General features: G+C 35.5%; 3 protein-coding genes across 8 annotated transcripts; 2 read left to right on the top strand and 1 right to left on the bottom strand.

Annotated features, from left to right (window-relative positions):
- The first annotated feature begins 25,718 nt into the window (after window positions 1–25,718).
- Window positions 25,719–40,070, top strand: LOC112054625 (zinc finger protein 354B). 4 transcript variants are annotated; one of them, XM_052888668.1, is made up of 9 exons: window positions 25,719–25,930; window positions 26,217–26,391; window positions 26,899–27,177; window positions 29,104–29,195; window positions 32,460–32,655; window positions 33,588–33,755; window positions 34,310–34,923; window positions 37,813–37,874; window positions 38,544–40,070. In XM_052888668.1, the coding sequence occupies exons 1-9, from the start codon at window positions 25,842–25,844 to the stop codon at window positions 39,635–39,637; spliced, it is 2,769 nt and encodes a 922-aa protein (XP_052744628.1). In that variant the 5' UTR covers window positions 25,719–25,841; the 3' UTR covers window positions 39,638–40,070. The 4 variants fall into 4 exon arrangements, with proteins under 4 accessions (XP_052744628.1, XP_052744629.1, XP_052744631.1 ...); XM_052888669.1 differs by having other exon boundaries at window positions 32,463–32,655; XM_052888671.1 differs by lacking the exons at window positions 37,813–37,874; window positions 38,544–40,070 and adding an exon at window positions 36,335–36,648 and having other exon boundaries at window positions 25,721–25,930.
- A 1,341-nt stretch (window positions 40,071–41,411) lies between these two features.
- On the bottom strand, window positions 41,412–52,487 carry LOC112054627 (zinc finger protein 782). 3 transcript variants are annotated; one of them, XM_024094479.2, is made up of 7 exons: window positions 52,339–52,487; window positions 51,366–51,540; window positions 50,675–50,767; window positions 49,390–49,524; window positions 48,080–48,499; window positions 47,337–47,410; window positions 41,412–46,166 (listed from the first exon to the last, which is right to left on the bottom strand). In XM_024094479.2, the coding sequence occupies exons 1-7, from the start codon at window positions 52,413–52,415 to the stop codon at window positions 45,491–45,493; spliced, it is 1,650 nt and encodes a 549-aa protein (XP_023950247.2). In that variant the 5' UTR covers window positions 52,416–52,487; the 3' UTR covers window positions 41,412–45,490. The 3 variants fall into 3 exon arrangements, with proteins under 3 accessions (XP_023950247.2, XP_052744633.1, XP_052744634.1); XM_052888673.1 differs by lacking the exon at window positions 52,339–52,487 and adding an exon at window positions 52,115–52,264; XM_052888674.1 differs by lacking the exon at window positions 51,366–51,540 and having other exon boundaries at window positions 52,339–52,396.
- A 2,477-nt stretch (window positions 52,488–54,964) lies between these two features.
- LOC112054626 (uncharacterized) lies at window positions 54,965–57,740 on the top strand. Its single transcript, XM_024094478.2, has 3 exons — window positions 54,965–55,259; window positions 56,466–56,629; window positions 57,254–57,740. Exons 1-3 carry the CDS (start codon window positions 55,091–55,093, stop codon window positions 57,593–57,595), a joined length of 675 nt encoding a protein of 224 aa, XP_023950246.2. The 5' UTR covers window positions 54,965–55,090; the 3' UTR covers window positions 57,596–57,740.
- The last annotated feature ends 3,208 nt before the right edge of the window (window positions 57,741–60,948 follow it).

The following is a 60,948-nucleotide window of genomic DNA, read 5'->3' on the forward strand; positions in this document are numbered from 1 at the left end:
GCTCGCTTCCATCTTAGACTGCATCATCACTTACCATCAGGTGAGATTGTAGTCAAGAGTAAAGAATAAAAAAAAAATAACATTTACATTACAATTTATAAACATATTGGTATATACACATATGGGTCATATTTTAAAAGTTATGGCAAATATTCTTTTAAAAAAAACATACAACATATCACAACTTACTGCTAACATGTAATTATTCTATAAATTGTAAGGTTTTTTTTTACATTTTATTTATACGTTCACAAATAAAAAAATGTAATATGCCTATTGCCTAACCTAGCCTAGCCATTTGTTTCTTAACCACATAAGTTCTGGTACTTATGAGTATGTATGGAGTTCACAATCTATCGACAGTTTACAATCTCGCGAGATAGATTATAAAACTAAGGGTATTTACTATTTTATGGTGACATATACGAGTCTACTTCGTCGTTATCAACCCATATTTGGCTCACTACTGAGCTCGAGTCTCCTCTCAAAATGAGAGGGGTTAGGCCAATAGTCCACCACGTTGGCCCAATGCGCATTGGCAGACTTCACACACGCAGAGAATTAAGAAAATTCCCTAGTATGCAGGTTTCCTTACGATGTTTCTCCTTCACCGTTTCAGGCACGTAATATTAAATTTCTTAAAATGCACACAACTGAAAAGTTGGAAGTGCATGCCCCGGCACGGATTCGAACCCACACCATCCGGAATCGAAGGTAGAGGTCATATCCACTGGGCTATCACGCTTCTAAATTTAACTATATAAAAAGAAATAAATAAAAAAAACCCAAGTTTTTGAGTTATATCAAAATAGCGCCCCTATAGCCACTATGACATGGCAGTTGACAGCAAACGTCAAATCGATTACTGCATTGAAAACGTCATCAATCCGCCATTATTACCTACCCGATAAAGTGTTGCATTTCTTGGGAAATAATGAATATTATTTCGAAAGAATTAAAGTAAATTCGTAGACTTGTTTTATAGAAATAGTTAAAAAAATATCTTCTATTCTTTCAGCTAGGGAACAATGACTGATCCTGGGCTCCATACAATTTTGGACCATCTCCTTTCAGTTTTCATAAGATGATTTAATCTATCTTTTCCGTTAGATAACATCGTGTTACAAGTTAAATTACAACAAAATTGGTTAATCTTTTAAAACAAATTCAGATAAAGCCTTCGTTGTATTACGTTTAAGATAAATAATCCCGGACTTAGAAACTTCTTGTGAACTTCAAAAGTCTGCTTAAACACAATTTACCGGATTCATTCTCGTTTCCTTTATTTTGATTTTGATTTATGTAGTAATTTTTGGTAAAGTTATTTCACTTTTGGTTTTCACATCTCCTCATAATCATTAACAATCCATATTCGGCTCACTGTTGAGCACGAGTCTCCTCTCAGAATGAGAGGGGTTAGGCCAATAGTCCACCACGCTGGCCCAATGCGGATTGAAAGACTTCACACTCGTAGAGAATTCAGAAATTTCTAAGGTATGTAGGTTTCCTCACGATGTTATTTCCTTCATCGTATGAGACACGAGATACCTATTTAATTTTCTGAAAATGCACATTACTGAAACGTTGGAGGTGCATGCCCCGGACTGGATTCGAACTTACGCCCTCCGAATAGAAGGCAGAGGTCATATCCACTGAGCTATTATGGATCATTTTTCTATTTAGGTTTATATTCTTTTTTATTTTGAACTTACAGATATAAAACTGAATTTGACGCGAATGATGACGCCAATAGTCTTTACTAATATTATCCCCTACAATACCACAAATAAAATTTGAGGTATTGTAGGGGATATTTTGAAAATTCTGAAGATTTTGAAAATTTTGAAGATTTTGAAAATTCCAAGATGTTACCACTAGAAAGCCACGTTATTTGTATGTGTCATAGGCTATATTTTGTTCCCGTACTCTCACCGAAACGAGAAGAACGCGGGTAAAACCGCAGGGTATAGGCTAATATAACGAGAAGGTACAACTGAAATAGTACCAATTCCGCAATAACGATCTTGTACAAGATATTGCCCAAGTTTATATCAAATTGTAATAAGATATAAGTTTGGTTAGCCACAACGATTACTAATTCTATTGAGTCCCTTCACTGAGTTATACCACAGATACTTAAACCTACTACCTACCTACTACCTTTTTGGCTGGCTTTGGCCGTGGCTAGTTACTACCCTACCGACTAAGACGTACCGTCAAGCGACTTAGCGTTGAAACGATGTCGTGTAGAAACCGAAAGGTGTGTGGATTTTCATCCTCCTCCTATCAAGTTAGCCCGCTGCCATCTTAGATTGCATCGTCACTTACCATCAGGTGAGTTTGTAATCAAGGACTAACTTGTAAAGAATATAAAAAAAACTGTAAGAGCCGAAAAACATCTCACGAAACGTAGCGTGACACATTACGGAGGTCATACTCCGTACCGACTCTTAAATCTATGTTTGTGACCAAATTGATCAAATTTTCATTATTGACATCTGCTAGTAAATAATAAGGCTTGTCTTGAACAAGTATTAGTTCCTTACATTTGAAATTGGCGTTTTGTGATACTGACTACTTGATCTCAATTTTTTAAAACTCAAATTAATTTGGATAGAAGCAGGCGTTACTTTGCGGAAGTTCATCATGATTATATAATGATTTATTTATTTTGCTATCGACGTAAAGTCGACGAACCCATGGTATGTTCGTCGACTTTTCGCGGATGATAGCAAAATAAATAAATCATTATATAATCAAATTAATTTGTTTTTTCCTCTTTTGGGTTTTTCATTGCTTCACTCTGTTTATAAAATAGAATTTAATTTGACGACACTGTGATAACAGCTATATAGGTATTTGTCACAGTGTGTCTCTCTCTTGGAGAGAGACTCTTTCTCTTCTTGATTACCTGGCGTGTCAAAAATACTTTGAAATAAATGAAATATGACTTTTTTCTTTCAGGGATATTATAATTAATAAAACCTACATCGAGCCAATCGAAGGTACTTGCTAAAGGTATTTATAAAATGTTTTATCATTATAAACCTAACGCGGTTTACCCATAAAAGCTTTTTATCATGCGACGGTCTGAAAAACTATCATAAACTTAATATGTCAACATTTTTTAATCTTTACTAATATTATAAAGCTGAAGAGTTAGTTTGTTTGTTTTATTGATTGAACGCCCTAATCTCAGAAACTACTCGTCCGATTTAAATAATTCTTTCAGTGTTAAATAGCCCATTTATTGAGGAAGGCTATAAATTATTTCCGTATTCCTACGAGAACGGGAACCACGCGGCGTCAGCTAGTAATAAATACGTTTGTAGTTTACTAATTTTAAAAATTGTGATTTGAAATTCTCCACAAATTCATTTCACAATGTAAAGGACAATGGTCTATTTCCAAACAAATTTTTGCTGAAATTTTTTTTAAGCGTCTATGAATGAAAAAAATATAAAATGATAGATAATTATTTTCTTAACAATTTATCCTTATGGTTTAATATTATGTGAAGTCTGGAATTCGAGATATTTATGTTTGAAGTTTTAGAGGTTATGTTTTGTCAACAACGAATAGAGACCTACTTTTTAAATTGAAGTCTTAATTATTCCATGATTATGAAGCCGGGTATATGGGTTCGATCGAATAACATTAAAAGTAGGTTTAATCCCCATTTTTCTCTTAGACATGGATAATATACATACTTTATGAAAATTAACCTTCCTAATTAAATCTAAAAACCAACGTGGAATTTAATACAGTAGTGTTTTAAGTCAGTAGTTTAGCGGGAGAATCGGTGTCCATAAACATAAGCGGTCGTTAAAAAAGAATGTAGGTACAGAAAATCAGTTGATAAGTATCGGAAAAATGCAACAAGATTTACAAGACGCTTAAGTACGCAAAACAACGAAATTACGACGCGATGTGACAACTGACTGACAGTTCACAGTTGAATTGTTAGTACATGACTTGTCATAGGAACACGTAAAAGTATCGATACTTTATAGTATCGATTAATGATTATTGATCTCATTCCGATACTGTTATTTTTGTAATCAATAAGTAATCTTCAGGAAATTACTTTCTATTTTTACTTACGTTTTACCTTTATTTAAAATCATGACGAACATACTTAAACGATAAATACGTTTGTAAACACTTGTTCCTTTCCTTTGATTATTAAAATATATCATATGGCTTACTGTTGGTAATAATTGTTATTAACATGTTTGACTATTATATTTTGTTTATTTTATTACTTAAATGTAAATTGCCGCCAATTAAGAGTGAACTTTAGCAATATTTTGTCATGATTAGAAATAAGTAATTTAAATGAAATAGGTGTACCTATTGCATTTAAATTAATTACTATTACTTGTTAGAAAATCAAAATGTTTTATAAATATTTCAAATTAATTATATTAATTCGTCATGAATATTAGTTTATATGTTTGTTCTACTGAAATTAAACTGATGTCATTGAATACGTGTAGTTCAATGACGATATTTTATTCGATTCGATACTAGCGCGTCCCTAGTTGTCCGATATATGCAATATTCGTATAAATAGTATGGTTGCCTTGCTCAATTATTTAAATGTAATTGATGTGAATATATTTTAGTTTTTGGACTTAATTAGACATTTTGCTCTGTTTCAAAAAATTAAATAAATTATTTTCTACAAACTGTAATAGTTTACATTAGTAGACGCTTATGAATTCTATCAACAAACACCAGACCATTGTCCTTTCCGTTAATAATGAAACGAGTATAATAAAAAAAAATATAAGTTTATCGATATTTTATCCCTTCCTCCCTTCCAATTAATCATAAAGGTAAAAAAGAATGGAATATTAACGCAATATTTTTTATTATTTTATTAATTAATTAGACACAATTTTAATTAAATTTAAATATCTAATAACTACAATTCATTATTTTTATTTCGTAAATATACGTTGAATATTTCTATATATATTATTATTTCTATCAGGCGTAGCCATGTTTTCTATGGCCTAGCGTAACTAGGCCTAGCTTAAATATTAAAAAAAAATCAAATAAGCTAATATAGTTATTATCAATTTGAGGTAATGTACTTACCTTTAAAACACATTTAATACAATAATTATAATAATTTCCATCAACTTAAATGCAACTTTAAAAGGGTATGCTTTCCAATTGGTCCCATAGTAATGAAGTCTGGTGATTTTAAACAAAAAAAAGAATTTTTAAATCGGTTCAGGCGTTTTCGAGTAAAAGGTGAACATACAGAAAAACAAAAGATTTCGACGAATTGAGTAGTAGTATTGTATTTTTAACCGACTTCAAAAAAAGAGGAGGTTCTTCTTTTTTTGAAGTCGGTTAAAAATACGCAGTAATTAATAAATTCTTTCAGTTATTATAACCATTGTATAAGTACATATTAAGTCATTTATTCTTTACCTAAAAATTACCTATAAGCTTTAGGAATAAGTCCGACACTGCAGAATCCTTCATTTATTAAAAGTATTTTTAATAATATATGTAATGTAGTATATGTAAATAATAAATATACTATTTATTTTTGTTGCATTATCCTGCATTTAATAACTTTAATTCCTATATTTTATTGCTTTTAGCAATAAGACCGCCTTTGCACATACTTGTTTTCTATGTTATTGTTTTTGTTTTGTGCAATAAAGTATAAATAAAATAAAATAAAAATACAATGAAGAATAATTAAATAAAATCAAATATAACTTTTCAAACTCTATAACTGTTACATATTTGTTTAATTAATTTCTTTATAAAAATTGTTTTACCAATAAGTCCGCCTTTTCCCAAACCCTTAAAATTTATTAAAAGTACTTTAAAAACGCAATAAAGAATAAATAATAAACTCACCCTTAAGAAAATCCCACTGTACTATCCAAAACACCAAAAAAAAACTCCTAAAACACACAGCACAATTAACACAAACACATATCATATAGATTTATTCACTAGGTTTTTAATCGTACACACTCAACTAAGTTTTCCACAATTTTCCACGTAACAGAGCCTACGTTAGGAGAGGACGCGACCTCTTTCAGCCTCTGATAGCTAGCGACTGACTGTCGTAACGAGTAACGACTAACGTATCGCTTATTTATGAATTAAAACATTTTCTTTTATTAACTTTTAATTCATTCGCGAGTTACCTTTTTCATTATATGTTATTAAACGTGTTTTTTCATTCATTATCTATATTCTATACCTACTCGTACTGATACTATGAAGAGGTAAAGTTTGTTGAGTTGTAGTTATATCTTGTAATATCTGGATCTAGTTAACAGATTTTAAATATTCTTTTACTAATAGCCACGTTATTTGTGAGTAACGTAATTTTATTTCCGTATTCCGATAAGAACGGGAGCTATCACGAAATTTCAAAAACCGCTTGACGTATAAAGATAACATTTAGCAGGGAGGTAGTTTATGGATGATATACGTCCACTAAGAACGGATTTTGTGAGAGGGCCGGATTAAGGAGGTATAAGGACAGACGAAATCGCTGGCGTCCACTAGTTAAGTATAGCTATAATAACAATTTTGTCTATAACGAGGAACTAATGACGTTATAACATGTGAAAAAATCCTATCCACTACTCTAGGTTACAAAAAGTATAAATTCTTATTGCAAGTGTATATCATCATTACAGTTCGTTTCATATAGGATGGTGCAGGTGACAGTTCGTTTCACTCTTGAAAGTTAGCCGCGATTCTTACGTATTATGAACATCATACATGCGAGTGTCACAGTACCCATGTTATCTGAAAAACACTTTAACAAATCATATTCGGCTCACTATTGAGCACGAGTTTCCTCTCAAAATGAGAGGGGTTATCTCTAGTATGCAGGTTTCCTCACGATGTTTTTCATTCAGCGTTTGAGTTTAATTTCTCTTCAAAAAAATGCTGAACTAATTTCCTAAAATTACTGAAAAGTTGGAGGTGCATGCCCCGGGCCGGATTCGAACCTACGCTCTCCGAATCGAAGGTAGAGGTCATATCCACTGGGCTATCACGTCTTTAGCGTGCAATTCATTCATTCATTTAAGCGGTATTGGACTAAAAAAAGAAAAACAAACGACTAAAGTCTGGCAAGTTCGTTGATAACACTCCCATGATATGCAGGCGACAAGGGGAAAGACTGCGCGGGTGTGAAATCGTGCGTGCGGGGAAGTGCATCAGTCGTGTGTTTTTATTCATCGCTACACGCCCCCAGGCCCAGCAACATCGGGAGTGTTACGAACGAAGCTATAGTAAAGAAGTCTCGGATATCCACTAGTGACGTAAGAAGACATGACCGAATTCCGTAAATACGAGGGACATTGGATATTCTCACCCGATCCGAGCGGGTCACGAAAGGGCTCATTACACCTTTATTAGCTCAATCACGATGTTCACTTGATTAGCTCAATACACATTCAAACATAATTGGATAAAATTCATTTTTCAAATTCAACCGACTTCGAAATCACCAAAATAAACCCTAAAAAAGCGAAAAATAACATCGTATGTGTCGTTGTGTGTGATCACTTTGAAGGTGCCAAGCCAGTGGCGTATTAACAAAGCATTTTCTGAAAGAACCACGAGATAGAACCGTCTGAAAATCCTAAAACTTTATGATTTAAACGGCTTTAGTTAATGCATCATTGTGTTAGCACCGCCTTCAAAGTGATCAGAGTTCAAAGTGAATAACCATTCCCGGCCCAGGGCTATCCTAAAGACCCGGCAATTTACATACATCTAAAAAAAATTGATAATTCTACTTTAATTATGATATCGTTACTTTATCAAAAAAAGTTTGCTACAATGTTTTACGACATTGTTTACTAATAACAGTTGAAGACTTATGATTGGTTTGTTTGTTCGAACCCATGGTTCTCGAGGAATTCGTGACAAACTAAATTTCACGCGGACGAAGTCGAGGGCGTCCGCTAGTAAAACATAAAATTTAATGCCTTTAGGTATTATTTTTTATTCATTACAAGTTAGCCCTTGACTGCAATCTCACCTGATGGTAAGTGATAATGCAATCTAAGATGGAAGCGGGCTAACTTGTTAGCAGGAGGATGAAAATCAAATGAATCGATGGAACGCTAAATAGCTTGGCGGTACGTCTCTGTCAGTAGAGTGGTAACTAGCCACGGCCGATGCCTCCCACCAGCCAGACCTGGACAAATTAAAAAAACCTCAATTGGCCCAGCCGGGGATCGAACCTCCGTCTTGTAAATTCACCGCGCGTCACGGAGGGCGTTTGTTTTGTGGAACGAATCGAATCCAGGACCTAGGTTCATTGACCGTGGAACAATTGAGACTTTAACTAGTAAGTTAACTACACCATTATCAACTTTAAGGTAATAAAGAATTTCACTGGTTATGCAGCTTTTCCCTCCGTATTTTCACCGACTGCTTTCCAGCGATAAATTAAAATAACAAATTAAGCACTAAAACTTTTAATGAAAATGTGGAGGTACTTTTTGTCCTAATTACTGTTGGTTGATCTACATAATGAATTTTTTCATTCTGAAAACAAGTTACCGCTTGATTCTGGTAGTTGTAACTACGTACTGGAACGCTAAAACCCATTGCGGTACGCTAATGGTAAATTCACTAATTTTGACGTAAGTTATCTAATAGAATTAACATCAAATCAATAACAACCGCATTTTTCATATTCCGTAAAGCCTATTTTGTTAACTAGAATCGCAATGTCAACTGATAAATATCATTTACCTACTCTATCATTATTAAGGTTGCCTGGAAGAGATCGCTACTAAGCGATAAGGCCGCCTTTTGTAGTCTTTTTTCTTATGTTTCTGTTTTGCTTGTTCTCTTTTATTTTTTGTGGTGTACAAATAAAGAGTATTAAATAAATAAATAAAATAAATATCATATACATATAATCTCAATTTTGATCATTAATACGGTAAATTTCGTATAATATATCAACAAATATACGTCAAAAATAGTGAATTAGCCCGCTGCAGGCTTTGACGTATATTTGTTGACATATAATATACGAAAAAATAGAGATTCTATGTAACAATGAATGTCATCCGGAGACTACAGCTGACAGCCCTTCGTGGTTATCATACAACAAGTAAAAGACATTTCTCAGTTGATTTGATGTTTGTTTTAATAGGTTGTTAATGAAAATCAAAATGGGAAAACAATGAGCTAATGTTACTCGTTGATAATATAGTTTTCTATTGCTAAAAGAAAATCAAATTATACCCCTTCATAATATTAGTCTTTCTATTCAGTCTTTCTTTTATTTTAATTAACTCCAATTAATTAGGAGTAGTAACGACAATACTCCAGCGGGCGGGGATCGAACGACTACCTCTTGGTGATGAATCCAGCTCATTTACCACTAAGCTGTTGAGGCTTTAAGTTTAGATAGTGCTATGTAAAAGCCCTGATAGCCCTGTGGATATGATATCTGCCTTAAATTTCGGAGGGCGTAGGTTCGAATCCGGTCAGGGCATGCACCTCCAACTTTTCAATTATATGCATTTTAAGAAATTAAATATCAAGTGTCTCAAACGGTGAAGGAAAAACATCATAAGGAAAACCAGCATACCTGAGAATTTTCCTTATTCTCTACGTGTTTCTGAGAGGAGACTTGTGCTCAGTAGTGATCCAATATTGGTTGAAAATGATGATGTGAATCTTATTTCGTTGTAAGGGAAGCGAGACAATATTACAGGGGATGAAGCGACGGGGCAAACATACTAATACAATCGCACAATGCCTGAAAGGGAGGTAATGTTATTTACTGACAATATAGTTTTCCATTACTGAAAGAAAATCAAATGCAGCTTATTTACCACTAAACCTATTGAGGTTTTAAATTCGAATAGTGATTTGTGAATCTTGTTTCGTTGTAAAAGAATCCCTGTAAGCCTAATCTGGTGAAGATCAATAGGTTTCACTAGCTCAGGGAAGCGAGACAATATTACAGGGGATGAAGCGACGGGGCGAACATGCTAATACAATCGCACAATGCCTGAATAAGTAATGGTCTGTGAAAGGCGACGGAACACCCGGAATTTGTAGAATTAGATCCACGCGACGAAATTTATATCCCGTTATATACGCAAAAGGATGTTGCCTAGATAACAGCGTTTACAGATAACTTCAAGCAATTTTCAAGCTCGTTTGGACGGCCTCCGTGGCGCAGTGGTCTGGCTGGTGGGAGGTTTCGGCCGCGGCTAGTTACTACCCTACTGGCAAAGACGTACCGCCAAGCGATTTAGCGTTCCGGTACGATGCCGTGTAAAAACCAAAAGGGGTGTGGATTTTCATCCTCCTCCTAACAAGTTAGCCCGCTTCCATCTTAGACTGCATCATCACTTACCACCAGGTGAGATTGTAGTCAAGGGCTAACTTGTACAGAATAATAAAAAAAAAAACTTGCTAAGGATTTTTCCTTCTGTATTTATACAGGGTGCTCGGGAATATTTTCCATAACTTCAAAGTGTTGAGGAGTTCACTTATAGGAGCCGAACTGCATCCTACTACTATTATAAAGGCGAAAGTTTGTAAGTATGGATGTATGGATGTTTGTTACTCTTTAACGCCGCTACTACTGAAGCGATTTGGCTGAAATTTGGAATGGAAATAGATTTTACTCTGGATTAACACATTGGCTTTAAATCCCGGAAAAATCCATGGTTCCCGAGGGATTTGTGAAAAAATGAATTTCACGCGGACGAATTCGCGGGCGTCCGCTAGTAACTAATATTTTTTAAAGCTAAAAAAAACTGTTATGTTTTCATACAAAGTAATTCAAATAATTCCGACTATCCCTGTAACACACGCCTTTATATCTTTGCATTATAAAATACTTGAAACTTGGCTACGTCATAATTATAAGGATGCATTTTACCCCGAAAATATATATAAATATTTTTTTTTATAAGTTAGCCCTTGACTACAATCTCACCTGATGGTAAGTGGTAATGCAATCTAAGATGGAAGCGGGCTAACTTGTTAGGAGGAGGATGAAATTCCCCTTTCGGTTTCTACACGACATCGTGCCGGAACGCTAAATCACTTGGCGGTACGTCTTTGCCGGTAGGGTAGTAACTAGCCTCCAGCCTTCATCTTTTTCCACTTGAAATTCAGATTTTCACAAATCTCGTTGGAACCATGGGGTTTTCCGAGATAATAAGTATCCTATAATTATTGTTTGGTATAAAATATTTGGCATATATTTATTTTTAAATATGACCAATATTCCTATTCCCCTCCCACTGACGAAGACGACGACAACAACTATGACGATGATTATGATGATAGGCCAACCCGAATTGAGGCAGCGTGGTGGGTCTACGCTCCATATCTCCTCTCCTATAAGGAGGAAGACCTGGTCATGCAGTAGGCCATTAAAATAGGCTGATAATTATGATAAACATATTAGAATGCATGATGTTTTCTTTTACTCACAAAATGAAAAGGAAATAAAATTACAGACACAACCCGTTACAGTTATATTAATAAAAAGGTATAGATTGAACGAATCCTGTTATGGTTGCAAATAGTCAAAACAATATACCGGAATGAGGAAAAGTAAGGTAAAAATACCTATTTAATAATACGTGTAACAAAATAATAAGGACAAGAGGGAAATGGTCTTGTAAACGGGGGTTCCGTATAACGTAATGATGTCATTACATTATTTGTAGGCAAGAAAACGTATTCAAAAATGAGGTTGCCCAAAACAAAGCTATCTCTTTTAACGAGTTGTATTCTCATAGAAATAAGTACATGAGAAGGTTTTAAGGTATGACTTGAACTTTATCCTAACGAAAAATTATTATAATACATATTATTATTAATGAGAGCCGTGATAGCCTAGTGGATATGATAATAATAAACATCCTGTATAGATATTAGATACATTTACGTTTATAGAATAGGATAGGCTGTTGCAAATGCCTCCATATATTCTCAGAAAATTACCTGAGGAAACTTTTATCAAGAAAAAAAGTAATGTTACGGAAATATAATTAATTAATTTTGGACGCTTACATCCAAATGGTGAAAAATATTATCAAGTGCCGTAAAAGTACCTAGGCCTGAATATTTAGTTAGGTAGTTTTACAGCAGTTGTAAATAAAAAACTTGGAAAAATATTCAATTTTAACATGAAATGCTTTGAGTTTGAGAATATTATTATGCATTTTTTTTTAAAAAATCGCTTGCATACAAAGATAGTTGTAACGATATTATAGTTAGTTGACGTCCGTCAAGTACGGATTTAGCGACAGGGCCGGATTGAAGAGGTCTAATCTAAGGGCTGTCGAAGTCGTGGGCGTCCACGAGTATGTAATGTTACTTTTTATGAATATGTGTGATGTCCTTGTGACATTTAATAATTTACGTAACTGTCCTCAAAGGCAAACAAATATATCATTATTAACGCACGGAATCCTAAAAAATGAGCGGCAATATTAATAAAAATTCGCAAAACGAACTAAAAAGGGTCGCTGTAAATAAAACAATATCGAAATGGCGGCCATTTTACCCACCGTCCGCCATTTTTGTTTTGGCTCTATATCCGTTTATTCATGGTATTGGATTATGGAGGCTTTCACGGGTATGTAGAATTAAGCCTATTTACGTTTAGGAGATTAACGCTTGACCGCAGTAACACCTGATGGGAAGTGTTGTACCTTTTAAGTTAATTTAAAAATTTTCAAATAATCCTACATATGAAATCCTGTTTATAACTGGAAGTAGGTGTGTACCCACATTCGGCTCACTGTTGAGCACAAGTTTCCTCTCAAAATAAAGGGTTAGGGGGGTCCACCACGCTGGCCCAATGCGGATTGGCAGACATCACACATTTAGAGAATTATGAAAATTCTGAGGTATGCAGGTTTCCTCACGATGTTTTTCCTTCACCGTTTGAGACACGTGATATTTAATTTTTTGAAATGCACATAATTGAAGAGTTGGTGCATACCCTGAACCGGATTTGAACCTACCCTCCTTTTCCGAATCGAAGGCAGAAGTCATATCATCAATCATTATGTACTTCTGAGAAGTTAATTGTGGTATTGGTACTAAAACAGCCGATTAATAAGTAATAAAATATACAATAGTCTAAAACCTGGAATGGCTTGGAAACCTCACCCAGAGGTGATTCGATCCACGCCCGTTGGACTATTATTTTACCCACTCTTTTCCGACTAGTTGGAGGGAAAAATGGTTATATTTATAAGACTAGCTGACGCCCGCGACTTCGTACGCGTGAAATTTCATCATTAACCCATATTCGGCTCACTGCTGAGCTCGAGTCTCCTCTCAGAATGAGAGGGGTTAGGCCAATAGTCCAACACGCTGGCCCAATGCGGATTGGCAGAGAATTAAGAAAATTCACTGGTATGTAGGTTTCCTCACGAAGTTTTTCCTTCACCGTTCGAGACAAGTGATATTTAACTTCTTAAAATGCACATAACTGAAGAGTTGGAGGTACAGGTACTTGAAATTTAGTTATTCACAAATCCCTCGGGAACCATGGATTTTTCCGCTATGAAAGCAGCAGTTCAGTTCTGCTTTAGTAGAACGTAAAGGAGGCACAAATATACACACTTTTATACATACAAATATACATATATACATACTTTCAAAGAAAAGCAAGTAACAGCAGATTTCATGTAATAGAAATAATGTTATAATTAAAACCTCCTCTCACATGTTTATTTTAATGTCGGGTCAACGTAAGCACCCAATAATGCTCACGAAAATCGCCTACTTAACGAGAATTGAACGCCAATAAAGGGGAGGTATTTAACCCTTGTTTCTGTTAAAAAGACTGTTAATTCATTTATTAATCGGAGCTTAAATGGTAGGTGCTTAAATGTTAATGGCATTTCGTTAACTACTTGATTAACTTATTTAGCTTCGGTGCTTCAGTGCTCTTATCGTGGGACGTATAAAATTTTTAAAAAGGTTTTTTGTTTTTTTATTAACCAACTTCAAAAAAGGAGGAGGTTCTCAATTCGAGTCTATGTTTTTTTTGTGTATGTTACTCGTTTTGTGTTAATTTTGCGTTTCTGAAAGGTTAGGTACATAAAAAAACTGTTTGAAAACCCTTAATCTTTAGATATTTTTACATGGCTTGAAATAATACACCACCGCGTTAGCATTGCCTTCAAAGTGATCAACAGATAGAACGTTTTAAGATGTTATTTTTTGCTTTTTTAGTTTAGTTGGAACATTTTATGTTTTTGAAGTTGGTTGAATTTTTTTTTATTAATTTTTTTTATATAGACTAATATTGTCTTTGAACAACTTGCATGAACTATATAAAACATTTTTTTTTTCTCTTCAAGTCTATAGCGTCTCACAGTTATTGTGTTGTTTTTTTTTTAATTTCACATATCTAACTTGGGTTATACGAATCTAAAGATACATTTCTTACGTAAATTCGTTGAGAACTTTGGAAGGTACGATGTAATAAAGAATATTACATACATACAAGAAACGTGCAAAAACCGTAACCCTTTTTGTAGTCGTGTAAAAAGGCCTTTTGACACCTAAACAAGCGTGTATTTATTCATGCCACCCCTATATTTCGATTATCTAGGTTTACTAATATTATAAAGAGGAAATACTTGATTGTTTAATTGTTTGCATTAAATAGGATAACTACTGGAGTGATTTAAAACATTATTTCACCATTAGAATCCTACATTACTGTTGAACATGGGCTATACAAAGCGGATTGTTTATTAGTTACTTATAGAGTTATACGGGTATAAAATAAGGCCCATGTTACTCATTTGATATTTTTCCATTGGTCAATGGAACGGCCCAGTAGTCATAGCCTATTCGATACAACAAAAAACAAATCTAATCTCTTTAAAACATTAATTTACTTAAGCTCCCGCTGTTTTATGAAAATAACGTTATAGTGTGCCTCTACCCTAAACGTTACGAATTTATTCGACAATTTTCGTCGCTCAAGAAGTTGCGAAAGTTCCATCTTTGAAGAATATTTCTTAAAAGCTTTATCTGGCACATTAAATACTTTTATCTACTTATTTAGGCGATAATCTTTTGATCCTTAAGTATTTGGAATTTTCATTTGAGCGTCTTTCTTTTCATGGTCCTCTGGTATAGACTGGCAAACGCATTTTACAAGTTAGCCCTTGACTGCAATCTCACGTGATGGTAAGTGATGATGCAATCTAAGATGGAAGCGGGCTAACTTGATAGGAGGAGGATGAAAATACACATCGTTTTCGGTTTCTACACGACATCGTACCGGAACGCTAAATCGCTTGGCGGTACGTCGTTGTCGGTAGGGTGGTAACTAGCCACGGCTGAGGCCTCCCACCAGCCAAAATGAACACCAGCATTAGCAATGACTCGTACGCAAATCACAATTGATAGATTATGTATAGATAATATGTCTTCTGTGGTTGGAAACTATAGGGGGAAAGACTGCGCGGGTGTGAAACCGTGCGTGCGGGGAAGTGACGTGCATTAGTCGTGGGTTTTTCGTTCATCGCTACACGCCCCCCGCCCCGCGCGGACCATCGGGAGTGTTACGAAGGAAGTTGCCAAGATATATTAAATAAAATACACGCATACGATATTTCATTAAAATCGGTCTAACGACGAAGAATAATAGAGACTATAGGACGCCCGCGATTTCGTCTGCGTTCATTTCAGTGTTTCACAAATCCCACGGCAACTGCCGTGGACTCTTTTTTAAGAACTTTTAAAGGAGAACAATTCTGTCGTATATGATTTTTGCAAAATATTTTGAAACATTCTTCATTGGTGCTCCGCTCCTATTGGTCTTAGCGTGATAATATACAGCTTAACGCCTTCCACGATAAATGGACTATCTAACACTGAAAGAATTTTTCAAATCGGACGAGTAGTTCCTGAGATTTGCGTCCTCAAACAAACAAACTCTTCAGCTTTATAATCCTACTAATATTATAAACGTGAAAGTTTGTATGGATGTTTGGATGTTTGTTACTCTTTAACGCTGCTACTACTGAAGTGATTTGGCGGAAATTTGGAATGGAAATAGATTTTACTTTGGATTGACACATAGGCTACTTTTTATTCCGATAAAATCCATGATTTGCGAAAACTGATGATTTTGATGATATGAATGGTTGTTACTCTTTCACGCCTCCACTACTTAACCGAATTAGCTGAAATTTGGTATTGAGATATATTATAGCATGGATTAACACATAGGCTACTTTTTATCCCGGAAAAATGATTCCCGAGGGGTTTGTGAAAAACTAAATTCCACGCGGACCAAGTCGCGGGCTTCCGTAGTATTGGTATTATTAATTGAACACAAGTAGTAGTTATTGTTAAATATTATGGGATTCATACAAACGTAATATAAAAAGAAAAAAAAATCTATTAAAAATATGTATAACTAATTTGTATGAAATAAATAAAGACTTTATTATTATGATGAATTTTACTCTCACGCCCGGTACAAAATAAATATATATAAGGCCAAAAGGAAAATACATAAATTTACTTAGATAGGCAAAATAATAAACATAAATATATGCTACATAAATACATATATGCACCGGGCGGAGGATTCACCCCGGCAGGGAGACTAAACGGCCGGGGGTCAGGGCGACAGGTGGCGAAACCGGCGGACTATTCTAGCCGAGTCCAAGACCGCTTTTTGCATCTTGCCTGCGAGCGAACTGCCACGGAACCCCAGCCGCCTTAAATGGTGAGCGAGACTGACTGGGATCAAACCATTGGCAGATATGACGATTGGGATGATTTCAGTGGACTCCACATGCCACATGGCGGTAACCTCGTGAGCCAGATCAAGATACTTGCGTTTTTTCTCCATCTCAGCTCTCACAAGGTTCTCTTCATATGGAATTGTGATGTCCACTAAAAACACCCTCGACTGTGCCCGGTCCAACACCACGATGTCAGGCTTATTCGCAAGAATTATTATTATTATTATTATAGTAGTTATTGTGTGAAAATGTAAGCTGGCCCGATTGTCTCTAAGCCTGGCTATTCTAAAGCCTAAATTAGCATTAGCACAAAATAATTGATAGCTCAGCCACGCTTAACTAGAACTAATAGCGGCAACTGGAAATGCATCGTTTATTCCGTTAAGAGTCACATGAACTGGGTAAGCGGCTCAAACTAATGTAGCGGCAATGCTTTCCGCTACTAAACGATAACATTTGTTACATGTGCATTATGTTAATTAACCATTATTTAAGTTTAATAATTAATAATGTGAATTTACTAATAAATTAGTAGTACCTCCTAACAAGACAACTAGAGCCGTGATAGCCCAGTGGATATGACCTCTGCCTCCGATTCCAGAGGGTGTGGGTTCGAATCCAGTCCGGGGCATGCACCTCCAACTTTTCAGTTGTGTACATTTTAAGAAATTAATCACGTGTCTCAATCGGTGAAGGAAAGCATAGTGAGGAAACCTGCATACCAGATAATTACCTTAATTCTCTGCGTGTGTGAAGTCTGCCAATCCGCATTGGGCCAGCGTGGTGGACTATTGGCCTAACCCCTCTCATTCTGAGAGGAGACTCGAGCTCAGCAGTGAGCCGAATATGGGTTAATGACGACGACCTCCTAACAAAAATGCATTGAAATACTGTAATAGCCAGGTTTCAAGGGTCCAGGTCTAAGTATACTTATAACTTTTATTACCGAAAAATTGCTGAAATTAAATAAGACTATGTGATTAATTGATTACCATACACACACTCCCCCACACACACCACAAACACACACACACATATACAAACCCACCACCACACACGCATAAACTGTTATATTCTTGTTTCACTACTGTGGAAGAAAGTGATTACCACAATACAGGGAATCCTAGTGTGTAAGATCACAGACTTATGTAAATTATTTTTATGTGTACTAGTGAATCAATAAATATTATTATTATTATTATAACTATACTAATATTATAATTCTGGAATTGTCCGAAATATTCCTGATGATGGTGTGGGTTCGAATCCGGTCCAAAATATAAAATAAAAAATAACAACCAAGAAATGAACTTAAACAACTAATAGCCAAATGGGTTATTTGATTTGCTATAAGACGCTATTTATGACGTGGCGCAGTGGTATGCGCGGTGGATTTATAGAATGGAGGTCCTGCGTTCGATCCCCGAGTGGGCCGATTAGGGTTTTCTTAATTGGTCCAGATCTGGCTGGTGGGAGGCTTCTACTGTGACAGACGTACCGCCAAGCGATTTAGCGTTCCGGTACGATGTCTTGTAGAAACCGAAAGGGGTGTGGATTTTCATCCTCCTCCTAGTTGGCCCGCTTCCATCTTAGATTGCATTATCACTTACCATCAGGTGAGATTGTAGTCAAGGGCTAACTTGTTAAGAATAAAAAAATAGACACAGTTCGTCTTGTTAACATAAGGCGTAAGTTCCAGGTTCAAGAAATTGTACATTTCGACTCAAACCCAGTACCAGTGGCGTGCACTTCATACATGCATTAAAGTACTGCATACCCTAAGACTTCTCTTCTTAATGCTAATTAAATGAATTTTCCAGTTTGCTTAATTTTTAATTACTAGTGCATACCCTGATCGACAACCTTATGCACGCCCCTACCCAGTGCCATTTCACGCGCCTCACTGTGACCTCGTTTATAAGCTACTAGAACATAATATATTCGCCCTAAAACCAAACACAAAGCAAACCCAATACCTTCCTTATTTCCTTAACACGTTTGTTTATGGATATTGGTTGCCATCAAACAGTATTTGAAAGCCGCCCCGAGTAGGGTGACCATATTCCAATACTAAAAATAAAATTATAAATGCGAAATTAACTCTGTCTGTCTGTCTGTTACCTTTTCACGGCTGAACCGATCAAGATGAATTTTGGTATGATCGTAAATGGGACCTTGGAGCAAAACATAGGATACTTTTTGACCCTAAAATAAAAATAGAAGCGGGTGAAATAGGGGTGGAAAATTTGAATGGAAAGTCTTTCATTGCTAGAGTTACAGTTTTAAAAATTTGTTTGTAAATGATGAAAAACCCAAAATAGGTGTGAAAATTATGAAAATTATGAAAAAAATACGAAATATAATGTGATTCAAGAATTTTTAAAATTCAACCCTCAAAGTTGCGAAATAGAGGTTGAAAGTTTACATTGATTTCAAGCGTACGAAGTCGCGGGAGTCTGCTAGTACTAAATATAAACAAGTCTCAGAAAAACCTATCATGCCTTTAAAACATCGATTCCCAAAGTGGTACAGGGGTCTATGGAAGATTTGGCGAGGGTCTACGTTGACGTGACATAAAAATGGGGGTTCGCGATTCGTAAGCGGGGGTCCACAAAAGTTTATCTGGTTTCATATCGAAGTTTTCTAAATAAAAGTGTGTGTAGATATCAAAAATTAAAGTTGGCTGCAATAATTTTTACCTGGATAATTTTACTTTTTGTCATTCACTCACAGCACTATTAATTAATTAACTAAGTAATCAAATCACCCTTTTTTAAACTGATATTTCGTGTGCCTATTGATTCAGCTGCAACAAAATATATTATATAATTCTATAGGTAGGGTAGAAACTAGCCACGGCCGAATCCACTCCCACCAGCCAGACCTGGAACAATTAAGAATAAATAAATTCTTCGTGAATCTTCTGCGTGAATAGTATTTTTAATAGGAAAATGGTCACCCTATAGCTAATAACTCTACAATAGATACTCGTAAAACCCATGTAGAAAATATAGCCTCCGTATGCAAGGCCGAGTTTGACCATTTGTCATATCGTTAGCACAGATTAATCAATAATGTACAGAAGGAGCGTACAGAACACGACGGTGTCGTAGCCACACCGAATACAAAATTCAAAAAGTAATACATTCTCGAGTCGAACAATAAGATGGAGTATTTTTTATTGGTAATTATTGATTATTATAATATTAATTTACGTAATTGTTGTATGTGTTTTTTTAAATACAAATTATGAAAATATTTTGTGTATGCGGGTGTCAAGGAGACGCGTGACGTTTGTTTTTTTTTAATGAGTTTCACCAGCTTCAGTACGTTGCTTGTAAATAATCACTCTGCTTACTCTGTGATCGTTAGGTACTTATTATCAGTTCATTTCATTGATTAGATTTCATATAAGTAGATACATAATCTTTATCAGCATAATGAAATGGTCCACTATAAAGGTTTTATAGGAGAGAATTTATTACTCTTAGCCCACTAACTGATTACCTACAGCTATAGCTTGGCAAATTGGCCGATGGTCCGCGCGGGCCGGGAGGGGGTTAACGATGCCCCGCTCGCACGACTCCACACCCGCGCAGTCCGTTCCCCCCATCGCCCGCATATCATTGTAGTATCAACGAATTTGCCAAGATATAATAACTAAGAGCTGTAATGGCCCAGTATATGACTTCTTCCTTCGATTCGGAGGTTGTAGGTACGAATCCAGTCCGGGGCATGGACCTCCAACTTTTCAGTTGTGTATATTTTAAGAAATTAAATATCACGGTCTCAAACGGATGAAAACATCGTGAGGAAACCTGCTTAGAAATTTTCTTAATTCTCAATGTGTGTGAAGTCTGCCAATCCGCATTGGGCCAGCGTGGTGAGCATGGTGGTCTGAGAGGAGACTCGTGCTTTAACAGTGAGCCGTATATGGGTTTTTAATGAAGCCCACCAACCCGCATTTGATAAGCGTGATGGATCTACAAATCGCCGCGCCTACAAGGAGCCTGTGCCCTGCAGTGACTACAATCAAATTAGCAATTGACTACAATCTCACCTGATGGTAAGTGATAATGCAATCTAAGATGGATGCGGGCTAATTTGTTAGGAGGAGGATGAAAATCCACACCCCTTTCTGTTTCTACACGACATCGTACCGGAATGCTAAATCGCTTGGCGGTACTTCTTTGTCAGTAGGGCGGTAACTAGTCACGGCCTAAACCTCCCACCAGACCTGGACCATTTAAGAAAACCTTTACCGGCCCACCCGGGGATCTAACCCAGGACTTTCGTCTTGTAAGTCCACCGCGCATACTACTGCACTGTTGATAATGTTGAGTAAATGCAACATTATTACGGCTATTTACGAGTATCTATCACATTATTATCGTAACACATTCGCACGATATACCGCATCTGCGGAGATTTACGGGAGTGTGGAATGTCATCAGTGTCGCATTACAGCTATCGCGCGGGTTATATGCCTTCCTTTTCCTGGCTCTCCTGTAGTTGGTGCCAGGGGAGAGCACGGGTTACACTGGGGCAGGGTAGGGACTTTACTTAATTAATCACCGCTACTTCTTCTGATACGAGTATATAAAGTTCTCACGTCACTATGTTTGTTCCCATACTCATCCGAAACGGCTTGACTGATTTTTATTTATGAATTTTTTTATGCATATTCAGTCTGTCTGTCTGAGAAGTCAGAGAATCGGCTACTATCTATTTTTCAAACCAAGTGATAAGGGTGAATAAAATTCATTTCTTGTTATTTTTTTATTATGTGGCATTAAAAAATACAGACAACCCTAAATTTTCACTTTTCTATCACCAATCCCTGCTTTTTTATGTCATTAGGGTAGGGGTAGGGTAGAAGTAGCTTGGTAGGTGTATGGTAGGGTGGGAGTAGAGTAGGATACGGGTAGGGAATCAAAACGAAGCTTGACTGGATCAGCTTGTAATCTCTGGTTCTACTGAACGAATTTCAAAAACTATTTCAGCAACAGAAATCCACGTTCTTGTGGAACTATACACATGTGAAACAGCTCAAATATATAAAACACAACTGAGCTGATTGATCGAAAACGGGTAATATAAGTTTGTCTTATGTATATGGGTCTGGGTGTCTGTGGCATGTTATTATAAGCTAATGGACCGATTATGATGATGTTTTTTTATGAAATGATAAAATTAAATAAGATTCGTATCCTTGTATAGGATTTTTTCACCATCGTCAATAACAGCCGATGGACGCCCACTGCTGGACATAGGCCTCTTGCATGGACTTCCAAACAAAATGGTCTCGAGCCGCGAGCATCCAGCGTCTCCCTGCAATCCACTTGATGTCCTCGGTCCACCGACACTGCGCTTTCCGATCGCCTTTCCAGCACCTTGGGACCCCAACGTCCATCGGCTCTTCGAACTAGGGGAATTTTTACTAGTTTACAATTGTTAGTATTTTGACTTATTGTATATCTAATAATAATTGATAACGATGGTAATTCGCTATCTTGTATAGTTATCTAACTCCAGACATACTAGGCTACTACAGAGGTTACATTACGTAGCGATCATTCGTGTGGTGTCAAGAGTCGCATTACACGCCGCTATCGAGCGACGACTCGCTCTTTATGGCTTCCCCTTCCTGCCCAAGCGACGAACCTACCATTCCTACCAGCACACTACATGCGGGGAATTAGACTTAGAAAATAACTAAATACAGCTTTTGTTTAACCCTTAAATGGTATCGTAAGCGATAACCAAGTGGATATAATTTACGTTTCGGCGTAGCTGCGAATCCTGTTCGGGACATCCACTATCAACTTATCAGTTGTGTGCATTTTAAGAAATTAAATATCACGTGTCTCAAACGGTGAAGGAAAAACATCGTGAGGAAACCTGATTGCTTAATTCTCTACTTGTGTAAAGTATGTCAATCCACATTGAGCCATAATGCTCTGCTCAGTAGTGAACCGAACATGGGTTGATAACGAAGGTAATCCTCATTATTCTGAGCACGAGTCTCCTCTCAGAATGAGAGGTGTTAGGCTAATAGTCCACCACGCTAGCCCAATAAGGATTGGCAGACTTCACATACGCAGAGAACTGAAAGAATTCTCTGGTATGCAGGTTTCCTCACGACGTTTTCCTTCACCGTTTGATACACGTGAACGTGATGTTTAATTTCTTAAAATGCACACAACTGAAAAGTTGGAAGCGCATGCCCCGGACTAGGATTCGAACCCACACCCTCTGAAGTCGGAGGCAGAGGTCATATCCACTGGGCTATCACGACTATCTTGCTTAGCTTGTCAGGAAACAAAGAAAACGTCATGTGTGAGGGCGCGGCCCGAACGATACCAGTTAAGGGTTAATTCTGACTATAATATATAGTAAAATTCAGTTTCCAAAAATTCCTCGGAAACCATGGATTTTTCGGGCTAAAAAGTACCTTATATGTAGCTTAATAACCTCTTCTATAATCCAATGAGTCTCATTAAAATTTCTTTCGTTCATTCTTCTTCTTCTTCTTTCTCTTTGCTTTCGCCGTTCCAGAGAATAGCTCAAGCACACAGACAATAATTTAATGTGATTGTTTGTGTTTTAATATCTTGTAAATACTATAAGAACTTAAGAAAACACAGTTATTTTTAAATGACAAGACAGACACTTTAATTTTATTTACATGTTTAATGATAGATGATAAACGAATGTAACCTCTGTTTTTTTATTTTTTTTAATATATAACCATTATTCCCGTTCTCGAACTCAGGGCCGCATTCAAGTTTGAACAAATGCATATTATTTCTAAACTACACTTAAACGCTTATGAAAGAATATTTTCCAACATCCAACTGCATTTTAAAGCGTAACTTGAGCGTAACGCAAAGTCCGAACCGCCATTTTCGGAAACGGAAGTTATAAACCATCCGGCCGCTCTCGATAAGGGCTAATGTCACGTTGAGTTGGTAATGCGACGCCATTACCAACATGCAAATATTTTCAGTAATACGTGCAAGCGCTGTAAGTGTTTGAAGTGATTACTTTCTATGAGAGGGTAAACCGCTTCGTAACGTAACGCGTTACGGTGCCACTCTGTCTGGCTTCCCTTCTTCTTCTTCTTTCTTCTGGGCCGTTTCCGCATGTGATTGGCCGTTGTACGCGGGTCCCTCGGTGTAGGTTCCCGCTGGATTCATTCCATGCAGCCGAGCTCGCTCCAGAAGCTTAGCAGGCCGCGGTCTGACTTCCCTTTCTCTGACGTATACGGCAGTAGGTTTAAGGTATCACTTCAGTCGAGCGTCCCAAACGCACACGTTCCTTTTTACCCGACAATGAATGACCAAGCCAAAAGGAAGGGTAATGTGTTCCACCATAGCGCCTAAACTACTGAATCAATTTTACTTAATGAGGTAATTGGGTGATAGAATTTAAAACTGTAGACAAAAATAAACTGAGATATTTATCATGTGTTTGGTATCAAATGATAAGGTATTAGTAAAGTTACACATTACAAATATGTATTTATATCATACGATTGAAGTCACGAAATATACCTACCTTTAAAATGTCGAAATACAGTTCGCGCAGCGCACTCTAGTCATTTCTATTGACCTATATCCTCCCTATCAGAATGCGACGATTTATGAATATACAGGGTTTCCCGTAAATATTACGACTGATTTGACAAGGCGATAGCTGACATCACGGCCTACTAAAATAACGCAATAAAAGTTAGCCGAAGTTTTCCGGTTTTTAAGTTATATTGATTTTTGTACAAAATACTAAAATCCCTAACTTCAGTGCAGTTGAGTGCTGAAAACATACATACGCATTGTTTTTATACTCTTCGAATAGTTGTTTCAATAGTGTTTATTGAAAAATTATTTTTTTCTAATGTGTATTGATTTTTTGTATTTTCTACAAAAATCAATGTAACTTAAAAACCGTAAAATTCCGGTTAACATAGGTATATTGCGTTATGTAGACCTTTTGGTAGGTCTAGGTATCAGCTATCACTCTGTAGATTACGGGACATCCTGTATATTGAACGACTAGTGTACCTAATTGATTACGAAAAGGTAAAGTATCAAGTCTATACTAATGTTATAAGAATGAAATTATTTCAGTGTTAGAAAGCCTCCCGTATTACGTAGGTATTACAATATTATCCACGTAATACGAGTACGGGAACCACCCGGGTGAAACCGCGCGGCGTCAGCTAGTGAAGAATTAAGTTTAAAACCCGAGTACGTAAAAAAGGGATCAAAAAGGACGAAACAAGGAAATATTTTAATGCATAGGTACGTTCAAAAATGGTCATGGCAGAGGCAAGGCTTAGGCGTTGACGTAACTCAAAGCATCGTGTAGGACAGCATCCACAGACAGCACCAGCACCACAGTTCTGGTTCTGGCACGATCTGAGACCCAGTCAGGTCCGCAGAAGCATGCTTACGTAGAACACTTTATTTGCGAAACAATATAAAAATCGCAATGTTATTAAAGTGGGAATTGCGTTCTTTATCCCACTATCTGAATTTAATAGACATAAAAGTGGATTTTAAAATAAAAAAACACTAAGTAAATGTCTTATTTTTTTATGCCATTCAGGCCATTTAACTACACAAACCGGCATTTTTAGTAAGCTCTTTACACGACGAAAACAATTACAACAATGAAACATCGATTCTATAGCAATGTAATTAAAGATTTTAATCCAATGGAAACAAAAAAATGGTATAAACTTAAATCGATATTTATTTTCTATATTAATCGATAAGTAAGAAATTATAGACGGAAATCCGGTTTCTTAGCAAGCTTCTCCTCCATGGTTAAGATCTCCAAGTGGAACGTATTTTTGTAGCTCATCGGTGTCCGTCGTATCGTATCTATGGTCGTATCTTATTAATCTGTGGTCAGTGTTTTGGTCTATGATCAGCGTCTGTTTTTGACTTTTGTGTTTTTGTTTTGTTATTGATCTGTGATTCAAATAGAAATCTTTTCAAAAACAAAACTTCAATAATTCTATTTTAATTTGGCCTTTTCGAGAAAATGCGGTGTTGTGTACCTAGGTGCAAAAATACAGACAACGGGCCCACATCATGCAGACAGAACATGCCCGATAGGATTACTTTTCACAGGTTTGTACATATAATTACTCACTAATAAATCTTGTTTATTTGTATTTATTCTGTTATGAGATGCCGATTGCCGGCCTCAAACCTCTCCCATCACCATGTCGGTGTACACGCTTGCCAAAATGCACATACAGCACATTATTTTCCCATTCCCATTCCCATTATATATTACGCTGCCTGGGTAAAAGTGGTTGAACTGATTTGGCTAATTCTTTATTAACTGTAAAGATGGTTTTTACTGATGCCAAGCTTGACTTGGTCCGCTAGTTGATATATACAATACTTTCAGATTCCCCAAAGAAATCAATCTCCGTGAAGCTTGGCTCAAGGCCCTCGGCAAACTGGACACTGGCCTGCTAGACTCAGCTGTAGTCTGTTCACAGCATTTTTCAAATGATCAGTTTTATGAGACGGAGAGTGGTGTAAGGCACATTATATCTGGGGCAATCCCTTCTAAATTGCAGGTAATTTTTTACTTTTTTTTATTACGTATAAGCCCATCTGATGATTACCATGGCCATGATCTCGCCTGATGTAATCGTAGATGTATCCTAAGTGAAACATGCTTGCCTAGGAGATGCCTATTCACTCTCGTCTTAAAGATGCCTAAGTTATAAGAATTACTATTATAACACATTTGCTCGTAAAGTATCGCTTATTTTACCAATTTCAATATCATGAATCTCATTACGCACATGTGCCATAATGTAAAGTAAAATACACATGTGTGTAATGTAATCCTTTATCATCTGTCTAAAACCGAATGGTACTTTTTTAAATCTTGGTAAAGAGTTTTTATGTCAGAAAAATGCTCTACATTTTATGAATAAAATTAACTTTGTGAGATAAAATATGGGTTGATAATGATGATGAAGATGATAACTCAAAACATTATTTATGAACTAGATAATGATATTGTGTGTGTTGTCTGAATTAATTTATTTCTTTACTTTCATATACAATTATTACAGATATCAGGAAAAACTGAAAATAATTCTAAGACAGCATTAGAAGTTGATGTGAAAGTAGAAGATTGTCATGACTCTCTGTTGGTGAAGGAAGAGATAAAAGAAGATAATAATCATACAAAAAATGCAAAGTTTGTAATACAAACAGAATTAGAAACTGATCAGATTATATTGACGGACACTAATGGTATGGACTATGAGAATGGTATCTTCAATTGTACAGATTGTCCAGAGACAGTTCCCCATAAACATGAGTACACTAGGCATTTGAGCACAAATTTGGTGAGTTTTATGTTAATTTGACTTCCAGCCTCCCGAACAAGCCGGTTTCCGAAAAGGCTTTAGTACCATAGACCACATCCATACGCTGCGGCAGGTTATACAGAAGACTCACGAGTATAACCAGCCACTTTGCTTAGCGTTTGTGGACTATGAGAAAGCCTTCGATTCGGTGTAAACCTGGGCTGTGCTAAGGTCATTGCAGAGATGCCGAATTGATTACAGGTATATCCAAGCGTTGAAGTGCTTGTACGAAAACGCCACTATGTCAGTCCGTATTCAGGATCAGACTACGAGGCCAATCCAGTTGCAGCGAGGAGTGCGTCAGGGAGATGTGATCTCTCCGAAGCTATTTACCGCCGCACTGGAAGACGTCTTTAAGCTTCTGGACTGGAGCGGACTTGGCATCAACATCAATGGCGAGTACATCACTCAACTGCGGTTCGCGGATGATGTAGTCATCATGGCACAGACTCTGGATGACCTTAGTACCATGCTCAATGACCTCAGCAGTGTTTCTCAACAGGTGGGCCTGAAAATGAACATGGGCAAAACAAAAATAATGTGTAATGCTCATGTATCGCTCCACCCAGTTATAGTTGAGAACGCTGCACTCGAAATTGTAGACGAATACATATACCTAGGACATATGATCCAGTTAGGTAGGTCCAATTTCGAGAAAGAGGTGAACCGTCGAATTCAACTCGGCTGGGCTGCATTCGGGAAGCTTCGCGACATCTTTTCGTCCGAAATTCCTCAGTGCCTGAAGACAAAAGTCTTCGAACAGTGCGTGTTGCCAGTGATGACCTATGGTTCCGAGACTTGGTCGCTAACTATGGGCCTCATAAGAAGGCTTAGAGTCACACAGCGGGCGATGGAACGAGCTATGTTAGGAGTATCTCTGCGTGATCGAATCAGAAATGAGGAGATCCGCAGAAGAACCAAAGTCACCGACATAGCTCAACGAGTTGCGAAGCTGAAGTGGCAATGGGCGGGGCACATAGTTCGAAGAGCCGATGGACGTTGGGGTCCCAAAGTGCTGGAATGGCGACCCCGCACTAGTAAGCGCAGTGTTGGCCGACCCCCCACCAGGTGGACTGACGACATCAAGCGAGTCGCAGGGATTCGCTGGATGCAGGCGGCTCAGTATCGTGATGTTTGGAAGTCCCTACAAAAGGCCTATGTCCTGCAGTGGACGTCCATCGGCTGATATGATGATGATGATGATGATGATGTTAATTTGTGCTGTAAGACTTGTTTGTATTCTTGGTTAATGCCCGATTCATATTATATCCATACTCTGTACTAATATTATAAATGAAAATGTTAGTCAGTCTTTGCAGCCTTGGATGGATGAGGTGGAATTACAAGACAGAGGTTTTGGGTTTGATCTTCGAGTAGGCTGGTTAAGGTCCAGGTATGGCTGGTGGGAGGCTTAGGCCGTGGCTAGTTACCACCCTACCAGCAAAAATGTTCCGCCAAGCGATTTAGTGATCCGTTACAATGTCGTGTAAAAACCGAAATGGGTGTAGAGTTTTACACAATCGTACATCTAACAAGTTAGCCCGCTTCCATCTTAGATTGCATCATCACTTACCATCAGCTGAGATTGTAGTCAAGGGCTTGTAAAGAATAGAAAAAAACTAAAAAACATAAAGTGACCAGTGGACTTAACATACAACCAAACGTCATATCTCGTAAACGGAAATAGACAAATGTCAACCAATAGCTGCACAAAAAAATCTCTTTGGTAATGGGACAACTCTTGCCGCCTCAATCTGTCAGAATTTTGACTATTTTTCTTCTTGAGATAATATCTTTGGTTGCATGCTAGGCGTACTGAGTTGGGAATTGAATCCATGGCCCCTCTGTTGCGTACCAAAGCACTAAGAAGTGAGAGGTTATAAATTAATTGTTGTGTTGTGACAGGATGAAGATAGCGGCGGTGCTGAGACGTCACAATTACATGAACCACAAACAGACTCAAGAGTGTCTCGAAATTCTTCACTGGACTCTGAGCAGTTAGTATATTTTTTAATATACTCCCTACCTCCTCTCTGACCTCTTATATTAAAAGGACACACAATCATGTAGAAAATTTCACTTAAAAACTGGCCAATTTTGCTTTGACTGTTTTAGAATTATTGGTAAAGAAACTTATGAATATAGTCCAATATTCAATAAAATCCCAAATTCAAAGCAAATTCAACCTTAAGGATTAAATTTAAGGTTGAATTTGCAAATGCAACTACTTGAATTGAGTGCCAAGAAGTTGTGTTTGGCACTCTTTTACCACTACAAAGTCGGTCTACCTCGGTGCGCTTAGCCCAATTTTAAATCGAAGAAGCAGACTTAGTTCTACTATCAAATTAAAAATTTACAGTGTGCTTATCAGGCCTACGATAACATATGCGTGTCCTATTTGGAGTAGTACATGTCGCACAAATTATAAATTATTACAAATTATTCAAAACAAAGCCTTAAAAATAGCCTACAATACAAAATTTAAAACTAACTTAAAACATTTGCACAACGACATAAATTTTCCGTTCTTATTTGACTTTATAATAAAACTTACTAATAAATTTAACTTAATGAATAAAACTCATAAAAATCCATTAATAAATACACTAAACACATTATCATATCATAAACATTGTCAAAGTGCCATTTATAGATAGATACGGAATGCATTGCCGGTCACATCACTACTGCTCCGTCGCCGACGACTCGCGTATTTTCGTGCCTATTCGCTAGCGCTGTGAGGTTCGACGCTTTCGCCCGGCTTGATACATAAGCATCGTATGTTTCAATAATTATTGCTGTATACCTTCTTTTTTTATAAATTTTTTCTAGTAAAAAGCGGATATATCTCCAAATATACCGCAATAATGTTATTTCATTACGTATTAATTTTTTATTACGTTTGTTAAATGTTAAAATTTAAATAGTTATAAGTACATAGACGTTAGCTAAAATAGGTGTAAGTTAGCCTTAGTTAGTACCTAATTCTAGTGTTATGTTAACTGTATGTTATTTGTATATAACATGCTTGTGAATAATATTTCTATATAATAAAGAATTTTGAAAAACAAAAACAAACAACCACTACAAAGTCGCGTTATTTATGAGTGTCATAGTCGTTTTATGTTCTCACGGGTAAGGGAACTACGCGGGTGAAACCGCGAGGCGTCGGCTAGTATTATTATTATAAAGAGGTAACAGTTTGTAAGTTTCTGGTAGGGGTAAGTCGTTTTGTGCGTTCACTTTTATACTTCATATAATATAAAAACGTCATATTAAATGTAAGGAAACTAAACATATATGAATTTTCATATTACGATAAAAGATTTTAAACTGATGTTGAAATTTAATAATCCTATTTATTTTACAGTCTTTGTTTTTTGTCATTGTATCAATTAGTTAATTTTGACCTTACTTACCCGAATATCTCGTAAAAATAAATACATTTATCATCATCCCTATTCGCTACTGTACTCACCTATAGTAGGAACATAGACCAAGGGGAATGCCCATTGGCCTATACAATGTCGGCCCCAGGAATCCAGGTAAATTCAGGCAAATGGTAATATGATATATAAATAAAGATCTGATTAAATAATTGGCTTAATAAAAGATGTATCTTGAAGAAAACAAAATTTTTTATCACTCATCTTGATTAAAAAGTTCGCCGGTGAACCGAAGCGACGAAGTAACATTTGAAGCTGTATTATTTTTTTACTGTTACCAACAAGCTTAGCAAATAAACTAACTAATCCTAAGTCTTCCAAAACGTCGTAAAACTAAGGCTGTATGGTCAACGATCTTTGCTAATTCCAAGATAATCCATCGTGTATTCGAGTATTACTGTATGTATAATGTTTTTGCAGCAGTAGAAATCGCAGAGTTAGTTACAACCAGTTGGTGTTGTTATGGCAGTTTTTAAATTTCCACAAGGACCTTTATTTATTTATTTAATTATTTGGACCACCAACAAAATTATATGAACACATACAAAATATTTTACAAATAAGAGTAGCATAACACATATAATTTTACTTATAGGTAGCCACAGCATGCAAAAAGTATAGGTCGTACGAATAATAGAAATTAAAATTGACAAATAGAAAGAAAAAACAAAATATAAATTTGAATTTACACATTTTGACAAAAACCAAAAGGAAAAATTTAAACGAGAACTTTGAAATTTTAAAATTATAAGTGGAGAGAGAATTACATATTTATGAGATGAAGAATGATTATGAGAGAATTACAATTATACATATTACAAATTATGAATAAAAATTACAATTATAACAGTATGGTACCTTGTAGTAAGTTATAGCAGTTTTTAAATTTCCACAAAGACCTTGCGACTTCTTATAACAAGTCCCTGTTGTTTTTTCAGTTTTCCTAAAGGTATGTCTGGCTATTACAGGCGCAATTTCCAAGATAATCCATCGTGTATTCGAGTATTACTGTATGTATAATATGTTATGCAGCAGTAGAAATCGCAGAATTAGTTACTACCAATTGGTGTTGTTATGGCAGTTTTTAAATTTCCACAAGGACCTTGCGACTTCTTATAACAGACCTGTGTTGGCTTTTTAGTTTTCCTAGAGGTATGTCTTGCGATGACAGGCGCTATTTCCAATAATTAATCGTGTATTCGTGTATTACTGTATGTATAATATGTTTTTTCAGCAGTAGAAATCGCAGAGTTAGTTACAACCAATTGGTGTTGTTATAGCAGTTTTTAAATTACCACAAGGACCTTTATTTATTTATTTATTTGGACCACCAACAAAATTATATGAACACATACAAAATATTTTACAAATAAGGGTAGCATAACACATATAATTTTACTTATAGGTAGCCACAGCATGCAAAAAATATAGGTCGTACGAATAATAGAAATTAAAATTGACAAATAGAAAGAAAAAAACAAAATATAAATTTGAATTTACACATTTTGACAAAAACCAAAAGGAAAAATTTAAACGAGAACTTTGAAATTTTAAAATTATAAGTGGAGAGAGAATTACACATTTATGAGATGAAGAATGATTATGAGAGAATTACAATTATACATATTACAAATTATGAATAAAAATTACAATTATAACAGTATGGTACCTTGTAGCAAGTACTTTGCGACTTCTTATAACAGACCTCTGTTGTCTTTTCATTTTTCCTAGAGGTATGTCTGGCTATTACAGCCACTATTTCCAATAATCCATAGTGTATTCGAGTATTAATGTATATATAATATATTTTTTCAGCAGTAGAAATCGCAGAGTTAGTTACAACCAGTTGGTGTTGTTATGGCAGTTTTTAAATTTCCACAAAGACCTTGCGACTACTTATAACAGGTCTCTGCAGGCCAAGGAGAAGTCCAAAAAAAAATGGAAACGGCTTGCAGAGATGCTGAACAGTCAGAGTGAAGGAGCGCACAAGGACTGGAAGGGCTGGTCTAAAGTAATTCAATTTCATGATTTATTATTAGCAAAGGTTACAGCACATATATCGGAAAGGGACTGACCGATTCGCCTCGCCGTCGACTAAGCGTCGTCTAGATAACTACTAAAACAACACGCTGTGCAATTTTTATCAACTAACAAATTAAAAATGACATGTTCGTAATCAATGAAAAAAAATTTGATAAATAAGCTTATAACAATTACATATACTTAATATCTTTGGAATAACATTTTATAAAATGAAAATACATATTTTAGAATTTTAACTATCGTGAATGTTATTCATATAAATCTATTATGAAACACCGCTAAAACTCACGTACTCGTCGGAGTATGACAGACTAGTTTCGAAACCATACGGGGTCCTTAGTCATAAGCTGGTTCTTGAAACGCGGCGCGATCGAAAAGTAACAACACATATTTTTAAAATAAATTAGGTATGAAATGAGATGCCTTCATCTTTAGGTTTCTACCTTCATCTATAATTTGCTTGTTGATAAATATTGCACATTAAGTTTGTCTTTAGTATAGGACTTACCCACTTCAGCATAAATACAGATAGAACACAGAATTGGAGACTGGGAAGTGTAGTGGGATTTTATTTTTTGTTAGGGTAGCATAGAAGAGATACAGGGCAAGTATTCAATTGCCTCAAACACCTACCCAAACAAACCAGCCCTCTGAACATACGGGGGCAGAATTAAATGCTCGAACGGCGAGGCGATTACGTCTCCGATTAGTGTGCTTTGCTCTTAGGAGCTTCATACAAAGAATACTGGTCATCTGAATTTGATACTGTGCCAATCCCTTTCTAAGTTGAATAGGTGTGCTATAACCTTAATTTAAAACTAATATTAAGTTACATAAATAAAAATGCTGATTATGAACTGTTTTTCAGAGATTGTTACTCAGAACATTTTCTTATTTTAGTATTGGGTGGACTATAAGGCAAAGTTGAAAAAGAAAATATGTGTATTACGAGCCTCGCAACAAAATAATGGTTCTGAGCCGCCGCTATCTGACTTAGACGTCAAGTTCCAACAAATTTTAGATTATGGCCAAAGCCTCCAAACGGTTCGCGCGGAACCTAACCATGAAGTAAGTGCAACAAACAAAGATTTCATACTATTAGATATGTTACGTACCTGGAAAATCACCGCAAAAAGTTTAGCTACTCCACTGACTGCACACATGCACAATTTTGTGTTTACTTACATTATATATTTATGTACATAAGTATAGAGCCGTGATAGCCCAGTAGATATGACCTCTGCCTCCGACTCCGGAGGGTGTGGCTTCGAATCCGGTCCGGGGCATGAACCTCCAACTTTTCAGTTGTGTGCATTTTAAGAAATTTAATATCACGTGTCTCAAACGTTCGAAAAAACATCGTGAGAAAATCTGCATACCAGAGAATTTTCTTAATTCTCTGCGTGTGTAAAGTGTGCCAATCCGCATTGGGCCAGCGTGGTGGACTATTGGCCTAACCCCTCTCATAGAGAGGAGAGGAGACTCGAGCTCAGCAGTGAGCCGATTATGGGTTGATAATGATGTATATATAGTTTTTACACTTTCACAACACAACTAGACATTGTAGACAATATTAAGTTATTATTTGTTTAAATAACTTACATACTATTTTTTTATAACAGAAACAACAAAATGAAATCACAGAAGGGGAATCAAACGAACGTATGGCTTTCGAAGAGATCGTCGACTCGACAAACTTTAACGTCCCTTCCCCTTCTTTCTTTCTTCCATCAAGTCCTTTACACCCAGCCGAAACACCCACAGAAATCCCTAATCAATCTCAAAACCCTTCCCAATCTCACCCACCCATCCCTTCCCAACAAAACTCGCGCATCCCGACCATTCCCATTAAACAAACCCCGCATCGCTCACGCAGTCCAAATAACTCGCCCTACCCACATCGCTCACGCAGCCCAAATCACTCACGCAGTCCACATAACTCGCCTTTCCCACATCCTTCACACACCCAAAGCCCCTCTTACACCCAGAGTCCCTCACACACCCAGAGTCCCTCACATACCCAAAGTCCCTCACATACCCAGAGTCCCTCACAAACCCAGCGTCCACGTCGCAGACGTATAAGACGCTCGCCGCCACTGACACAGGAGGCCGCACGACGCGCTCTAGTACAGTCGTCACAACAAAGGGCCGATGCCGCAGTACGTAGTGCAGCTGCTATAGAGTCTATGGGTCGTAGGATGGAAGACATGGCACGCTCTATTAGACGGATTGAAACGTACGTATTTGTTATGATTTCATCATTTCACTTTTTATTATTTACTAGCGGACGCCCGCGACTTCGTCCGCGTGAAAGTAGATGTAAACTTTTAACTATCCCTACCCTACCCCTACCCTGCTCTACCCTACGCTACTCTTCCCCTACCCTAGTCCCTACCCCTACCCTACCCATACCCTACCCATTAAGGCTGCACACACGACGGAAGCTTAAAAAATGGAGTAACTTCTCCCGTTTTCCCAACATTTCCCTTCACTGCTCTGCTCTTTTTGATCGTAGCGTGATGAAAAGTATACTATAACCTGCCCAGGAGTATGAAGAATAATTGTACCAAGTTTCGTTAAAATCCGTCATGTAGTTTTTGTTTCTATAAAGAACATACAGACAGACAGACAGACAGACAAAAATTTTACTGATTACATTTTTGGCATCAGTATCGATTACTAATCACCCCGTGATAGTTATTTTGGTAATATATTTCATGTACAGAATATACCTCTCTACAGATTTATTATTAGTATAGATGTGACGTTCCAAAAGTGCAGTATTCAGTATATCTTCGAAAGTAATAATCGCAGATGTTCTTTAAAATTGCTCCTATATTTACTTTTAGCATCCTGTTAGTTTATAGAGAAATATGATTTCATTATTTTTTGAGATTTAAAAATTGTTATATTAAATACTCGAGGACGCGGGGAATTTAGTTTTTCGCAAATGTCACAAAAAAATGGACTTTTTCGGAATAAAAAGTAGCCTATGTGTTAATTCAGGGTATTATTTATCTTCGTTTTAAATTTCAGCCAAATCGGTTCAGTAGTAGGCGTTAAAGAATAACAAATATTCAAACCAACTTTCGCGTTTATAATGTTATTAGGATTAAGATAAATAGTAGATAATATAATTAACAGAATATTTAAACCAATAAGGGAGGCCTCATCCCTTGTATAGGATAAGTTTTTGTAGTATAGACCTACAACAGTTTCAACTTGTACAGATATTTCTATTTGTGTACACTGTAAAATTTAAACTACAAACTAATTCTGATAACTATTTTTCACACTAATTAGTAGTTTATACTATGATACTGCTAAGTAATAATAAAATAATAAAAAAATAGTGTGCTATAGTCCACATAACTGAAGTAAAACTTTCAAAATTAAAATAAACAGCGCCATCTATGAGCCTAGGCATAACTGCATTGCAACGAAAAAGGGTTGTTTCAAAGTTCTGTAAAAATGCCATCTACCGGTAGTTGCCAACAACAAACTGTCCACTATACCTGTAGATGTCAGCACGCAACTTTAAAGCCTCGCCCGATTACACTTTTTGTAACGCATTCTCTACATTACTCCTTAAGTCAAGAGGGCTTAATTAAACCTGAATAGACAACAAAGTTTTTTTTTATTAACAGAATTATAGATGCTGCCTTTGCCAGAACTGGACAATAAGCGGAGTGGAGCCCACCCCTGTTGCAGAGCGACATTGCTGGTTCAAAACAGCTAGAACTCACAGCCGTGACCAGTTAAAAAAAAAAAGAAAAAATATTACCCTCTTGCTGACGCAGTCGGGTAAAAAGAGACATGGATAAATGAAGTCAATGTCAAGAGATGTTTTTAAAATAAATTATGTTCTAAAATTTTCAATAACAATCAAAAATATTGTAATTTTATATTGGTTTCTTACATTTGATGTAATATTTTTAATTAAACGCTCAAATAACAAAGATATCTGTAATTTTATTGAAATGCCCATAGAAATCTAATGATTTTATTGTAGACATTCCCTTAGACCTCTTTAATCCAGCTCTTACAGTAGTATCACTGTAAAATGGAGTAACTTCTCCCGTTTTCCCAACATTCCCCTTCACTGCTCTGCTCCTATTGATCATAGCGTGATGAAAAGTATACTTTAACCTGCCCAGGAGTATGAAGAATACTTGTACCAAATTTCGTTAAAATCCGTCGAGTAGTTTTTGTTTCTATAACGAACATACAGACAGACAAAAAGACAAACAGACAGACGAAAATTTTACTGATTGCATTTTTTGCATCAGTATCGATCACGAATCACCCCCTGATAGTTATTTTGGAAATATATTTAATGTACAGAATTGACCTCTCTACAGATTTATTATAAGTATAGATTAGCATTCTGTTAGTTTATAGAGAAATATCAATTTATTTCTCTTTATATTGTCAAATTTAATAAAAAACAAATACAGCAATCGTTAATAAAATATTGCTCTACAAACATTTTGTATTTGAATCCTTTGAAAAGAAGTAAATAATATTGTTTTGATATAACAAATATTTTTGTCAAACGCTCCGTTTGGTACACAACAAGGGTCAACGTGACGTCATGAAAATTTGAAATATAAACCATCATGGCCGACAGCAAATTGGCTTGTGTGACAACGTCTTATAATTAGATGAAGCCAGATGAAAACTCAAAAAAGATGACGTCATACGTCGTTACCTCGCTCTAGGGTTGCCAACTCAAATAAATATTTAAAAATTAAAATTTTCATGTCATCACGTCTCGAAAAAATATGATATATTTTTTTTCAATCTAGTAGTACGATAATGATCATTTAAAAAAAGTGTTAACTAGCCTATCATGCATGAGTTAGATTTGCCTACTTTTCTTTATTTACTGTACTAGGCATCTAATTCACTAACTTTGACGTATGTTAGTTGACATATACGACATTGAGATTCCATGTAATAAATATCATCCGGTGCCTACTGGTAGTTATCATACAGGTAGATGACATTTCTCAATTGATTTGATGTTTATTTTAATAGGTTGATAATAAAGGCCAAAATTGTAAATTGGTCAACAGAACAGCATAGTACACTATAAATTCTCATAAGTGTGTTTAATTAGCAGGCATGAAGATCAGAAACGGGACAATGACATTCACCTTACTGCAGAATTGGAGCAAACTTCAGGTATAAATGTTTTTTTTTGCTAGCAGACGCCGAACGGTTTCAATCGCGTGATTTCCGGAATAGCTTCCCAACAGTGAAAGAATTTTTCAAAGCGGTTACGTAGTTTCAGAGCTTATTCAATGCAAACAAATAAACAATCTTTCCTCTTTATAATATACGTGTGTTTTCAAGTTGTGCCACACTTCACAATACCTTATACTAATAAAAAGAGATGAGATGCCTCAACCTCTTGAATATATCGAGGCCAAAACCCAAATGTTAGGAGTTCCTCGATTACGGGTGTATTTGTGTTATTGTGGAGGGAAGGTATTTGTAAGAAGTTGTTGCAACAGTGATGGTATAAGAGGGTATTTGATGACTTGAGCTCAGTTGTTTGTTAGGCAGCGTGAACACCGTCACGATGTTAATCGCGTGTGTCATTCGCAGATACAGACAGAATTAAGTTTCGATTTGCATTGCACGGTATAAATATTTAATTTAAATTAATAAATATACGGGGGACAAGGGCTACCCTTGTCCCCCGTATATTTTACCCCACAAACTTGAGGTTAAGCTTCTATTGACCTCCCACACATGTCCCAAAAAATGCAATACTCGGTCCTTAAATTGTAACATTTCAGTGGAGTAGTAGGAAAAAGGATATAAATTTTATTTAATATTTTGTTTCAGAAAATCCAGACAAAGACAGAAAATCAAAGACATACATAGATATAGAAGTGCCACCAATAAACGAAGATAATTCAATCGAAAAAACTGGTGAAATATCGTCCGCTAACAGCAAAAAATGGAACATTAATCAAACAAATACTCTAGTTAAATTACATGATAGCGAAGTCCTTAAATATACCAGTTCTTACAGCAGTCCAAATATTAATGAAGAGAACAAAAATGTCCTTATAAAAGCAAGAGAATCCAGTACAATCCAGCGAAACATACCAAAACTGTTTCATAACGAAGTTGATTCAGTTGAAAATGTGAATGTAGCATTTACAGAGACATCAGAAAGTTCAAGCACAAATACTGAAGTTAATTTTACATGTAACATTTGCGGAAAATTGTTTAAACGAAAACCTTTTTTAGATGAGCACATGAAATCTCACTCTGAAGTCAAATTGTTTAATGACAAGATTCATAAAAGTGCCACTTCTGAAAAGCAATATGCTTGTGACTTATGCCAGTATAAATGTTCACAATATTGTAGACTAAAAAAGCACATGAGAATTCACTCTGGTGAAAAACCATATTCTTGTAATTTATGCGACTACAAATGTAACTACAGCAGTAATTTAGATAAGCATATGAGAACCCACACAGGAGAAAAGCCGTTTTCTTGCGAGTTCTGCGAGCACAGATGTTCTACTAGTAGTAATTTAGAAACTCACATGAGAATCCACACTGGGGAAAAGCGTCATTCTTGTAAGGTATGTGGCCACAAATGTGGAACTAATGCCACATTAAAAATCCATATGAGAACCCATACTGGTGAAAAGCCTTATTCTTGTGAGTTATGTAAATTCAAATTTTCAGGCAGTGGTAGCCTGATGAGACATATGAGAATGCACACTGGTGAAAAGCCTTTTTCCTGCACGTTATGCGAGTACAAATGTTCTACTAGTAGTAATTTAGACAGTCATATGATAACCCATACTGGTGAGAAGCCTTTTTCTTGTGACTTTTGCGAATACAAATGTGCTCGTAATAGATATTTAAAACTTCATATGAGAAAACACACTAACAAAAAGCCTCATTCTTCTGACTTATGAGGGTACAATAATGTAAAACTAAAGACTCATTGAAATTTCGTATGGAAACTCATTCTTGTGAAAATCCTTATTGTTGTTGGAATTGTTGCAAATCGAAAATATAAGTTATGGATAGTGACCCTGCTTTCTTCATCCACGGCGGTAGGTTCGATTCCCACAACTTTTTATGTTATTTTACGTAGTAAAAATGTTTACTTATTATTTATTGAGTTATCATGAAAAAAAATATTTTATTGTAAAAACAGATTTTTTTTAATTTGATGATTATTTTTACATTTTTCATATTTTCATTGCTTTATTACTAGTTTTCAAGTTACCAACTAGACTAAAATCTCAAATGTGACAAGTGTTTCAAAGTATGTATGTGTTATTTTAATCTAGTCTTGTGTGTTTTATGTTGTATATGTAAATTTTAAATTAAAAGATAAATAAACCAACTACATTTTTTATTTTTCTTTTATACTCAAGTTAGCCATGCAATCTCACCTGATGTTAGGTGCCAATATAGTCTATGATGGTAGCGATTGGAAAGTGTCTTCACTTTATGGATATCTCATCAACAACCCATATTCGGCTCACTGCTGAGCACGAGTCTCCTGCTGAGAATGAGAGGGTTTAGGCCAGTAGTCCACCACTCTGGCCCTTTTATTAATTGATATCGATATATTTCGGATTCTTATTCCATGTACTATAAGAAATTAATATTGTATATATTAAATTTGACATAAGTCAACTACCCTATTTATCTTACATTATTTCCTTGGTCGAATGTTTTCACACTAATATTATAAAGGTGAAAGTTTGTGTGAAGTGTGTAAGTATACTTGTTCCTTTTTACGCTGCGGCTACTAAAGCGATTTTTCTGAAATTTGGAATGGAAATAGATTTTACTCTAGATTAACACATAGGCTACTTTTATCCCGGAAAATCCTTGGTTCCCGCGAGATTTGTGGAAAACTGTATTCCACGCGGACGAAGTCGCGGGCATACGCTACTATTCAAATAAAGATGATTACATATTTCATGTTAACAGAACTTTATTATTAAATAACAATGCTGAACATTCTTACTTTTTTACTTGCAATTCACAAGAACAAGGCTTTGACATAAATAATCTATAACTTTTGCACTCATTTATATTACACAGGCTTACAATGTATTAATAAATTAACTTTGTCTGCCCATTTGCACTCGCATACCTCAAAATAGCTGTGGAGACTCATGTGATGTAACAAATTCCCTTTTGTACAAATTCCTATAGCTTTTTACCAGTGTGGGTTTTCAGATGTCTATTTTAATAACTTTTTTGGGAAAATTTGCGATAGCATATCTCACAAGAAAAAGGCTTGTCATCAGTGTCAGTTTTTTATGCCCTAATAAATTACTTTTGTATGTAAATGTACGATTGCATATCTCACAAGAAAAAGGCTTTTCACCTGTATGGGTTTTCATATGCGATAATAAATTACTTTTATGTACACATTTGTAATTACATATCTCACAAGAAAAAGGCTTTTCACCTTTTAATACGAAGGCTGTCTTTTTTTAACTCGCGTTGTTTGTCAACCTCCAGCAATTATAAAAAAAAATTTAAGGCTTTTTTTCATTTTTATGATTTTAGAATTCAAAAACAAAAGAATGTTTTCAACTTGGTCGAATAGATTTATTGTAATGTCTATTCAAAGGTGACAAGTCGGTTGTAAAAATGGAAATATCTCGGGATAGCGTGGAAACAAGGGAAGGGCAAGTCATTGAATTATCAAAATTTTTTACATAAATATTAACACAACTTTATTATTCTATAACAAAGCTGAACACTCTTACAATGCTTAATTTTATAATTAATGCTGAATCATACAAATACAATGGGGATGATGACTAGGTTTGAATATATTGATTTTTATGATACATTCGGCTAAATAAGGTCAATGTTAACTAATTTATACATAAAAAGCAAAGATTGTCTGGATATTTGCAAAATAAATGAGATAATAAAATTTCAAAATCTATAAATTTTTTTATCGTAATTAGATAAAATTCCATACAGTTTTAGCTTCCTTACATTAAATGTGACATTTTTCAATAAATGAACTATAAACTTAAACGCACAAATAACGAAGATATTAGTAATTTTGTTTGAACGCCTATTCAAACCTAACGATCAGCGAGCCAAGACGTCACTAAATCGTGCCATTTTGTATGGAGCGTTTTTCAGGGATCCGCGGCACAGACTGGTATTTGGTCCTAAAAGTTGGCCAAAATCATTTTTTTTTATATTAGTTCTACTCCTTCTAAGCTATTGTTTCCAAAAAGTAGTATAACCGCTCTAAACAATAAAAAAAAGCACAAAGCGCTAGTACCATCCATCACGTGGTAATCTCAGTCGGAAGTTACCCTTCGCCTAGAGTGTACGTGTGATTGTTCGATGCGCGAAATTTTCTTTGTTTTGAAATATTTGCTATATTGTGACTAAACGATTTTGTGTTGGTTTTCATTATGGATTGTGCACAACCAGGTATGTACTTTATTTGACAATTAATTTTAACAACCGATGTATAGCCTTTCTTCATTTATGCCCTTGAAAAGTAAGCAACAAAAAACCTTCTATAAAAAACACATTTTGGAAGATCAAAGGGGGTTTTAATATGTTTCTCACCATTTCTAAGTCAAAATTATAATTTTTAGTTATAGAGTAGACCTTATAGAATATAATTAAGCACAAAACAGCCACCCCAAAGTACCCCCCTATTATTGGTGATGTTTTTTCATACGTACGTTAGATTCTCAGAAAATAACGTTTTAATTCAATTTTGTGTATTTTTGTTATAGGCCCATCTGGAATGAGGGTTTTGACTCGAAATGATTTATTTAATATAATGGAACGCTCTGATTCCTCAACATTTATTAAAAAGTTGGAATTTATGGAGCGGGAACTACTCAATCAGTATGCAGAAAATGACCAAAATATTGCTGATGTAAAGCAAAAACTGTCAATTATAAGACACCAGTTTAAACAAAAATGGGCAGCTGCTCGCAATACAAAGGCCAGATTCCTAGAAAACAATGCCGAATGGCTTAGAGGATGCGTATCGCTACCGAAAGCAGGTAGGTGTTGCCCAAATTTTATTACTTCTATTGTTTTGTTGTTTTGAAGCATTTTGCTGACCTGCACAATAGTTAATTACTTTATTCCTTCAATTTTAATTTTGAGGTAGTAATGACTAAAATGTAAAGTATTAGTTTGAGTACAACTATAGTCTTTTTCTTACAGGATTAAGTCCCGGTAGACCTCAAAAGTCATTTTCAGACTTGAGTGAAAGAAGCAAAAGACGAAAAACGAAAGATATTAGATCGTCAGACCCAGATGAGTTGACGTATGCAACGCAGATGAAACTACGGGAGACGGGTAAAGTAGATGCATCACAAATTGTAAAAAACTTGACAAAAAGTCCCAAAAGAGCAAGGAAATATGCAGCAGCCATGAAAAAAAGTATCGCTGAGGAAGAACAGGACAAATCAAACAAATCAAAACATTTACGTGCCTTGTTCATGTACACTGAAGCGGGATTAACACAGGCCCAATATGAAATTGTGCGCGAAACTAATCCAAGCTTTTATCCTTGCTATTCGATATTGCAAAAGTTAAAGAAAGAGTGCTATCCTGAAATCCACCATATAACTGAAACATGCGCTGAAGTAAGGGTCCAAAATCTTATGGACCACACGGCACAACGACTGATTTTACATATTGGAGAGGCAGGGGAACAATTAAGTGAATTAGAAAAACAATCGTTAGTATTAATAAGCAAATGGGGCTGTGATGGATCTCAACAGATGCAGTACAAAATGAAATTTGAAAACGAAGCTGATTCTGATGCAAACATATTTCAAAGTTCCATGGTACCACTTCAGTTAATTTATGGACCGGAAAGAAAAATACTTTGGCAAAATCCTACCCCATTTTCACCACGTTATTGTCGGCCAATAAGAATTCGATTTATAAAAGAAACCATAGACGTAACAAACGAAGAAATTGATTATATTAAGTCACAAATAACAGCGCTCACTAAAAGCGAAGTCAACCATTTTTATATCAAGCATAAAATGCTTTTCACCATGGTTGATGGAAAGGTATGCAATGCTGCTACGCATACTAAATATACAATGAGATGTTACTTATGCGGCGCTACATCATCACAGTTCAATGATTTGGAGAAGATGAAGCCATGCATAAAAGAAAATATGGAATTCGGTTTATCTTTGTTACATGCTCGCATAAGATTTTTTGAGAGCATTTTACATGTGGCCTATAGATTGCCTATAAAAAAATGGAATGTGCGCCTTACTGCCGAGGAAAAGCAAGCAGTAGAAAATAAAAAAAAAGAAATACAAGATAAGTTCCGAGAGCAACTTGGTCTCTTGGTGGATATACCAAAAGCCAACTTTGGTAATACCAATGACGGAAACACCAGTAGGCGGTTTTTTGAGAACTTTGAAGTATCGGCGGCAATTACTGGGATAGACTTAAATTTGATTTATCGAATGAAAGTGGTTTTGGACACATTGTGCTGTGGTTTTAAAATAAACGTGGAGGCGTTTGAAACATATTGTCAAGAAACAGCTAAGTTATATGTTTCTTTGTATAATTTTTACCCAATGTCTCCGACATTACATAAAGTTTTATGTCATGGGGCTGAAGTGGTAGCGGAAGCCATTCTTCCTATTGGGCAATTGTCCGAAGAAGCGGCAGAAGCACGCAACAAACACATAAGAATGTTTCGGCTCAATTACGCCCGAAAGTTTTCCCGAGTAGCATGCAACGCAGATGTCCTGCAGAGACTCCTCTTAACCTCTGACCCTGTCTTAACGGGCATGAGGAAGAGGAAGAGTAAAAAAAAACTTGCACTTTCAGACGACGTTTTAAGTTTGTTACTGGAAAGTGACATTTTTAATGTAAACTTCAAAGATGACGACGAAAATGACGATTAAATGCTTGTAAATATTATGTATACCTTATTTGTACCTTTTCCTAACTAAAAATGAAATAAAACAATGTTAGACAGCCATTAGAGCTTTCAAATATTTTTGGCCAACTTTTAGTACCAAATACCTCTCTGTGCGCGGCAACGCCGCAAATCTGACCCTTTAAATCCCTGTAGCTCCGAAAGCAATGATCGCAGATACCCTGTTACTTTTACAAAATTGCTTTGCTATTAGTATACTCTTAATTTATATACAATTTAAAAAACTGTCATCATCCCAATTCACAAGAACAAGGCTTTGACTTAAATATCTATAATATTTGCACCCATTTATATTCATATAGTGCAACATAAAAGAGTAAGAAGGTAATAAAAATGGAACTAATAAACTCGACGTGTGGCAACACCACATTTACTGACATTATCACAAAGATCTGTCATTATAGAGTAAACTATTTATATTGTTTTATTATAGTTTTTATAAAATTCGGATAATTTACCAAAGTATACAATTTTATTTACAATATATATCATTTATTTACAATGAGGTTCACTTTCTGTTAAATTTAATAAATGTAAATCATGTAATCAGCTATACCATGATGATCGGGGCTAAATAGCGATGTAAGTATATACCAAATCTATTTATTATTGTATTTAGATAGCTTTGTGAGCCCATTCGTATTTTCATATCTCAAAAAAACCCAGTGTAGGTTCTCATGTGTTGTAACAAATTACTGTTTTGTACAAAGTCCTAAAGTGTATATTACCACTAATAAGGATTTTTAAGGTTGTGGGTTCTTATGTGCACTAATAAACTATGTTTTTGGGAACATTTATGATAGCTTATATCACAAGTGTGGGTTTTGGGTTACTTTTCACCAATGTGGATTCTCATGTGCTGTAATAAATTACTTTTTTGTATACATTTGTAATTGCATGCATCACAAGAAAAAGGCTTTTCACCAGTATGGATTTTCATGTGCTTCAGTAAATTCCACTTTTCTGCACATTTATAACCACAAATCTCACATGAATGAGGCTTTACACCGGTGTGGGATTTCTTATGCCGCAATAACTTGCTCTTTTCTGCACACTTGTATTTGCACATTTCACAAGAAAAAGAATATTCATCTATATGAGTTTTCAGGTGCCTGTTTAAATATCTTTTTTCAATACATGTGTAATCGCATAACTCACACGAAAAAGGCTTGACACCAATGTGGGATTTCTTATGCCGCATTAACATGCTTTTTTCTACACATTTGTAATCGCACATTTCACAAGAGAAAGGCTTTTCACCTGCATGATTTTTCATGTGCCTTTTTAAATATCTTTTTTCTACACATTTGTAATTGCATGTCTCACAAGAATAAGGCTTTTCACCAGTGTGGGTTCTCATTTGTGTATTAAGTGTAGGTTTGTTCATATTACTCGTAGTGCTGTGAGATGATTGGTTATCCAACCCTCCAATGTTACTTCCATGAGCCTGAACGTTGCCATCAGGCGGGTGAGGGGGAGGAGCATCGTTGACTTGACTGCTACTCCTGTGAACAGCAGATTGTGAGTTTTTTTTTATTCTTTACAAGTTAGCCCTTGACTACAATCTCATCTGATGGTAAGTGATGATGCAATCTAATAGTAGGAGAGCCCGGGACGCTAAATTTACAGTTACTCGAGCGTCCTGGTGACCGATAACATTTGGTAGATAAAATTATAATGTAATGGTTATTTACTTTTTTCGCTTTTAGCGGTGGAAAAAAAAACTACAGACTTTAAAAGCATTTTTTATCACTTTGGCTTACTGAAATTGTCAGAAAATTTTAGCTATTAATTAGGACATTATTTCCTTCAAAATAAGTAAAAATTAATTGCGCTCGTAACTCGAGAACTATAAAAAATATAAGGGTTTTATTTTGTAACTTTGGAACCCTCCCATTCCATTACGTTTACGCTCAAATCGTCAGATTTTCGAAATGTGAAGTTCTTAGCTACCAACTCCTTATCTTAATCTGACGCGCTGGATGAGCATTTCTGAAGTTAGTTTTTTTTTTGGTTGCCCTAAACGCATCCACTAATATTAAGCGCTCATACTTGGTGGAGATACTTAACAACGTGCAGTCCCTTATGTTTACTAAGGCTAACTGCAAAAATCCCCTCTTCAGCTCCCCTACTATAAGATGGAAGTGGGCTAACTTATTAGGAGGAAAAAAATCCTCTCCCATTTCGGTTTCCACACATCTTGGGATGTTACGCCTTTGCCAGTAGGGTGGTAACTACCACAGCCGAAGCCTCCCACCAGCCAGACCAGGACCAAATAAGAAAATATCAATCGGATCTGCCAGGGATCGAACCTAGGACCTCCATCTAGTATTTTTTTCTTTTTTATTCTTTACAAGTTAGCCCTTGACTATTTTACCTGATGGTAAATGATGATGCAATCTAAGATGAAAGCGGGCTAACTTATTAGGAAATGGACAAAAACCCACACTCCTTTCGGTTTCTACACGACATCGTACCGAAACGCTAAATCGCTTGGCGGCACGTCTGTCTCGGTAGGGTGGTAACTACCACAGCCGAAGCCTCCCACCAGCCAGACCTGGACCAATTAAGAAAACCTCAATCAGCTCTGCCGGGGTTCGAACCCAGGACCTCCATCTAGTTAATCCACCGCATACCGCTTCACCATGGAGTCTGTTGTGTTATTGTATACTAACTTGTTCTCTGGCACGAGTGAGTTGGCTCCACGAGGCTCGAAGACTTGTGATGCACCTTGCTTGCTGTCAGTATTCTGTGAAATACATAACTTATTTACATGTCTGTCCGTCAACATAGGAAATAGGCTAGTTGACACATTTTTTAAATGGTCTTAAGTAGTTCATTACTGGTTTATTAGTCGGCCATGACAGTCTGTATTTCTACTGTTTCATGACGTCACTACAAGAAACCCCATACAAATGGAGCGTTAGACAAAAGTATTAGTTAATAATTAGTTAGATATTCAGTAGTCATCAAGGGTGTTAGTGACGTCACAAAATGGACGACAGCATTATTGACGTTTGGAATTTTGAAAAAATATGTGATATTTAAATTAAGTTTTAAAAGAAATCCTTAACTTTTATTGATTGATATTGATATATTTTGTACCCTTATTCCATGTATCACACAAAATTAATATTGTTTATATTAAATTTGATATGAATCAACTACCCTATTGTATCAATACTAATATTATAAAGCTGAAGAATTTGTTTGTTTGAACGCGTTAATCTCAGGAGCTACTGGTCCGGTTAAAAAAAATATTTCAGTGTTAGATAGCCCATTTATCGAGGAAGGCTATAGGCCATATATTATCCCCGTATTTCAACAGGAACGGGAACCACGCGGGTAAAACCGCGCGGCTTCAGCTAGTGAGTAATATGGAGAGCGTATATCACTACCACAAAGTGGACATTCTAACCTGGAGATGCATATTCATATGTTCATTGTACGTATCTTCTTGCACAAAGTCCTGATAACAAAATGAACACTCGAAGATTGCACTTTCACACTTCACATATTCAACAGTAACGGAGGAAACTGCCGCTTTCCTATGAAGATCTTCACTTGTAGCTTCCATGTTTATGTTCATGTCGGAGTATTCATCATATACACACTCTTTCTTGATATTATCCATCCGGTTGTCATTCGACATAGAGTCTTCGGTCTTCACAACAGTTGCAATATCTCCCACACCATACTTCTCTGCTGCTGTCTGTTCCTCTTCATCGGTGTGAATAATGTACAAGTCACAATAGTCAGAGTCTAATGTTGTGTGTGTTAAGTCCCACTGCAGATGTGCTGTGGCATGTTTCATCAACTCTTTGTGTTGTACAGTGATCTGAAACAAAGTCAATGTCAATAGGGATGATGACAGTTTTTTAAATTGTATATAAATTAGCAGTATGCTAATAGTAAAGCAATTTTGTAAAAGTAACAGGGTATCTGCGATCATTAGTTTCGGAGCTACAGGGATTTAAAGGGTCAGATTTGCGGCGCTGCCGCGGATCCCTGAAAAACGCCCTATACAGAATGGTACGATTTAATGACGTCGTAGGTCATAATGATCGTTAGATTTATATGGGCGTTCAAACAAAATTACTAATCTTTGTTATTTGTGCGTTTATGTTTATAGTTCAAATATTGAAAAAGTCACATTTAATGCAAGGAAGCTAAAACTGTACGAATTTTCATCTAGAATTTTGAAGCTTATAATCCTAGTTATTTTGCAAATATCCAGTCAATGTTTGCTTTTTATGTATAAATTATGAGACAAATATCTTAGCATTCCATGGATTCACTGTGCAGGTGCCGGGTCCATCGCGCGGTAGAAAGAAAAACACCCAAGCAAAGTCCAGGACTTGTGACTACTGGATGTAGGGTTAAGGAATTCCTTGACGATCAATCAACACTCCCCTTCTCTTCATGCAAGTTATAGTCTAAGGGACTATAACTTGCATGTTGTTAAGTACTAACTATGTGGCCTCTATATTTGTAGGAAAAGGGAATTGTGTTTGTACTGCTAATGGTGTTAGTATGTTTAGGTCCCCGCTGGAGTCACTCCAGCCAACCGAGCTCCCTCCAGAAGCTTAGTAGGTAGCTCCTATTTATCTACTGTGCTCAAGTAACTGCAAAGTTCCCCTCTTTGGCTCCCCTACTATTGTATTTGACAGCCATGGTTACTAAACAAACTAAAGAAGTGAATATCAGACCTTGTCATTAGATACTCACCAATTCACGTTGTTCAACTAAGTGCATCATCAGTGAATGGGCTCGCAAGCTCAAGTCTCTAAACCTACTGAAGTTAATCAATCTCTGAGCACACAGCGCACAGACTAATTGCTTCAGGTTACTAAGATCACATAACTGAAACAAATGTACAGTATTATTGATTAATACTCTTCATTTGTACAACAAACAAAACAAGAATACAATAAATTTTACAGAAACATATAGTATATAGAAAATAGCATTCAGAAGATTATCTGATAGCAATCTTTCCCAAGATACCTAGCTAAGGATAAAGAAAATTAGATTAGTGTTTATCAGAAAGCATGGGTATGGTGACAGTTGCCATATGACGTTCATAATATGTACTAATATCGTAAATCGCGGCTAACTTTCAAGAGTGAAACGATCTAACACCGTACTCATGCTATCTGTAAAACACATTAACTAAGCTTTGATTGCGTTCCCTAAACTTATAATATTAATATAGAATAAAGATCTTACACTGTATAGTATTCATTGTAGTCATTAGCAACATTTGGCTCACTGTTGAGTCATCTTTCAAAATGAGAGTCCTCAGACCAATTATTGTATAGGACCTGCCCTCTAGATGTAACTTTTTTGGCAAAGTATATGATCAATGATCTAATGCCATCATGAAAAGTATCTCTATATTATTGATGTTTCATAGTTGTAATTGTGTTAAAGAGATCCATAAAAATACCTGTTTGTGTAATTGAATGGTGTAAAAAACAGGCAAAAAGTTTACTATATGATTTATACTAAATCTAAGCTCATTTTTCTCACTGACAATCTTGTTCGTGAATTTGAAAGGGTGAGCACCCAAATTCTCAAAAAAAAAAAAAAAAAACAGAAAATTCTCCAATATGCAGGTTTCCACACTATGTTTTTCCTTCACCGTTCAAGACACGTGGTATTTCATTTAAAAATGCACATATGCACATAACTGGAAAGTTGGAAGTGTATGCCCCGGACCTGATTTGATTCTATGCCCTCTGAATCAAAGGCAGAAGTTGTATCCACATCTTCTGCTATCCACTGGGGTTTCACATCTTCTATTCTCTATAATATTATCAATAAATTATAAGCTTAATTTTTGCCACATTACATTCTTAGCACATAACAAGAAACAACAAGTACAATTTTTTAAGTTACTATAGTGGTCTCTTGCTAGTAAAAATTGGTGACGATTTTTCATACCGTTAGATAGATGCTTGGGCCATGAAATATTACTATAAAAAATAAAACAATTTAATGTTCAACTCACAGACAGTCCAGTTAGCTGTTCATATGCCTCCTTCAACTTGTGTTTACTCAATAGAAACAGCTTGCGGTCCATATCCAGGCATATCATGCACACCTGTAAATGTACTATTATATAGTTACTTCAACACTGACTGCATGTCTGTTCACCTGTTTGCTACATGTCTGTGTAATGTGTCATGTATGATGTAACTGACCTACCATCTAAATATAACAAAATATTGAAAGCCGCTTGACATTCAAAGATGAAATTTATCAGGAATGTAGTTTATAATAGAGATGATGACAGTTTTTTAAATTGTATATAAATTAGTTCACATATTGAAAAATAACATATTTAATGTAAGGAAGCTAAAAATTTTCATTTAATTATGATAAAAGAAAAATTATATTAGGATTGTATATTAGATTTTAAAATTGTATATAAATTGCTGAAAATTTTCCATGAAAAAATTTTAGTAGATTTTGAAATTTTATAATCTTATTGATCTAGTCAATGTTTATTTTTTACATATTAATTACTTAATATTGACCTTGTTAATGCCTGAATGTCTCATAAAAATCAATATATTCAAACCTAGTCATCATTCCCATTATTAGATGACTGCTAAAAATTGAGTTTGCGACAGAGCCAGATTAAGGAGGTCTAAGGACAGATGTTGGCTAATTTACCTGTAAAACCATCAGAAACTGACCTGCACAGTTGAAGGTACAGCATTAGAGTGAATCTGTCTCGCAGAATCCGTTGTTTTGTAAAAGTTGTTATCTAATAAATGATGTGAGCAGACCACAGCAGGGTCGGGCAGATGATGTTTTTGTACACCGAGGGCTCTGAGCCAAGCAGCGCGGATATGTACATCACTAGGTAATCTGTAAGTTATCATTAATTTTTTACATGCTACAACATGTCCTCTATATTAAGATTTACTAAATGTATCAGTAAACATGTAGAATTTCCTCTGTCAATGTCACATAAGAATTTTATTCTATATTTGTAAACACTATTACAATTATATTATTACTAGCGGATGCCCGTGACTTAGTCCGCGTGAAACTCAATGTAAACTTTTAAGTACCCCTACCCTACCCCTATTTAAATTTTTTCTGTCATAAGGAGAAGGACTCTTCTGACAATAACAAATACATAAAAAAAAAAACAGTGAACTCGGTCCAGCCTTTCAGGCGTAATGGGGTGACCAAGGGATAAGTAGATTCATTTTTATATATATAGATTAAGATTATGGTATGCTAAAACTTAAAATGTTGTATTAGACTGTAAGTTTCACATTCTTTGTGAAATAATAAATGTTTTAAACCTAATGTCCAAGACAACTTCCAGATATTTGCTTAACTTTTTAAGACAATACTTTCAATTTTGCCTGATCAACTAGAAGCTACATAGGCAGGAGTGTGCACTTCACTTATGTTAAAATTAATTGCTTACCCTGGGGACTTATTTACAAGGCTTAATTGAAAAATACATTTACTAGCAGACGCCGCGTGGTTGATAACGTTTTGTCGATTGATTTGTTGTTGATATTAAAGACCAAAATAAGAAATAGGCCAGCTGAGATGGGGAGTTGGTGATGATACTACTGAAGGAACTAGTGACAATGGGCGATGATTAAAGCATGTATGATTTTGTATACTCCAATAAATTATACTCACTCGTGAAAAGTAATTCCTGTCCCCTCAGATTTTGTCTTAACTAAAGTATTTTGGCAAAATGGCACGCAGCACCGCATTTTCAGTTTCTCAATGAATTATTTTTTTTAATTATTTGAATTTTTAAATATTTTTGGTTTTTGTTTTGGTGTAATAATATTTATTTATTTGGCTTGGTTTGGCAGTTGGCACTTGGCTCACTCACAACCTTCATTTGTCGTCTGTGCTCACAAGTTCACAGTTCACAACACAGATGATGAGATGACAGATTATAATAAAATCATTAATCCAGCGAATTTTCTGTCAGATGCTAATGTCACTTTGTAAAAATAAATAATTATCTATTGTCATAGTGATGTCCTGCAGGGTCATTATTTAACTCGGTGAATGCTTGAAAATCACAGTCGATTAACAACAAATGACAGCGATTTTTCGTTTTTGCAATCATGTAACATAGATCTACCATTGAAATGACGTCATGTTGGGTCGTTGTCGGTTACGTTCACTCGTAGGGATTTCTTCTAGTTATAATGCAGTTTTTACGTATTAATAGTCAGTTTAAGCGATTATAACACTGAAGTTGTTAAAGTCAATCGCTATAGAAACTAATACAGAGCAGTGTTTTAATAAAGGAAATGTCCCAATTTTGTATGGAGGCTGGGCCTTTATTCCGAGTGTCAATGCAATAAGCAGATTAATTAACACAAAATAGGACTTAAAACCCAAAATGAAAAAAAATTTGGAACCCGCATTTTTTTTTAATTAATTAAGACACTGACAACATTAATTAAGAATTTTTATCATGGCAATATAATTGTAACTCACACCAAGCATTAGTGTTCTGTGACTCACACTCACATCCTGACAGATTGTCAGTGATCAAAGAGTATAATAAGTTTAAGGGAAAAGAGAGCCCTCTTGAAGATTTTCGGTGGCTTAAATTGAAGCGCCAACTGCGGTTTGGAGTAAACTAATAGGTACTACTAAAATAGCGGCAATTTTATTTAAATGGAGATTTTTAATCGAGGTAACGAGGTTTAATAAAACTCAAAAAATATTTAAAAAAACGAATTGAGAAAAACAAATAAAAAAAAACAGTAAAAAAAATATATTGTGATGTAATCCATTCCCCACCCGGGCTCGAACCCATGACTATTCACCACTGGACCAGATGACAGTTCATGGCCATGTTGAAATTAATATACGCTTACTTTGTTATACCCAATAACTTACAATCGCAACCAACACAATTTAATTCATGATCATACTGTAAAAACTGTTTAAGTAATATTCACGGGCTGTCGGACAAAACTGAGGAGTCAAAATATTTTTATTTAAAAAAATAATTGCAGAATAAATATAGAAAAATATATGAAGTCGTAACTAATTTGCAGACATTATTTGCTATCAAACGCATTAAGGACTGGAAAATGGCTTGGAAGAAAAACGCCACTGCTCCATGTTTTGCCTCCCCATGAATATCACATACTATAAATATTTTGTTCCCGGACATAATATAAAGATTATTACTTCATATCATCTTAGCCATTTAGTTAGTATTGTTGCGTAGTTGCCATTTGTTACTTAAAAACTAACCAAACACTCTATGTTAACTTATGCGTCACATATTTTATTAAATGAAGAAGTTTGATTTGCAAAACGATTTAAATATATATTTCATGTAGTGGTCTATGAGATTATTACAGAGTTACTATTTTTTTCATCATCGTTAAAATTATTAAATATTACGAAATGGTTGCAAATATTGATACTGGGCACACTAAGATTAGCGATGGAATTGCTGCCATCTGTTGAGATATTTTTACCAACTTAGTCGAAAAGTTGTTTCACTACTAGATCTAGATGGCCTGTAAGTCAACAAATTGCTCAGAATGTATGGAACTGTCCCCCCTCCCCTGTCAGTGATCATCAGTATTAGTCAAAGATTACAATGTATTATTGGAAATAGATAGGCTACTCTAACTTTTTTCGGAACGCTTGTGATAGCGCCATCTAGTGACTAGCTACGGTATTTTTAGTACAGTACTCATTATGTTATAAAAATAATAATGCATATTTTTTTGTAAAGGAGAGATTTTTGATTTTGTAATAGTTGAAGAAACCAATTGAGAAAAACAAAAAAAAAAAGACAAAAAGTTTTCCATTGTAACCCCCGGGCACGAACTCAGAATTATGAAATTGTACCTATGTTATGCACCACTAGGCCAAAAGACTGTATGGGACTTTGTTGAAATTAATGTACGGTTACTGTCTTTCTTTTATAATCCCTTTGCCCTTTAGTTAGAAATACAAACACATTCTTCCTATTACGCGTCTAAATTAAAAGGATAAATAATTCTTTTTTTTTTTTTTCCACTCTAAAAACATTATAATTTATACACACCATAAGTAATTGAATTTACCATACTGGAATCTTAAATCTAGGATGTAGATGGCGCTGCTTCATAAAGATTGCACGTTCTTTTAAGTTCCCATGGCATGGTATTAGTGTTCTGTGGTGATCATAGAGTAGGATGATGAAAAACTTCATTTGTCGTCTGTGATCAAAAATTCAAAAAATCAAAACATGGTTCCTGGTCTGTGGAGGTCTGCTTCATTTGTGGTCTGTGGACTGTGATGGTTCCCCTCCCCGTTCTTCAACTTCATCCGATGACGATAATTGAATAAAATAATCATCGATAATTCGATATTATGTTAACACTAACAGTTATTACAAGAATAAGATAAGACTAAAATGCCACGAAAACCGTGTTATTGGACGCGCAAGCTCGAGTTTGCATTGGTAGAGTTTGTTCGTCAAAGAGAATTTATCTGGAAACCCGTCGGCAACACGAATCACGATATACAAAAAAAGTACAGAGCCTACGCAGAATTTGCAGCCAGCTTGGGTTCCGATTTCACAGGTAAGTTGACAATAATGAATACATAATCTAATGTATTAAAATTGCTTTAATTGTTTCAAAATGGTTCTGAAGATGTTTCGTCTTTCGACCAGCCGCCATTTTGGATATTGTTATTGTCGAAACTCAAAAATACGTCTGGTCGAATTGCAAAAATAAACAAGACGATCTTCCAATAAATATTTTAGCATTATATCTATACTAATATTATAAACCTGAAGAGTTTGTTTGTTTGTTTGTTTGTTTGTTTGTTTGATTGAACGCGCTAATCTCAGGAACTACTGGTCCGATTTGAAAAATTCTTTCAGTGTTGGATAGCCCATTTATCGAGGAAGGCTATAGGCTATATATTATCCCCATATTTCTGCGGGAACGAGAACCACGTGGGTGAAACCGCGCGACGTCAGCTAGTTGTATTATAACGTGCAAGTGCCGGGTCCTAAAACTACGAACTTGAATTCTGAAACATCAAATACTTACATTACGATGCAAACTCAAAACTGTAAGATGTTTTGGAACCTCATGTGTTACTATAACGTGAAAAATAAGGCGTCAGTATCAGTAATCTCAATGTTCGTCGTGGTCAGTCAACAACGAACGTTATATATACAAATTATATCTAAATATAGTCTACAATGTCGAGTTGTGTGTTCGGGAATTGTAAAAACTATATAATATACATAAATATAATGGAATTAACGACAAATTTGTCCATGTGTGCACTCAGTGTTGTAGCCTATTAATTGAGTCACTTTCCGGTGATTTTGTTGAAACGTAACCAATCTAAGTATAAAATTATCATTGGCTGCACATGCACTGAGATTTAAATTAATTGGCAGAAAAAAGTTGTGATGCCATGGCAGGGAAGCACCTCGCTCTCCCTGCCACCAACCCGGAGTCACCTTACGTATAGTCAGATTTTTTTTTTTTTTTTATTCTTTACAAGTTAGCCCTTGACTACAATCTCACCTGATGGTAAGTGATGATGCAGTCTAAGATGGAAGCGGGCTAACTTGTTAGGAGGAGGATGAAAATCCACACCCCTTTCTGTTTCTACATGGCATCATACTGGAACGCTAAATCGATTGGCGGTACGTCTTTGCCGGTAGGATGCAATATTTAAAACGTCTCTGAAATAAGTAGTGGTAAATAACACCTGCTTCTTTCTATTCAATAATTAAGAGTTCACAAATGTATTGCTTCTTACAGCACGTTCTGTCAGAGACCGCTGGGTGAATATTCGGAGTACCTTTAATCATAATCTTAGAAGGGTTGATAAATCTAAGGAGATAGCACAATCCTCTGCAGACGTCTATGTACCATGTTGGCCATTGTGGAAGCCATTGCAGTTCTTGAGAGATGCTAATTATGATGTAAGTAGTTTTTTTACATTAGGCCAGTGCTTCAGTGCGGTTGAAATCATGTCTGATGGTAAGTGATCATGCAGCATATGGTAGAACATACATGCTTAGAATTTGCCTGTTCACATTTGAAGATACCAAATTGTAGACGGTAGGAAAAATGGTAGCTTAAAGAATATTGCTTAAGTTCATTAGTTTATGTCAATCAGGAACAATGAGCCAAAAGACTTACAAGTACAAGGGACATCTACCCAATTTTTAGCTCTGTACCATTAATATAAGCCTCAATATATTTCCACAGTAACTATCAGAGGGTGATTAGTGATTGATACTGATGCCAAAAATGCAATGAGTAAAATTTTTGTCTGTCGGTCTGTATGTTCGTTATAGAAACAAAACTACTTGACAGATTTTAATGAAACTTGGTACAATTAATCTTCATACTCCCGGGCAGGTTATAGTATACTTTTCATCACACTACAATCAATAGGAGCAGAGCAGTGAAGGGAAATGTTGGGAAAAGTTACTCCATGTTTACAGCAATACTACTGTATGGGCTGGATTAAAGAGGTCTACGGGCGGACGAAGTCGCGGGCGTCCACTTGTGTATAATAAATATATTTATTTAACTTTCAGGATTACCCCATACAAGATTTCAATGATACAGCATCCAAAGTTGAAGTAAAAGAAGAACCTTTGCCAGAATACAATGCTATACTTAATATAAGGCAAAGAGGTGAAAGAACAAACCGGCCTAGAAGAAAAGCAATAAAAAAATTAGATAACACAAATGGTTGTAAAAAAGTATTGGACAGCCTCATTAAAACAATGACACCATTATTAAATACAAGTACTAATAAATCACAATACTGGTTTTTCGGTCGCCACATTACAGAAAGGCTTAATGCTATGAGAAAAGTTGATGCTGATTGTGCCAGTCATGAAATTATGCGGTTGGTGAAACGCGTTGACACTTGAAAGTCAGAACTTGTCTCTGGTCAGGTCTCTTTAAATAGTAAGCAAGTAAAAAGTCGTGTGAGCTCTGTGTGTATTGACACAAGTTTTGTTGTTTGAAAGAAACTGGTCTCAGAGTAAATCTTTTTGACAGACAGCTTTGTAATGCTTGTATGGAAAACATTGAAAACACCATCTAATATGATCTTGGGATCAAGGTAACGTACGTTTATGGATTATTATTAAGTAATTTTTATGGTATTTTTTTTTATTTTTGGTTGTTTTGATATAATAAATTGATTTGATTTTATTGAAATTTTTAAAAAATTATAGGTATTTCAAAGTAATAAAAGAAATCAATATCTCTTATATGTAACATATTCTGGTTTTTCACTAACTTTTTTTAGATAATATAAGTAAGTCAGCATTATCTCTATTTTTTTTTTACTAAGTGTCAAACAAACAATCAAATCTTTTCTATAAGCATTTTGATAGCGTTGTTTGGCACATATAATTATAAATGGAGACACTAACAAAGTGTTGGTGTGCCCCATTCGCGTAAAATGCTAAAGCTGCTAAGATCTAATAATAATAGAGAACAATTTATTGTTGTTAATAGTTAGTTTAGAGTTACTTAATACCACATACATTAATTTTGATATTAAAAATCAACCTTTGTTTCTTCTTTTATAGAAGATTTATTTTTTCTTGACAAAAGTGGTGCTACATCTGAATATATATTCTCAAAGCATTCTTTAGAAATCCTAAATATGTTTTTAAATTCTCCGTCTGGAAGAATATCAATATTAAATTGTCGACGCACACGCCTCCTTTTCCTTAATAAGCTGCGTTTCTTTCTTTCCTCCTCTGCATATCCTAGCATAATAGCCCTTGAAACCATTGTTATTATGTAATATTAAAATGAAAATCTGGAAAGATGTTTTTTTCATACATATTATCAGACACATTTCTAATCAGAAAACTATATATAATAAAAAAATATTCTAATGTTTATTGGAACCATTTGATTTTCTAATTAGACGTAAAATTTACCTTAGATGAGATTTTTTAGATACTTTTTTTATACTTCTAAACCTACATAGAATAATGATTGAACATTAATATGTTCTACCACCTATCTAAAAATATGTATTTTGTATGAGGAATTTGGTGTAGAGATTTGGTTACATAATTAAAACATTACTCATACAAAAAGAAAAGATAATATTAACTTTTAGGGTACTTACAACTTTACAAATAATTTTAAATTATTTATCTTAGATGTAGGCACTTAGTTCTTATAAAGTATACATATTATTGTCTTAATATCTAATTTGATAATAAAAAGAATCTGAATTTGGATCACAAACTGATTACTTATAATCTAAATATCTAATTCACATTTACAGTTCGGTGGAAATTGTCATGTCACTGCAAAAAAAAAAAACATTTTTCTTAGTTTTAAATTTTATCGATAGTGTCGTTATCCCCATCTATCTACTAGCGATTGCGACACGAACTCGCGAAACGAAAATCATACTTTGACGTTGACAGGATGTAATATGAGATTGAAATCGGCATTTCGCAATTGAGCTACTGTTTGTTACAATTGACAGCAATGAGTGGTGGCGCAGTGGGTACATTTTTTTTAAATTTTGTGTAAGCAAGGGCTTAGCTGCAATCACGCCTGATGGTAAGTGGTGAAGCCTATGGAACGCGCTTTCTTTCGCTTGGCGGTACGTCTTTGTCGGTAGGGTGGTAGCCACGGCCAAGGCCTCCCACCAGCCAGACCTGGACCAATTAAGGAAACACCTATCAGCTCAGCCGGGGATCGAACCCAGAATCTCCGTTTTGTAAATCCGCCGCGCGTACCACTGCGCCTAGAAGGTTCGTATTCAGTCTTCACTTGAAGATACCCATATTGTAGGTGGTGGGCAAAACTGAAGCTGGAAGAACATTCCACATCTTATTGCATCCAAGGTTGTGAGTTTGATTCCCACAGCTGGAAAATATTTACATCATGAGCATAGATGTTTGCCAGTGTTTGGATATGCTTATATTGTTGGAGGTTGTAAAATTATACTTGACTTAATTACTAAAAATGTTTTTTTTAGTAACTCTGTGAAGTAATTCCAAGTGAGATACATGCTTCGTAAGATTGTTATTCCTGGCGACAGGAAACTGCAGGTTATAAAATGATACTTTATAAACTTACTAATAATTTTTTTTTTAGTAATTCTGAAAAGTAATTCTAATTGCAGGAGGTTCTAAAATAATACTTGACACGTCAAGCAATTTTCTGGTCTTCATTTCTTTGGCATGTTATTTTTGGGTTATAATAGCGTTTTTAGGCTAGGCAACTGTTGTGACTGTGTCGTATTGTTTATTGAGAACCGTTGATAAATATTTCATAGACAGGTTTTTCAGCGTGACAGTAAGTTAAAAGCAAGAGGTTGTAAAAATAATACTTGACAAAATTACTAAAAAAGTATCATGTTTAGTAATTATGTAAAGTAACTCCAATGGTAAAATTATACTTGACATAATTACATAATAATTAATTAATTCTGTCAAGTAAAATTCTGGTCTATTCTCTTGTTTGTTTGTTTATTTCTTTGATGAAGTAATTCCAACGGTAAAATTTGACAGACAATTCAGCTTGATACAATCATCTTATAATAGTTATTTTTGGCGACAGGAAACGGCAGGTTATAAAATGATACTTTACAAAATTACTAAAAAATTTTTTTTAGTAATTCTGAAAAGTAATTCTAATGGCAGAAGGTTCTAAAATTATACTTGACAAAATTACTGAAAATGTTATTTTTAGTAATTCTGTACAGTAGTTCTAATATTAAAATTATACTTGACACGTCAAGTGATTTTCTGGTCTTCATTTCTTTGGTATGTTATTTCAGGGCTATAATAGCGTTTTTAGACTAGGCGACTGTTGTGAGTGTGTCGTATTGTTTATTGAGAACCGTTGATAAATATTTCATAGACATAGACAGGTTTTTCAGTGTGACAGTAAGTTGCAAGAGGTTGTAAAAATAATCTTGACAAAATTACTAAAAAAGTTTTATCTTTAGTAATTATGTAAAGTAACTCCAGTGGTAAAATTATACTTGACATAATTAATTAATGCTGTCAAGTAATTTTCTGGCCTATTCTCTTGTTTATGTGTTTATTGCTGCGCTGAAGTAATTCCAACGGTAAAATTTGACACACAATTTAGCTTGATATAATCATCTTATAATAGGTATGTAAGTTAGACATGAGTCGCAGTAATAAGTGAGATACATGCTTCGTAGATAGTTATTTCTGGCGATAGGAAACTGCAGGTTATAAAGTGATACTTTACAAAATTACTAAAAAGA

Source organism: Bicyclus anynana, chromosome 23 (assembly GCF_947172395.1).
Source record: "Bicyclus anynana chromosome 23, ilBicAnyn1.1, whole genome shotgun sequence".
Lineage (NCBI taxonomy): Eukaryota > Metazoa > Arthropoda > Insecta > Lepidoptera > Nymphalidae > Bicyclus > Bicyclus anynana.

Bases quoted from the DNA above. Each gene is read 5' to 3' on its own strand.
- LOC112054625 (XM_052888668.1), top strand. From the start codon at position 25,842: ATGCGGTGTTGTGTACCTAGGTGCAAAAATACAGACAACGGGCCCACA. The intron at 27,178-29,103 runs GTGAGTTTTATG...GTGTTGTGACAG, and splicing joins GGCATTTGAGCACAAATTTG to GATGAAGATAGCGGCGGTGC. The intron at 33,756-34,309 runs GTAAGTGCAACA...TTTTTATAACAG, and splicing joins GCGCGGAACCTAACCATGAA to AAACAACAAAATGAAATCAC.
- LOC112054627 (XM_024094479.2), bottom strand. From the start codon at position 52,415: ATGCGGTGCTGCGTGCCATTTTGCCAAAATACTTTAGTTAAGACAAAA. The intron at 49,525-50,674 runs GTGAGTTGAACA...CATTTGTTTCAG, and splicing joins AACAGCTAACTGGACTGTCT to TTATGTGATCTTAGTAACCT. The intron at 47,411-48,079 runs GTTAGAATGTCC...TGTATTTCACAG, and splicing joins ATATGAATATGCATCTCCAG to AATACTGACAGCAAGCAAGG.
- LOC112054626 (XM_024094478.2), top strand. From the start codon at position 55,091: ATGCCACGAAAACCGTGTTATTGGACGCGCAAGCTCGAGTTTGCATTG. The intron at 55,260-56,465 runs GTAAGTTGACAA...TGCTTCTTACAG, and splicing joins CTTGGGTTCCGATTTCACAG to CACGTTCTGTCAGAGACCGC. The intron at 56,630-57,253 runs GTAAGTAGTTTT...TTTAACTTTCAG, and splicing joins TGAGAGATGCTAATTATGAT to GATTACCCCATACAAGATTT.